The sequence below is a fragment of the Physcomitrium patens genome, chromosome 6 (assembly GCF_059467195.1).
Source record: "Physcomitrium patens ecotype Gransden chromosome 6, ASM5946719v1, whole genome shotgun sequence".
NCBI classification, from domain to species: domain Eukaryota; kingdom Viridiplantae; phylum Streptophyta; class Bryopsida; order Funariales; family Funariaceae; genus Physcomitrium; species Physcomitrium patens.
This window is the reverse complement of record NC_143415.1, coordinates 17,786,757-17,855,061: the sequence shown is the minus strand read 5'-3', so window position 1 is coordinate 17,855,061 and position 68,305 is coordinate 17,786,757. Positions and strand designations below refer to the sequence as shown.

Genomic DNA, 68,305 nt, shown 5'->3' with positions numbered 1-68,305 from the left:
CTATTGTGGATTATTCAATCATATTATATTGGATAGGATAGCTCAGTTTTCATTAAGATTTAAAAAAATCTTATTTAAGATTTTAAAAGTAGACATAAAGCTATTTTTGATTTTTTATTCTCAAACTAATAGACAAACAAAGCATATAAATCAAGTTTTGGAGTAGTATTTGAGGTATACTATCAACTACCAACAAGATGATTAGACAATTGTTTTATTATTTATAATTTTTTTTATAATAATATAATATATTTTTTATGTAATAATTTTTTTTTACTAATTATGGTTATTATTCATAATTTGATGCTTTTGACTTTTGAAAAGTTGATAAGCTTGTAACTAAAGATTTGACAAATTATTTATTTGACTTAAATATAACATTAAAGGTACATTTAAAAGGAACTCAAGAATGACATAAGACTAACGTAGATGCCTATTGAAAAGAGCAATCTTAATTCCATGTTGATAATAATGTATAGTTACTTTGTTATAATATTAAGACTAATTCTTTAGTCAAATTAGAAATTACAGCTCACCAAAATTCATTGACTAAAATTAGAGATTGTAAGAAGAAATCAAAATTACCTAATTATGAAAGTAATAAGACAATTGGAGTTTATATATGGTTGAAGTTTCTAAAAAGGATTTTTGTGAGTACTTTGTATTGGCTTTAAGTACTTTTAAATTAAAATAAAAATTATATTTTTCTTATATATATGAAAGCTATTAAATTATCTTAGATATTTGTGAAACATAACTTTATCTTTTATAATAGATGTCCAATGTATTTCCAAACAAGCAACACATATAACAACAACATATTTGTTTTCGAGCCATATAAGATAATATATCTTAGAAAGAAGAAAAATGTTTTCTCTTCTTGTAGAAGTAGCTAATAATCAAGAACTTGATGTAGAAGGAGTTTTAGACTGAAGGCAGCTCTTAAATTGATTGGATTATCTTATTCATCAGTATAATCATGATATTAGTGTATGCACATAGGAGTCAATAAAGAATCTTTTAAATGCAATAATGAAGGTTGATATTTTTATTTTTGACATCTATCAAAATTAAGATAAAGACTAATAAATATTTATTATAAAAAAAATAAGATTTAAAAAAAAAAAAAAAAAAAAAAAACAGTATTCTTACTTTTATCATTGTTTGTAATTTATATATACTTGTGGTACCAAAAAAATAGAGAACCAATAATCAACAAATTTAATTCAAGAGCTATTGTTTTAAGACTTTTCAAATAAGATAGTATAATTATTATAGCCTTTGAGATGACATAATTAAAATAAAGATCCTCAAGAATAAATTTATTTTTCTTTGAATAAATAGAAAAATATAATATATTTAGTATCACAACTTTTGAAGAAATTTTTCATGTTTGGTAATTTAATTAGAGGTAGAAATGACTCTTACTGGTCTTATAAATGTTTTGTTTGAAGAAAGTTATAAAAGTCACAACAACAATTAAATAAGAAAGTGATCTTCTTGCTTGGAATAAGCTATTATCAATAGCTTAGAAGACATATCAAACACCTCTATAGTAAACAAAGATCAAAATATATAGTAAATAGAATTTTCTACACATTAGACTTCTTCAATATATGATGTCTACTCCTTACAGAACTTATACTTGAAAGGAAGGATAATGTTACAAACAAACATATTTATTTACATAAAAAGTACTTTGTAGAAGGTAAATGTAAGTAGGTTTTATATTATCTTGTGGCGAAGCTTTTTAAATGCTTAATAGACACATATTTGATATTATACATATTTATAATTAATTGGTAGGTTAAAAATTTAGTCAACAAGTTAGCAATATATTGCACATTGTCATATTATGGTTTAGCTAACATATAAAAAATAATGCATATATATATATATATATATATATATATAATTTATTATATAATAAGATAAGTGTCATATTATTAGATTTTAATTGATTACTAAATGTGATTAGATTGATACCTTGAAGTTATTAGTTTAAAAACGCTACTATCAAAGTTGATTTTATATTGATAATAATTTTAATGTATTTTGAGCCATCTTTATTAGACATTAGTGACTCTTGAATTTTTTTTTATTTATTTTATTTGGTATTTAGGGCACTTATTAAGTAAAACTTATTAAAAAAAAGATTAAATGAGGATTTTGGTGTGAAAAGAGATAGTTAGACTATTTATATAGATGAATGAAGATAGATGATAAAAATCTCCATTCATATTGGCCAAAAGTTATGTCCAATGGGCTTCAAAGATGCTGATTGAGGTCTTATTAGGGATTAAGATTACTCTTTTGAAGACATTTGAATATCAAAGGTTGAGATCATCAAATTTAAGATTTTGGATATAATTTTGGTACAAATTTTGTGTAATTTGAAATTTTTATGACAATTTTTATAACAAATATTTGGCATAATTTTTTTGCAAATATGTATTACTATGTTATAAAGCTACATACCAAATTTTGTGGCATTTGAGTTTGGGATTTTTAAAATATAAAGAAAGTAATACTCAAATACTTATAAATTAGAATTTAGAGTATTTGCTTGTATTTTCAAGATATTAGAGAATCAAGAATAAATCCACAATTGATTTTTTTAGTGGTAAATTTTAAAGATATAAGCTATATTTTTTATAAATTTAGAAAAAATTGAATGTTTCAATTAAGAGATATCAGTCTTAAAGTTAAAAATAAAAATAAAAATAAAAAATTTGCAAGTACAACTTGTACGAGGGGTTTTTGGTAACAATTTTGGATCTTTTGTATAAATCAAGGGATTTTTGAAAGAAAAAAAAAATATATATATATATATATATATATATATATTTTATTGAAGATGGATATATGGAGCTATGATAAAACTTTGATATAAAGATGAGTTTCTGAAAGGAGATTATGGATTTTTTTTGAAATTATTGAAAATCTAACTTATCAACAAATGACTAGTTATGATTTGGTATAGCAAAGGATGTTAGGGAATTTCTAGATGCTCTACAAAGCCTTATGTATAAACCTTGTTAAATATAAAAGAGCTTTATTAGTAGAATATCTTTTGATATTATTACATTTATCTATCATTTATATTAAGAATAAATCACTTATTGGAGTTTGGCTAATAAATTAAAATTAAACTCTTTACAGCTAGGTATCCAATATATTCCAAATTTATAAATTATATTTTACACCAACATATAGATATTTTATGGAATAAATTAATAATGTGCCAGATATTTTGGAAACTTGCCTTATAAGTCAAGATATGTGTCTTGCAAATTTGATATATATTAGGGGTCTTATAGGATGTCGCAAAGTATGTTCTTATTGGATAGTATATATAGAGGCAAGAGTAAAGCTATCTTCACTCTTGTCAATGTCTTTTTTGTCTTTAGTTTTGTTTCAAGACTTTCTAATCTTCTTGTTTTTGGCAATAGTCATTCTAGTTTAATATTATATTATCTTTAAATGATTTTTTAGTTATTTTGAATAACACAAGAGTGTATTAATCTTTAAGTTCTCTGAGATTTATGTCCTTAATAACAAATAATAATTATCTATCTTAGATTCTTACTAATAGTTGCATATATTGTTGGTAGTATACATGCAAGTAAGCAAATTAATATTTTTTAAATATATATAACTTCCTAACTACACATATATCTATTTATACTTACACAAGATTAGTTTTTAGTTAATTCCTTTTTTCTATGATAATCAATAAAATACAAGGTCAAACAATGACAAAAGTTAATATTTATTCATATTCAATTATACATTATTCTTTTTTAGAGTACAAACATTTCAAATAGTTTTGTTTTCTAACTGAAATAGAACATTAATAAAAAATAGTAGTACAAAAAAATATTCTATAAACTTAAGTCAAGAGATGAAAATTAATAAATATTCTTAAAAATGAATGTCATAGTTGTTAATTATATCATTATTTCTTTAAATCTATTATATAAACTCTACAATAAGAAAGCTTTGAAATTATTGTTAAAAGTGAAATAAAACCAATCAATATTTGTAACCTTAATCTTTAATTTAAAGAGAGTCAAAATAGCATTCTTTGTAGACTTTGAATCAACAAAATAATTCTAATACTTTAATTTTTATTATACCTCTAGTATTTAAATTAGGTACTTAATAATACTTGATATAAAATAAAAAATATTTCACTCTCAGCATTAAAAAGTATAATATAAATTGTTTTTCTTATACTTTGTATTTTAATAATCAAACCTACAATTATAACTTAATCAAAAATATAAAAAACTATTTTAGATGCTTGTGCCAAAAGATCTTAAAATATAATATTTTTATAATCTTGTTTTGTACCAAAGATGCCATAAATATTGCTACTAATACAACAAGCTTTATTACAATGGTATGCAAAAAGTAATATATACAGGAAACATTTTTTTATAAATTAAATAGCAAGAGCTTTATGATTATTATCCAAATTATTTTTATTTCTAAAGACATTAAAGTTATTGTGGTTACTAGATGATTGGTTTAGATTAAAATTTTACTTTTTCTATTTTAAATTAGGTATAAGTATATCATTTTATCATACACCAATGTAATAGGATGTGTATTATCCAATAACCATATATGGATACATTGCAACTACATGAATTGAATGCTTCTTTGTTAAATTTAAGCTCATTGAAATGTCTATATTCAAATAGAATTTGTATCAATATCACAAATTATTTGGTCCACAATGGCTTCTTTGTTGCTAGATTTGTGTAATTAGTATTTATAGAAATAATTACAATTCATAGTATATGTTGTGGTATAAACAAAGTCTAAGATCATTATTGTTACAAGTGGCATAATCTAAACATCAACTATCAAATTCTAAATCTTAGATAATGCTCATTTGTTTTGCATCTAGCAAAATATTCCATCATGTAGAGGATTTCATAATGTTTTCCTCTACATGATAATTTTATTGCAAGTGGCATAATCTAAACATCATGAAATCCTCTACATGATAATTTTATTTCTAACTATATATTTATATTTATAGAAAATATTAAATATAATGATATTTATAATAATATAACACTAATCTATTGAATGCATAAATATAAAAATGCTGATTTCATCTTTGAGTATATCTTTATTTCCAATAAAAAAGAGATTTTAAAAGATGCCACTAAATCTAATAAAATAAATGTAATTTTTTATTACACATATAGTTTAATAGAAAAATCCATCCTATTACAGTTATAGATATATATATATATATATATATATATAAATAATTACACATGTTTTTAATTATTCCTAACTAAAAATAATGTCAAATATCCACTCTCTCTATATCTACATATATAGATATATACATACATACATAAATACAACGTACTGGGAAAAGTGCTCAATCAGATGACAATGAAGGTGAGTTCACTTTATTCCGATCTTGCAAATTCACGCTAAGTCATACCTTTTGCACCCATGAAGTACTGCTCAAATGGTGAGCCAGCTATAATATCATCCAGGCGCACCCGTCGAGGTCCGAACCCATAACGGATTAACAGGGACAACGAATGGCCAACGAGTTTCGGACTGGACGTGTGCATGGCGTGCATGGTGGTACGATGATGAAGACATCCGATCGGACGTACCAGAGCAGCCCTCACATGAAGCCTGTGGGATTCCGCCAACCATCGGTCGCAACATAACCCCACCCAGCCTACCGCACGCATCGACACCCACTTTCGCCCAGGTTGAGTGCAACCGACCTCCGGTCGGAGGACTCCACCGTTCGATAGCGTAACCGTGGCTGGAGGGAGAGAGAGCAAGCAAGGCCAACATGTTCCTCACTTATGGCTTCCTCTAATTACTCATGAATCGGCCTCTTTTCTGGGACTATAATTGTGGGACAGCTCACATTGTTTGTGATTTCATACAATGAAGGTGGATATAAGCCCACCTTGTCGATCAACCGTAAGTTTTCTTCATCACTCAATCGCGAGAGGCTTGGGCGTGAAGATGCCATGAAGCTGTAGTTTGTAGCCCCAGCTTGTTGGATTTTGAGTTTGTGAGCGCAGCTCTTGCTGATGTTTCCGAGAAATAGGAATAGGGAGCAAGTTTTGAGGGATGATGTGAGTTGTGGTGGAGAAGAATGGGTGTAATTTGTGGCCGAAGTCTCGGTTGTTTGTGATTGTTCTTGGTTGCATTCTTGGTGTTGTTTTGTTGCGCTCGGATTTCTCTCCGAGTCTTTTTAGTTCTCCATGGAGGGTTGAGGCCATTGGGTGATTGAGAAGGTGGGTGTGAACCCATCGGAAGTCATGCCTGGGGTTGAAGTGCAGGCCCCTGTGGCCTTGCCGATTGTGGAGCCTGCACCATTGCCGCCCAGATGCCAGGTATGTAATTAGGGTGCAGGGTTTGATTGCATGAGATTGGACGAGTTCTTAATCAATACCATGGATATGCTCTGAGAACCCATATCTTGTACAGTGATTCTCCCTATTACGTGAAGTAGTGCAGAAGCATAAGCAAAGTGCTCTGATCATTCAGCTGATTTGTTTCCAACTTCGGCTCTTGTTGAGCGAAAGCCTAGCAATAAGGTCTTCATAGAGATTATAGCAGCCCAATTCGAGTCTGGAGTTGGGCTCGTGGTACATTTTCCCTAGATTCTAATTGGGATCTTAGTGCATTGCTCTTTTAATGTGTTTTCAAATCGACTTGCAATTGTGGTCCAGCTTAGGTGGTTGTATTGAGTAATTGTGTAGTTTGGGTGGTTGTGTTTGTGTAACAGAAACATGGCGTTGGGGATCATTATATGGTTCTGGAAAATGGGCGATTCGCGTACTTATCTATGCCACCGCAATTCAGCACGGTTGCCATGGCTGCTAAACTATGTGTGCTGGACCACCGACGGGATCTTCGTGGTGGGTGGGATCCCCTCGCCCTTTGTTGCCTTCAGGAGGTTGGCCACGTCCACGCCCATGTGCATCAAGGAGAATCCACACAAGACATCTTCCTCGAACAGGTCTGAGCTTTTCCAACACTGGCTACACTGCGGATATTTGACCTGAAGTTTTGTATGTTTTTTCTCTTGTTTAAGTTTGAATCATGATGAGGGTTGCACAGTGGTCATCTTGCAAGAATTCTGATAATATTTCGAGGCTGAACGCACTAGATAATGCCATCACTCGACATTGAAGATAGTTATGTGGCCTTTTTGATTGTTTGGCAGTGTATGGAAGATGCTGGTTGTGCCTTGCCAATGGTCAGAGAATTGGCGGGCTCCATAAAGCATGTACCAACTGAGGTTGATCATCATCATGGTACAGAGAATTGTGGCCATGATTTGATTGCACACGGTGACCACTTCGATTGCCTTGTTCCTCTACACGACGGCTCATACATGCTCAGCCACGCGCAGAGGACAGAAACTGGCAACCAGAAATTTATTGAGCACGGACGGCTGGTAAAAGTTGGAGAAACCCTAGGGAAACTCAAGCGTCGTCCCAAGCAATTGCTCGATCTCTTCAGTTTTGAGAGTCCAAGAAAACAAGGATATGAGATTTTATCAAATGTGCAGACTTCTCTGGAATCGTGTAACAAAGAGAAGATTCTCAAGAAGAAGGCAGCTGGTCTTCAATCAAGTAGGATATCAAAATATAGGACACCGAAAAACAAAGTCGAGAATCAATGTTGTACTGAGAAAAAGGAGGAACATTGGCACGATACCACGGTGACAATCCCAAAAACCTCGAAGACAACAGGGTTAAGCAAAACCACCATTGATGTGATGGGCATTTGTTGCCCTAACGAGGTTCCTCTTATCAAGAAATTGTTGGAGCCCATCCCTGGGGTAGAGGAAGTTTCTGTAAATGTTACTTCCAAGACTGTGACTGTTCTGCATGATCAACTCTCAGCCTCCTCCTCTAAACTTGGTGAGCGCTTTAGCCTCTACAAACACCTTGTGCTTCATGGACAGGTGTTGAACAGCAATGCAAGAAACTTGAATCTCTATCTGCACGCCTCTTTTGGCGCTTTGATATTTATATCTCTAATATGTGACTTCTTCACCGTTATTTGGTGAACTATTTGTGGAACAGTAAAGGCTCTGAATGATGCAAGCATGGTGGCAAGTGTGCATCAGAGAGGGGAATGGAAGGCTGCCCAGAAGTGGCCAAGTCCATGGACCATAGCTTCGGGGATTCTCCTGGGAGTATCCTTCTTTCAATACCTGTATCATCCTCTTAAATGGGTGGCCCTAGGCTCTGTTGGTGTTGGCATACCTCCCTTGGTCCTTCGAAGCATAGCAGCGATGAAAAGCTTCATCCTTGATATCAATATTCTAATGCTCATTGCAGGTGACTAGACGAACCCTTCTCCATGTTTACATCTGTTAACATTTCGGTATCTCATGCATGTTACGATTATCTCAAATATTCAAAAGTCTACATTCAATTTCCAAGTTTTTGAATTGACCGTATCAGTGAAGCGGAAGCACGAGAGGGTGAATTGTCTCCGGTCGGTGAAATAATCAAAAACCTAGTGGACAGAATTCCACCACCACTCACTTAATTTCCAATGGATTTTGCCGTTTTTTCCACTAGGGTAATCCATTCTGCTCTGATGAAGCAGCAAATAACCAGGGTTGTTCTGCGCAGAATTTCAATCCACATGATCGGTAAATGAGAATCTAGTTTTAAAGTAACATTGTCAATATCAGAGCAAAAGAGGAGGATGCGTTGCCTTCCACCATGGTTGATGACAAAACTTAATGGGAATCGACTGGATGGAGTCCTTTCCCACAGGATTTTATCATTATGCCTGTGGAGGGCAACGCATTCTGGTCTAATGGAAAAAACAAAATGTCCATAATTAGGCTGTTAGATTCATGCTTGCGATATGCGATTGCAGTGGGAGGTGCGATTGGTTTGGGTGACTACTTGGAGGCTGGATCTATTGCATTTCTGTTCACACTGGCTGATTGGCTTGAGTCTAGGTCAAGTGATAAGGTAACTTCTTTTGAATTTTCATGTTACACTCACTTACCAGTGATCCGAGTGATTCGTAATATTTCTGTTTGCACTGATATGCTTAAGCCTTTCTATCATCAAATGTTGCTGAAAACCAATCCCAACAAAATGCCAAAAACTGTATATACATGTCTTGGAAATTCAGAGATATATACCAGAAAGGTAGCGGACACATTTATGGTACAGGGTGCCCTTTCACTTTCCATGAGCACTTGCAAATTATGGTTCTTCTTCCCAGGTTCTTCATGCTATCAGTAAGTTGCACTCAATCAGATTGGACTACCTTAACTGGTGACAGGAATTCTTCTCTAAATGAAGAAGCCACTGCGGTATTTGAGTGAGCCATGAAGCTCTGAAGCGTGTGTAACAAGATTGATTTTAGGGTATGCTATAATTTTGACTATTTGATGTAGGCTCGTGCTGCAATAGCTGCTGTAGTAGACCTGGCTCCTCGAAGTGCAACGCTTCTTAGCAGTGGAATGGGTGTGCGCGTTGAGGAGGTGAAAGTTGGAACGTTACTAACTGTTAAGGCTGGAGAACTGGTCCCAATTGATGGAACTGTGACATCCGGAAAATGTAACGTTGATGAAAGTAGTTTGACAGGAGAATCTTTGCCGGTGGAAAAAGACGTAGGTTCAATTGTATGGGCAGGAACTGTGAATATGTCAGGTACGTTGAGTTTTTGAATTACTGTACACTTGCAAGAAAAATTATTACCAGATCAGTCTTAGCCATGTTTGTTTTCGAGAGAAAACTGTTGTAGTACTTTTTAATAGGATGATAGCAATCGACTAACGCAATTCAAAGGAACTTGCAGGGCACATGACGGTGAAAACCACTGCTTTGGCTGAAGATTCAGCAGTCTCTCGAATGGTCCGCCTTGTTGAGGAAGCACAAACTCAACGATCTCGTACGGAATTGCTAGTGGAACAAATCGCAAAATACTACACTCCAGGTATCATGCAGCCATGGTCATAGTTCCTCCAGGATGGCAAAGAAATTAATGTTCTGTAAAGTATCTAAGAGATAAGGGTTTTAGCAGTGACGCTGGTGTTATCGGGATCAAATGCATCATTTATGACATGTCATCATTGAAGATATCTATGTTGTTTCATTTTAAACCCAACAATGGAGAATGTCGTGTGCTTTGACTGTGTCTGCCTCTCTTTGATTTGATGCAGGAATCGTATTAGCAGCCATAATCATAGCCGTGGTGCCGTGGGCACTTCACGTTCATTCACAACGACATTGGCTTTACCTTGCTCTAGTCCTTCTTGTCGTGGCATGCCCTTGTGCACTAGTTATATCTACACCTGTGGTCACGACATGCGGCATAGCACAAGCGGCAAGGCTTGGTTTACTTTTGAAAGGTGGTAGCCATCTAGAAATTCTTGGAAAGCTGAAAGTGGTCGCGTTAGACAAGACTGGGACATTATCTGAGGGCCACTTCCGAGTCACTGATATCGTGGGGTTAGACGGTGGTTCAAATATCCACCAAATCTTACACTGGTATGTGCAAATTAACCGAGCTATTAATATGCTTTTCCAGTGAAAAAAATTAACGTTACGTCCATCTTTATTTCAGCAAGTCAAAAAGACTCAGTTTGTAATCAAATAGCTTCATGCGTAGTGAAAGGTGACCATCATTGATACAGTCCTATCAATTAGCTATATTACCGCCTTGATAGTAAAAGGATTGGAGGAAAAGGTTCTTAACAGTTGGATACCTGGAGGGTCTCAAATTGGGCCCCTGTATCTGGAGCCCCAAGGAGCTGTGTATCATTGAGGATGGTTTCAACGCAGGATTGCCTCAGTAGAGAACAAAGCAAGTCATCCAATGGCAACAGCCTTGGTGAGTTTCGCAAACCAGAATGGTGTGAAGCCTTCAGAACATGTGACAGACTTCGAGGTCATTGTTGGCGAGGGTGTCAAAGCTAATGTGAACGGCCGCATCATTCACATTGGCAATGCTCGCATGGCAAACCGCCTAGGATGGGACAAAGGTACCGGATGAATTTATGACTGAAATGTTGCATGTTGTTATACCTATCAATTGTATATCTCAGTTGATTGAGTCAAGTGTTCTCAGCATGCTCAGTTGTAAGGTGAATCATACATGTAAGAGCTCTTTGCTGAACTATCCAGACGCTAACATAATAGGATTGATCGGCTCACATGAATTAATTTCTTACAGCGGTTGCCAAAGAAATGATACACTTATGGAGCAGTCAAGGTGCGACGGTTGGCTGGATCGGAGTAGATAATATGGCTGTGGGTGTCTATGGTGTTGCTGACCAGCTTCGGACGGAAGCTGTTGAAGCTGTCCGCAATCTGAAGGTCAGTTCGATGCAATATTGGTATTGTCTTAAGTGCCACAACTCCTAGCATGTCCATTCTACAGGATACTCCAATTTTTCAATCATAAAGACAAATTTAGAGCCTGGCAGCGTGCCCCTTTGCATTTCATTTGTTTTGGAGACATAAAGGGATAACAGTAGTCCCTGTGGACACAAACGTTTGAAATTCAAGGTGTTACAAGTCAGGGTCTCCGGTGGTGAGACATACTTTACGAGCAAACCTAAAGGCAGTTCAAGTTTCTTAATCTCATGTGGTTTCTATTTTATTGACCACTTAAATATCTCGCTTTTTGCAGAAACTCGGAATCAAGGTCGCCATGCTGACTGGTGACAGTGCGTCTGCAGCCTCTTTTGCGCACAAAAAAGTAATAAAATGTCTATGTTTGCTTCATTTACATCTGTCGTTATTGCTGTTTAAGTAAACTCTTCGTCGATTCTTTAGTCCTATCCCATGTTGTATTGGTATCATAGCTACATTTGATTTTTGACCACGAAGTAGAAGGTTAATTGTCCTTGAGTAAAATTTTCTGTAAGTGGTTTTACAGAGACATGTAAGTGTTTTGCTTGCAAGTAGACGGAAAAAGATAATGTAAGTATATTATATCGCTGAGAAGGATCTGATCCAATACATTGCTCTTAGATAGGGGAAATTGAGATACATGCACAATTACTCCCAGAAGACAAGGTTCACATGATTCAAGAGCTCAAAAAGTATGGAACAACAGCAATGGTGGGAGATGGTATAAACGACGCTCCTGCCCTAGCCGCTGCGGACGTTGGAATTGCAATGGGAGTTGCGGGGTCTGCTGTGGCGATGGAAACCGCCGACGTTGCTCTCATGACTAATGACCTTCGCAAGTTGGCCATTGCTGTGGAGCTGGGGCGAAACTGCCGATGGAAGATAGGTCAGAATGTGACCCTCTCCTTTGTGACCAAGATTGTCATAATTGGGTTGGCTGCCAGTGGGTATGCGTCTCTATGGACGGCAGTGATGGCCGATGTAGGTACTTGTCTCCTTGTCATCTTCAATTCCATGCGGCTCCTTCGACCCAATTCATGCAGTGATCATTGTTGTACAACAAAGGAAAAGCAGAAAGCCGCCCAGTGCGCAACCCAACACCTGTCAATTCAGGGCAAAGCTGACAACTGTTGTAGCAAGTCTGTAGTGAACAAGATGCTTCCGGATGACCGGGTGATAAACCTATGTGATGATACATTATGCAGCGATCCACTCACACAAGCTCCCAGGAGCATATTCCCTTGGTTGAAAAAACATCATGGGCATCATCGCAGTGACCACCTCCATGAGGTTGATAAATCGATTGAGAATGAAAAGCTAAGTATTATCGGCAAGCAATTAACTTTGGACTGTACGAGTTCCGCTTCTTGTTGCTCCAGCTCGTCTTGTCACGAGTCAGAAAGTGGAGCACAGAATGGAAAGGAAAAGTCGCACTTAAACAGCCTCACCGAAAGAGTGGGGAGAGAAGAACATCATAAAGGAGAAGATGAGTGTGCTGGATCAAAGAGCATTTTTGTGGACAAAAAGCTAACGATGCCAAAGCAGGAAAATTCTTCACAGTCTGTTAATAGATTTTCCAATGAGGAACTTTTGATTAAGATAGACGAAGTATCAAAAGGCGAAAGGAAATTTCGGGACAAGTGCAACTATGACCTACCTTCGATCGACTCATCTCATTCCCATGAAGATATGCAGCATGAGCATTTACCAATTCAAGAAACTCAATTTGAACAACAATTGCGCAAAACAGAGCATCCTGCTTTAGCTGAAGACCAGCGGGATAGCTCTGCATGCAAAAAACTTTTTCATGAGACTTCTTGGGTAGGTATTTGTTCTAAGAATCTCAGCATCGAGACTCCACAGAAACAGCAAGAGGAGACTCATGACCCAACCAGTGAAGTTACCAGCCCCTGTGGTTTGGCCGTGTTTTCTTCCCTTGATATATTTGCAGGGAAGGCACAAATAGATGGACTAATCTTGGAGTCTAATCTATGTGCTAAAGCATATAATGGGCCTAAGGTGCATTCTAGTCGACCGAACAGTGCACGAAAGAACGTCCATGATTCCCTGAAGAAAACTAATTCAGCAATGGTAGTCCCAACACCTTTCCCAGCATCAAAAGACATCACAAAGGAAACCAATGCAGGCAATGATTATTCGGAAATGCTAGTTTGTCTGGAGGCATTTAAGATTCCCATCCAGACCGACATTGAGACGAACTACAGAGCATGTGACCCTACTGATACAAGCAACAACAAACTATCAGCTGTGTTCAAGCCAAGTCATGAAGCAAGCAATGGTGTTCAGTCATTGATGCCTGAGAGTAGTCCAAGCAAAACAGGAAGTGTTCTTCGAATCCGGGTATCAGACCAGTCTGAGAGAGTCTCAGTTACTGAAGGGAAGCTGCTAAATAAAAATTCAAGACTTCCAGTATTGAAGCACTCAGTGAGCGACAGAACTTTGTCCACAATTGACACAGTCGGGCATCCTCACTCTCTTGATAAACCCGATCCATAACGTGTAGAGGTACTTGTACTCGTCTCCTCCTAGAACAATTTCAAGTCTTCGTTGCATTTCTCCTGAAATATTGTGCTCTTTCTAACTAATAATTCGCATCTTCATTTCAAAGTCTGTTGTTGACGTCTCTAGACCGTTCATATGATCCTTTCTTTCAGCATGTGAAGTGCCAATTCAATGTTACTGTATGCTTCGCAGGTATTAATGGTGATTTGGAAATAAGTGACAAAAAATTTCGAAATGGTTCATGCCAACCAAATGAATGCAATTTTTTATCTTAAGCTGAAGTGGAGGTGAGTCAAAATAATGTTGGCAATAAATCCGAGCGGCTCGCTGGTTTCGTGTCGAGTTCATTCTAGATGCAACGGTAGTAGAGTATAATTTGCAGGAGGTGAAGGTCTAATGATGGATGGTACAATTTCACTATAAAATTGCTAACAAGTTTTGTCCTCGTATTCTATTCAATAAGATGGGGTTCAACCTTACGGCGTATGTTTGAGTCACGTATGGATTTTACAATAATTAGGTTGATCGCTTCCCATATTCATGCATCAGGCAGGTGAGACACCATGAGCCTGTATAGCACCTCCACAGTTCTCCCAAGATGAGTAAAAGGAATTAGAAGAAATTTCCCATGATGGAAGAGCGCAGGTCCAATCTCTTGATGGTAAATTGTAGTTTGCAGTGTTGACAACTCAAAAAGTCATGACCTGGTTCATTGTATTCTGTGATGCATGAGAAATTCAACTGCGGTCCACTTTACAGAACCCTTGCAATTAGTAAGGAATTCTTCCATTTACTTGCCAAGAAATACATCAGTAACATATCCTGAGCATCAGTCATCTGAATCCCTAGCCTGGCCTCTGAGGACATCAATGGCTAATAATACAAGGCTAGGATGTGGACAGACAACCTTCGAGGGATTCTTCGCTTCAATGTTGAGCTTCTCACGATTCACTGTCTAAATTCAGGCACTCCTACAGCTTTACAAGATTTCATTATCCATTTCACAACAACAGCATCAAGCTCCTTCAATACTCAACAGCTTCCAAAACACTTACCCACTATGCATCTGAGGGTTGATAATATTCCGGTTGGGGCGCTCTTCGTACACTTGGAGGTCCAGGAAAACCTGTACGAGGCGTACTTCCCTTGTCAACTCCGTCCCTTCGTCCAGGAGTTACTGGGACATCATTCCAAGGGGTGCTGTCCCTGTAATCTATGGATGTGGTTTGATTCATAAATGCCTGATTCGGGTTGGAATAGACGGGGTTGTGTGATATCCGATTCAGAGCGCCATCTGCGCATGTCGATGGAATCGAAAGCTCTGACACCGGCCGTCCATTTACTCCTAAATGCTCTTGTCCTCCTTGTGCGGCTAGAGCATTTCATTGAGGGCTAGAATCTGAAGAATCATGCCCGCTGAGGCGCGCATAGACAGCATCCAGCTTCTCCACCATCTCCTTTCCTACGCCCTTATTATCGAGGATAACCCCCATGCAGCCACAGACGCTTTGTCAAGCAGGGGTTCTTGCAAGGGGATAAGAAACTAGTCAAAACAAGCACTGTGTATGAGCATGACCGAGGATATTTTTGATGAACACATTCATGATTGCCAATATGGTTGGTAATGGTAGAGGTGATCCTTTCATTGCATCCAGATTCTCACAGTGTTTCGCACAAGAGCATTTCAGGGCATCCTTTCATGAGCTTGTACGTGTCCAACACACTACACACGCAATCAAATTCTTCATTCGTCAACGAACTGAGATTGATTCCCATAAATGCTTTAGTTTCCAAACTTTGACAATTTTGGCAAAACATCTCTGAAGTGAACTCTAGTTATATTAGAATACTAGCACAATGTTTCAATATAGGTCACAAACTACCGCTTTCGTTGATTGTTGAAAATCAAAGTAAAGCAGCGTGAGAAATGACACTCAAGTTCTCTACGCAAGGCTTCAAACAGTATCAGGTTTTCAATCCGGATATCGTCCTTCCCGCCGGGTACGAGTGGCCTAGTCATGAATATCGGGCGCAAAAGCGCAGCGAAGAAGGTTTAGACGTACTTTTGCTTTCGTAACACAAGAAAGTAACTAGATGACTAAAGCAAAAGTATCTAGAACACAAGAGAGTATAAATGTGCGATAACCACGGCGTTGTGGCTATTCTGATGAAGCGCTAGACAACACCGTTGCCGAGTTCTGGGCACAATCGACTTCTTCACGGACGTCGATCTCCTTCTCCGTGAACTTACATAATTTCACGGCTCGAGCAGACACGATGATGCCGTTCTATATTGATGCCATTGCCCACGCCACCTCACCAACAGTGAATACGGCACCGCAGTATCACAAGCACCACCGTGAAGCAGCAGCAGCAGGGTCTTATTCGCCCCAGTTCCGGAAGGTGGCGTTGCATCATGAGTTGGTGGTGCTGCGGAGGACGAAGCAATCGGCAGAGCGACGAGTGTTACCAAACCTGAAGCCGGCGCACGATGGCGTCACGCAGAACTCGGGTGCCACTGCGAAGTCCCCGCAGGAGGTCGCAGCTCTGAAGCGGACCATGAGTATGGTGGACCAGAAGATGGTGTGGCTGGAACGTGAGGGGCTTTATTACGAAAGCATGCTGGTGAATGAGCTCCCGTATACTGGACACAAATCAGCGAACCTGCAGGACGAGGGTAACGAGGCTCCTCTGTTGACAAGGCCCCGAAGCTGTTTCGGCCACACGCCGTGGAGGTTCCTTACCCATTAGCTCCGCTGTGGACCTCATCGCTCACTTGCAGTCTTGCATCATCTGGCGCTCAAGACCCACCTTCCCCATTTTGCTAAACCTGCATAGATTAGTATCTTTGCATCATTAGACAGATTAGTCTTGCCAAACTTAAATGCTTGGAACTGAAACTGAAACTTGAAGTGCAGTAAACACATGCTCAAACTTAAGTGTTAGTATTCAAACTGAAGTATATGTATTCAAATTCAAGTAAATACTGGTGCTTTCTTCCTTCAACACTGAAATCTTTCATATATTTTCTTGAAATTTGTAGTGCATATTTCTTTCACTTTTTCATGACAAATTTGATAGCTTCATTAGAATACTTCAATTATAACCATATTGGTTTCTTTTTCTTTCTCTTATTAATACTGCAATACTATTCTTAAGCGAAGTTTTAGTTCCCATATTCAAAATTTCGGGCATTTACATCGACGCAAGTATGAATTTTCACTATTATGTCTAAAAAAAACCTATTGTTTAATATTTTTTCATCAAATACGTAGATATTTGATAAATATTCTTAAAATTCACCTGCTATTTTTTCATTATCATTAGTATTATTATTATTATTATTATTATTATTTTATTTTAGAATTATACATCAATCTTTAAATATCTCATATGTGTCGTCACCATCAATGCTTCTGTGGTTGTGTTATCCACTTTATTCCTTTGATTTAGCAGCTTCTTAATGAAAAAATGAATACATAAAACAATAAAGGATAAAAGAACATGTCTACAGCAATTGTCTTGCAAGCATATTGTGATGTATTTTTTCCAAAAATAGAAATAAAAGAAAATATTAAAATAATCACTGTTTTTAAATCATTTTGATTTTGAACATGATTAAAATGCACATAGTGAGCCAATCGTTGTTTCTAGAAGTTTACATGTATAGTTACACAAAATTAGATTTTAGTTAATCGTGCCATTGAAAATAATGATAACTACAAGAACAAAAATAATAATTATGCAAATGTTTTGTTTCATTCAAAGCCATTGAAGTGCCAAAAGAATTGAATTTTGATTCGAAATATCAATAAGTCATTAAATCAATACATTAAAGATCTCCACATAAATATTAATAACGGAAGCTGAAAGATTTTACAACCAAAACACTTCTCTAAGCTACTTTCGTAACAAACTTGAATTCATTATCCCTTATTATTAAGAATATATAATCATTTGAAAATTGGAATTCATTACTTAAGAATATATCAAGCTACAATTTTGTTCATACTAAATCATTACATGATTCTTTTCTGATTCTTACCCAAAAAGAATTCAACTAAATATGTTGGGGCACATATTATATTCAATGAAAGATTTACACTTGAGAAAGAAACATGTAAAGGAAATTCTCATGGAAAACCCCCCTCCCCCCATTACACTAGGCAATCCTATATGTTTAATATTTTATTAAATAATATAAGAATCAAATACAAATTTTACGCATATAAATTCTTTTTTTTTGTTACAGTGACCAACTTTTGTTCAACTCGGGGAGAGAGAGTTTAAAGAAAAAAAGCCACCGCACCAGAATAAATATCTTTCTCGAGCCTACGTCACCAACAGAAAGGCCCTAAACTGGCGGGAGAACGGCGTGGCAGGTGCTGAGTCGGACAGGCCGACGTGGTCCAAGCGACCCCTCCAGGCTGGCCACCCCGATCTGACGTGGACTGGCCTGCTCCTCCTCCGAGGAACATGGCGACTGAGGATCGCACTGGCACCAATTTCCTTCCTTCCTTCCCTACCTCGCCTTCTTCTTCTTCATCTTCATCCTCTTCTATCACACTCTGTTCCTTGCAGCTCCCTTCTGCTACTTTGCTTCTACTTGCCGCCTTCACTCTTCACATTCTTGCTCAATTTCAGTTACTGCTTGCTTACTTGCTTACTTCTGTCTCCTTCGCACTTGTTTACAATTTTTTCGTTCTCCGATTGCGGATTTTCTTGTGTTAGGAAGCAGTGCTTGATGAAGTTTGCTTTTCTCGAGATGCTCTGTCGATCTTCGTCGTTTTTCCTGCTTTGATTGGTATAATTGGTTGCGGTGATTATTTGCGCGTAGCAGTCTGCGGCTGAGTGGAGATTTTGGAAGGGATTGATCGGGGGAGTGTCCGTGGCTTAGTTTTTTTTTTTTTTTTTTTTTTTTTTTTTTTTTTTTTTTTCTGGTTTGTGTGCTTGAAGGTGGTGGAGTAGGAGGGGAGGAGGAGCTTGGAGGGTTTTAGAGGATTGTAAGAAGACAGAAGGTGTTGAGAAGGAGGAAGAGGAGAGGGAGTGGCGGTGTTTTGGTGGAACTACGATGTTGAGGCGGGTGGTGGAGAAATCGGGGTCTGCCACTAGGCGGTTGTTGCGCGAGCAGAATGGTGCGGTGGCAGCAAGGCGGTTTCAGCAGCCGAGGCGTGGTTTAGCAGTGGATGCTAAGGTGAATTTGCAATGCGTAGTTTAGCCCTGGGTTCAGTTTCTTTAGGGTTTAATGTTTAGTTTAATTTTTTGAACAGACAACTGATTTATGGCTGTAGGTGAGTATTGTAACGCGATATGGAATGGCATTTATTTTCTCCCGTAAGAGAGTGTAGTTTCTGAAGTTTGTGAATTGTTTCTTCCATGCAGTCGTATCCGCTAGTGGACCACACATATGACGCCATTGTTGTTGGAGCGGGAGGGGCTGGGCTTAGGGCAGCCATTGGTTTATCCGAGAGCGGATTCAACACTGCTTGTATCACAAAGCTTTTTCCCACGAGGTCTCACACAGTTGCGGCACAGGTAGAAACCAATTCACCTTGTTTGATTGAAATTTGATTATGCGTTAATTTCTGTCTTTGACTGATCGGAACGTCAGCACTTGCACTGATCTTTGAAACTCATTATGTCAGCTATTCAAGACATATGTTCATATATATATATATATATATATATATACATACACCCGTCGCTATGCATAGGTAGACTACATGGATTGACTTCGAGGTTCTGAAATTATTAGGAGTACATTGCAAAACCTTGGCTAATAATCGACAACTTTGCATTCAGCTCGATGACTTTCTTTAGAATGGAGGGGTTAGAATGTCCCATATACGGGGTCCAACGAGAATTGTTATTCAGCACTGCTTTACTTGTAATTGGAAAATTGTTACGCTTGTGTAAAACTTTATTACTTTTCAACTTTAAATTGCTGTAGGTCGTGCGAAATGTATTGGTGCAATTTTTAAGAGCAGTTCTGATGCTGTTTTTAATCTGATTTAGCTAGGGGTGCTGCTGTACCCTTTCCTTCGTCGCTTGAATTCTGGGCAGTAACTGCTTTGAAATTTGTGGTCCGTAGGGTGGTATTAATGCAGCCTTGGGAAACATGACTGAGGATGATTGGAGGTGGCATATGTATGACACTGTGAAAGGCAGTGATTGGCTCGGTAAGTCTGTACTCCGCTACTTCTTGCTCTTGAACTACGGATTCACTTCTTATGTACGATTGCCTAGCTGGACTTTGTTAATAAATCTCTATTCTGTGGTTTTTGTGCTCTTTCAGGTGATCAAGATGCCATCCAGTACATGTGTCGGGAAGCTCCAAAGGCGGTCATTGAATTAGAAAATTATGGACTCCCGTTCTCGCGTACTGAGGAAGGGAAGATCTACCAACGTGCTTTTGGGGGTCAGAGCCTGAATTTTGGGAAAGGTAATTCTCAAATATGGATGATGTGATTGTTGGATGCCATCTTCTTAAGGACCACTCATCTTTATGTTTTTCTCACTTGATACATATAGCCTTGCGGCAACTTTTGGTGCTTGGGACACTAGGTTTGGAGGCATTCAGTTAAATTTATCTGCCACTTATCAGTTCTCACTGACTGGCAACCTTCTGAATAGAAAGAGCCAAAAAAGACACTGATTAATCTTTATTAGTACAGGTGGTCAAGCATATCGATGTGCGGCTGCAGCGGATCGCACTGGGCATGCCATGCTTCACACCTTGTATGGTCAAGCCATGAAGCATAACACTCAGTTTTTTGTTGAGTATTTTGCTCTTGACCTGATCATGGATGATGAAGGTATGATGTGATTCTCATGTTCCGCGCTAGTTCATATGGAATTTATTTTCTGGTTAATTTTATCGGTGACCTGCCTGTTTTTGGGTCAATTTGTGTAAACTGTGGTTTTTGCATGCGAATGATCTTGATTCGCAACGGGCTTTTCGTTTCGGCTGCTTCGGTGGTTTCTCCAGATCATTATTAATCTCGCGATTTCGTCATTGACTTACCTCAGGTTCTGTTTATGACATTGCAGTTTGTGTTGTCCGAAGTGCGAGTCTCTGGTTGGTCTGCACTAGCTGTTAATGTCTGCCTGCTTCTGTTTCAGGTGCCTGCAGAGGAGTGACTGCATTGAACATGGAGGATGGTACTCTTCACCGCTTCCGTGCAGCGAATACGATTCTTGCAACTGGGGTATGGTTCTCTTTTCATTTAGTCTCTAAATGTTGATGTGATGTGGGTTGTTTGATATATGGGTTTACAGCTCAGTTTCAAATCACAGTTGCTGAGAGTATGGTTTTTCGTTGTACATCATTTAACTCTATATTCATGAAATTAACGGATACGTTGCTTTCTTCCTCTCCCTCTTGATAAATAACTTAGTATTTATTTTTATTTGACGTACATTTGATGTCAGGGTTACGGACGAGCATATTTCTCAGCTACGTCTGCGCATACATGCACTGGCGATGGTAATGCCATGGCTGCTCGGGCTGGCTTGCCTCTACAGGTAGCGAGTTAGACATCTTAGGGTTTTAGATATTTTAGTTGTATGGAAAAATTGCACAGAAATATGAGTTTCATTCTTATGCTATTTTGTTGCGAGTCTGAGACAACTGTATGTACATATAACATGACTTCGTATTACACCGTAACTTTTTTTTTGTTCTTGTTTAATGCGGTTTTCTACACATTTAAACCCTACTGCCAGAGTGTGTTGTTTTGTTCTAGGGAACTGATGTTGAAAGTGCTTCGATTATCTTATTCTTGAATGTAGGATTTGGAGTTTGTCCAGTTTCACCCAACTGGAATCTATGGAGCTGGCTGTCTCATCACCGAAGGTGAGTCTGCTATTGTGATTCTTACTTTCCTTCCGTTATAGTCTCTTGAGTGCGTTGACAACGATACTATTTGTTTATGCAGCAGAAGAATAAGTTTAGAGTATAACCTTGATTGAAGTGATTATTCTTCCATTATTACTGATATTTGGTATCAGGGTCTAGAGGAGAAGGAGGCATCTTACGAAACAGTGAGGGAGAGAGGTTTATGGAAAGATATGCGCCAACTGCGAAGGATTTGGCATCTCGAGATGTTGTGTCACGATCAATGACAATGGAAATTCGTGAAGGACGTGGTGTTGGTAAGGTTTCTAAGTGATATTATATAACGTGCACAAAATTTTGTCCTACATATTTGTATAGCGTGGTATTATTTATTTATTTTCATCTTGTCTCTGAGGTGGCATGTTGTCCCTGTTTCAGGACCTGAAAAGGATCACATTTATCTTCACCTGAACCACTTGCCCCCAGAAGTGTTAAAGGAACGTCTTCCTGGAATTTCGGAAACTGCTGCCATTTTTGCTGGTGTAGATGTAACGAAGGAACCCATTCCTGTTCTACCAACTGTACATTACAACATGGGTGGTATCCCTACCAACCACCATGGCGAGGTGACCACTTTATTGCTATGATCGTTGTATTTCTTTAAATACGCCTGATCCATGTCTCGCTCTGAATCGTGGGATCTGACGGATCTGTTACTTTGAAGCTGCATGCGTTATAACGGGATATCGTGGTGCTCTTGAAATTCATGGATCTGGATTCTTTGTAATGTGCTTTGTTTCTGAGCCTAAAGTTTTGATATAGAAAATGTCTTTCGGGCTCGGTGGAATTACTTTGGATCAGGTTGTGACGAAAAAAGGTAATGATCCGGATTGTATGATTCCCGGGTTGATGGCTGCTGGTGAGGCTGCATGTGCTTCTGTTCATGGGGCCAATCGACTCGGAGCCAACTCACTTCTCGATATTGTGGTATTCGGACGAGCTTGTGCAAATCGAGTAGCCGAAAAGTTCAAGCCTGGTATGAAATTAGTTGAGCAGTAACCTTTGCTGCTATTCCTATCACACATGAGATGGTTGTTTTCCTGGCTTTAGTTGTGTTGTATACCAGTACTTTGCAGTATCTTGGAATTCATCTCAAGTGATTTTCTTTGGAAGGTATGTCTATAAATTTTCATTGTCAACAGGTCAGTCCCAGCCTGAGCTGCCCAAGGATGCTGGAGAGAAGACCATTGCATGGTTGGACAAACTGCGATATGCTAACGGTGACCTTCCAACATCAGAAATTCGTAACAGAATGCAGCGTACCATGCAAAATAATGCTGCTGTCTTTCGGACTCAGGAGACTTTGGAGGAAGGTGCGTGCCTTTTTGATTGCATACTTCTGTTTTATGTTTTCTCAGAAATTTTTCATATGTGCGTGAATTTTTCAGTTGTCTTGCCTTGATTGTAGATGTATTTGTGGTGCATTTGCATGGAGATTCCATCGAGTGCATCTTCATTTACCAATGAGTGCAAACTACGTTTGGTGTATAGCTAACGGATATTTGGGGCTTTAAAACAGGTTGCAAATTGATTGATGAAACCGTGGATTCTTTCTCTCGCGTCAAGATCAATGATCGCAGTCTAACTTGGTATGTGCATGCTTCTGTTTTTGTAGTATCCCTTAAAGAAATACGTCGGTTAGGTTGGGAGACTGAAATTTACAAAAGGCGTCTTTTCATCTACCTGAGTTCGCTCTGAAGTTTATGTACTCAATTTCAAAACGCATATACTTACATCTGTAGTTGTTATTTAACAGGAACACTGACTTGATCGAAACAATTGAGTTAGAGAACCTCTTGATTAATGCCTCGATCACTATGCACTCGGCTGAGGCCCGCAAGGAAAGTCGTGGGGCTCATGCTCGTGAGGACTTTTCGGTGAGTTTCCTGAACCTTTTTCTCTTTTAAGAATACAAGTACTCGGCAGTATGATCAAAATTTTACGAGATATCAGCATCCTTTGTTAACAGTGAAACAACATGGTTTCTAAATGCGGAGTCTGAGTGATGTTGATATCTGGTTCTCAGATATTAGCCCATTCATCGCTTTGCTGATGTGTGCTAATTCCTCTACTCCACATGTATGCAGGTACGCGATGACGAGAAGTGGATGAAACACACTCTTGGGTATGTACACGGGTTTCTGAATGCACTGCTGATTCCTTTGTCTAACAATATGTAGTGCATGGCTCACTGAGGTGTGAGATGCTTGTTCTTTTGCCTTGTTGATTCAGCATTGTTAGCTGTTGTTGATCTATAGCACACCTATCTTCCATGGTTTTGTGCAGATTTTGGGATGAGAACAGGGTGAAATTGGACTATCGTCCAGTCCACATGAACACCTTGGATGACGAGGTTGAGACCTTCCCACCAAAAGCTCGCGTTTACTAGAGAAAGACTTTTATTGATTTGCAACATAAAGAAAACAAAGAACTGTAGAGGATTCTAGTATCCTTATCGAACGTAAATCCATCACTGTGACTGTCTTCTGTTTCTCCGAACAGAGTGGGAAAACCGTAAGGTATTTGCACTCTGGCATGCACGCAGCATACAAATAATAGGTTTCAAAATAATAACTACCTCTATCTTGATGGTACCATTCTCTCGACTACATTGTTCAATTCACCCAATCCACATATTTAGGGCTGATCCTCTTAGGAGGACATTCAATATCAGAGGATGCCAGAAATTTTAGCAGCCATCGATATAACCAGGGCTCGACTTTCTAGAAAGTAGGCGATTAACTTGCAGACTTATCTCTGCCAGTTGTAACATTTTTGACACATTGCCTAGGGTGAGTTGCATGCATCAATACGGATGTTTACACAGAATGTAACGATCTTCTGATGTTAAAAAATGACTCGCAAATTATGGGTTGTTTGAACCTTGATATTACCAATATAGCATGCATGTGTCTGAAGTGTCCCTCCCGTATATTCCTGTCCTGCAACTTCTTGCCGTGGTCCACTTGACATGCATCGTAATAGTAAAATTCATTTCCCAGATTTCCTGTGAAATCTCGTCAACATAACTTACAGGGCTATCCACAATTAGAAGCTTTGTCAATATTTTCCAACTAAGAAAAACATTCACTCACCCTCAGTATATTAACGTACCGTTACTAGACTCCTCAAAAACCAAACGGTGGATTAATAGCTTCTTTTAACGGAATGATCTTATCTAGTGAACCATTTTGGGATAAATAAAATTTAGGTGCATGACCGTCTTATCTAGCAACCTGCTGATTGGCCAAATATAATTAATGAACTGGGTCAAGAATTTGTACCACTCTCTTTTTTGTGACAAGTTCCTTAGGACAAAGTGTGATCCCACCCTAGACACTAGCCAGTGCCGTCTTTTTTCGCAGACTCTACTCAGCGCTGGAGTTGTTTCGTCCGAAGGAAATTGAACCATCAGAAGTGAAGTGTATATTGGCGGATTCTCGACTTTTCCTTTACAAATCTGGGCATCTCCTCCAGTGTGGTGTCATCAACATGTTCTTTGCGACTAGGAGTCTGTGTCTACGCATATAGGTCCACTGCGCACCGCAATTTTGATATTCATTTTGATATTTTCAAGTTCCTGGACAGTGTGGACTTCCAAATAATATCTGACTCGACAACCCTCCATAATTGACTCCTACAGCATGCCGCTTCGTAATTTTCTTCAAGGCCAGGCCTAGTAAATTATGCACAGAATGGAATGCGTCCAACATAGTAAAGATCCCAAGTTCTTCTCCTTTGGTATAAGTCCTTCATAGATATCAGCCGTGCTGGTTGGACATCTTTGCTGTTGCAGAGGTTTCAGATCATTCGCAGTGATGGCGTCCCTCACGGTGGTTCCATCGTCAAGCTCAGCCTCGTGCTCGCGCCCCACCACTTCTCCAAGAGCGGCTACGACCCCCAAGCCTGCATTGTCCAGCGCCAGCCGTTTGCGGACGTGAGTTGCGATCGGTGTCTTGTCCCTGAGTCGAGGGCTTCAGCGTGCCATTCATCTTGTCTCCTGTTCTTGTTTTTGTTGCATATTCCGCACATGATCCCAATTGATCTCCTCCAGGTTGCATGATTTGGGTCGTGTAGAAGTCGTTAGTGCAGTTCGTGGCGTAGTCTGTTGGTGGCATGGGGGTAGCCTCAGCACCAGGTTAGCCTCAAATCTATGTTTAGTCCTTGCTCTTGGTCCCCTCAACGAGAAGTTAGTAGCGTTGGTTCACTACAAATTTGGTGTTTAAAGGATAGTTGGGTGGAAATTCGAGTGACTGGTTAATTTCGAACAATTCAAAGAAACACGGAAGGGTGATGCACGTCATGTTCGCTTGATTAGGATTTATTTTTAGAAGCTAATCAAATACTTCAACTTGGTTAAAATCTGTACAGAAACACGAGAAGCCTGAGACTTCTGGCTGTTCCAGGTACAGAATTACTTCATACTCTTTCCTGGGTTTTTGTAAAGTTAACTGGTGAATTCTTCGTAGCTTGCCTTCTTGTAATAGGTCAAGAGTGGGGTATGCCAGGATTATTGATGCAATGGCAGTCAACTATTGGCACAAGTTTATCCCTCTGCAAAATTTGGTAGGTCGTCGTGAAGTTTTCTGTGTGGATCGGATCGATGTTAAGGTTTGAGCTTAAACATTGCCGTTATATGTGACAGGAGCTCTCAAGCGGACGCCACAAAGAAAGCGAACTTGTGAGGCCAGAGCGATTGAAACTTCAGTTTCTGAAAATGCGGAAACTGGTAGGTTCTTCCTTCCTTGTTCAGCAGAAAGTCCAGTCGTGACGGGTTGTGAACCAAAATTGCAAGTGAAATTTTCAGGTTGCAGCTTGTAGATTTGCGGCTACGGCCATTGTTGTCTACGTGGCTCTGTTGACGTTCTCGAGTTGTCGCTGTGGTTTTTGGATATAACAGAAATTCTACCGAAGGCCAACCCTCTGTCGACTGACCCAAATGCAATTGCCAGCAATATTAAGTACCACGCGGAATTTACACCGTCGTTCTCGCCCTACAAGTTTGAGTTAAAGCAAGCATACGTTGCTACAGCCGAGAGTCTAAGAGATACATTGATACAGAGATGGAACGAGACGTACAAGCACTTCACCCGGGAAAATGCCAAGACTATCCATTACCTTTCCATGGAATTCCTGCAGGTTGGCATATCAGTAGATCACCTCATCTGAAGATCTACTTCCGAACCAGACAATCACCAGAGCAACCATAGTTACTTTTCAGTGATGATTGCATATTTGGTTTTGTTTCCATCATAGAATCGTGAAAAATGTTTGGTTTGTGCAGGGGAGAGCTCTTCTGAATGCTGTTGGCAATCTTGAGCTGAAGGACGCTTATTCTGAAGCTCTCCGCAAGCTTGGCCATGATCTTGAGGCTGTTGCAGAGCAGGAACCAGATGCTGCTCTTGGTAATGGTGGTTTGGGTAGATTGGCATCCTGCTTCCTTGATTCGTTAGCCACTCTTAATTATCCCGCGTGGGGTTACGGACTGCGCTACAAGTATGGCTTGTTCCAGCAGACCATCACCAAGGAAGGTCAGCAGGAACAATGTGAGAAGTGGTTGGAGGTAAACATTGCATCGAACCTTTTATCTTAATGATTTTCAGGAATGGTGTTAGTGCATAACTATGGTGATGTTAAATTGAAACGCCGCAAATTCTGAGAGTCAGTTGACTTCCAAATTTGGAGGTAGCTCATAAATTGTGGCACTTGGTCACAATTTTCTCTTTGTTGTTAATTTTATGAATTAAAGGTGAATTAATGGCTGCTTTTGTTGAATTAAAGATTGTCTTTTTGTGAATGAGCAAGTCCTCCTTGCCGTCTAGCAACGTACAAGATAACTTGCAGACGGTGAGAGTGGCTTGCGTTGTTCGAACTATTACGTTTGCTGGAAATGAAGGATTGGGAATGGGAAGCTTACCACTTCGGATATCTCTTGTTGTGTTGTAGATAGGCTACCCTTGGGAAATCCCCAGGAACGACATCTCCTACTCCATCAAGTTCTTTGGCGAGGTGGTCGATTCCGAAGATGGAAAGAAAAAATGGGTGGGAGGTGAGAATGTGAGTGCATTAGCTTACGACGTGCCAATCCCGGGTTTCCGCACCAAGAATACCATCAGTTTGCGGTTGTGGTCCACCAGGGTTTCAGCCGAGGACTTCAATCTTGAAGCATTCAATTCGGGTGATTATGGCAAGGCTGATGAAGCGCAGGCTAACGCTGAAAGAGTAAGCAAACCATTATCAATATTTAGTTCTGTATTGTTTGGTTTTTTATTGTTCCATCTTCCTACTGATTACCGTATTGGGCGATGCAGATCTGTTACGTGCTGTATCCTGGGGATGCTACTGAAGAAGGCAAACTGCTGCGGCTGAAACAGCAGTACACGCTCTGTTCAGCTTCCATCCAAGACATTATTGCACGCTTCAAGGAGAGGTCGGGAGGTGAAGTGAACTGGAATGCCTTCCCTACGAAGGTGGCCATCCAGATGAATGACACGCATCCCACTCTGTGTGTGCCCGAGTTGCTGCGGATTCTCATCGATGAAGAAGGCCTGTCTTGGGATCAAGCTTGGAAAATCACACAAGCGTAAGGTTTCTAAAAGTGTTTAATTTTTTTTTTTTTTTTTTTTTTTTTTTTTTTATCTTCGTCTGTTATCTCCTTGATGTCACTCTTTCGAGTATGCTGCGTTGGCCGCTTAGATGAGTCTAATTGATTCACAAGGATTGTGAGTTAACTCTTTATACTATTTCAACAGGACGGTTGCATACACAAATCACACTGTTCTCCCTGAAGCATTGGAGAAGTGGCCTTTGATCGCTTTTCAGAAGCTGCTGCCGCGCCACGTTCAAATCATTGAGACTATTGACGAACAGTTTATGAAGTTTGTTGCCAGCAAGGTGGACAAGACAGAATTGGAGGCTAAGATTGCCAGCATGAGAATCCTTGAGAACATTGATCTTCCCGGTTCAATTCAATCCCTCCTACCACCAAAGCCCAAGAAGGAAAAGGTAAAGAAGACTTCAGAGCCAGCCACTAAAGTTGATGGTGGAAAAAGTTTTCTATCAGCAGTTAAGGAACTTGTAGGAACCGCTAAATCAGCAGTGAAGGAACTTGTAGGAACCGCTAAATCAGCAGTTAAGAAGGTAATAGAGGAGGAAAAGGAGGAAGAGGTGGATGTCGAAGTTGCCCCTCAGAAACTTGCAGGGACAGTTCGAATGGCCAACTTGTGTGTGATTGCTGGGCACAAAGTAAACGGAGTTGCTGCAATTCACAGTGAAATTGTGAAAGAAGAAGTCTTTAATGATTTCTACAAGGTATGTTGTAATATTTTCAAGAATGATTGGAAAGGTTTGGGAACCTCATTCAAGAGTAGGATGTAGTAGTACTTCTCTCCACACTTATTTTCATTGAATTGATGTTGTAATATATGTTTCCCATGGCCTTTGATGTGATGTTGCTGTGATGTTGATGTGATATTGATGTGACGTCAAGGTTCTGATGCGTTTAGTGTGGTACCCATGCATTCTTACATTTCAAGACGGGTTTTCTCTGCAGATCTGGCCTGAGAAGTTCCAGAACAAGACGAATGGAGTGACACCAAGACGGTGGTTGAACTTCTGCAACCCTGAACTGAGTGCAGTCATTACGAAGTGGCTGGGTTCTGAAGAATGGGTACTTGACACCAAGCAACTAGCCGGCCTTCGTAATGTATGCCATTCTCTCTACACATTTTTTTTTTATCAACTTTTCTTCAGTTGTTAATATCTCCAAATGGTACTCAACTGTGCATGCATCTCTGAGGCTTCTATTTGGTGGTACAGTTTGCAGACAACCAGGAGCTGCAAAAGGACTGGGTACAAGCCAAGATCGCAAGGAAAGAAAAGCTGGCTGCGTACATCAAAACCAAAACTGGATACACAATCAATCCCAATGCACTTTTTGATATTCAGGTATCTGTCGGCAGAGTGAACTTAGATATCGTTTCTTAATGAGGTCGTCATTTGTCGCTAATAGTGTATCTTTCTAAATCGCAGTGCTGAAATGTTTATAAGAATCCTCTGAGATGGCTTGTAACTCTCCTCTTACCTTTATTGGAGAGCAGGTGAAGCGTATCCATGAATACAAGCGACAACTGCTCAACATCATGGGCGTCATCTACCGGTACCAGAATATGAAAAAGATGACCCCCAAGGAGCGGGCTGCTAAGTATGTTCCTCGTGTGGTCATGTTCGGTGGCAAGGCTTTTGCGACCTACTGGCAAGCCAAGCGGATTGTGAAACTCATCACAGATGTTGCGGCAACTATCAACAATGACCCTGATATAGGAGACTTACTCAAAGTCATTATGGTTCCTGACTACAACGTCAGCGTTGCGGAGGTTCTCATCCCTGCTAGTGAATTATCACAGCACATCAGGTATAGAGTTGCAAAAATCGGCAGACCGTAATCTTGATTTTATCTACTCCTGGTAGGTACCAGCTTGGTAGATTAGTGAGTGATGATCGTGTCTGACCCCATGATTGAGATGTGACTGCAGTACTGCGGGAATGGAAGCCAGTGGAACAAGCAACATGAAGTTCTCAATGAATGGGTGTGTCTTGATTGGCACTTTGGACGGTGCAAATGTCGAGATTAGGGAGGAAGTTGGCGAGGATAATTTCTTCTTGTTCGGAGCAAGGGCAACAGAAATTGCAGGATTGAGAGCAGACCGGGAGGCTGGCAAGGTATGGTCTGGGAGATTATCTACTTGATGGAATCTACATCTGATGTTTTTCAATTGGTTTTATTGTACCAACCTGACCAACAGAGTGTGCGAAGGCTTTTAGGGTGAGAAGCTGTTTATAGCATTGAATTCTATTTAACGATAACGTGGCTGGGTTTTTTGGTCAGTTTGTGCCGGATCCAAGGTTTGAGGAGGTGAAGAAATTCATTAGAAGTGGAGCATTCGGCGACTATGATTACAGTGAGCTTTTGGGCGCTCTAGAAGGCAACTCCGGCTATGGCCGAGGAGACTACTTCCTAGTTGGTTACGATTTCCCATCCTACATTGAATGTCAAGACAAAGTTGACGAGGCATACAGAGACCAGGAGGTGAAGGCTCATTGCCCATTTCATCACTCCCTGTTTTCTCCGTAACTGCATTTAGAAAAAGCAGTCCTTCATAACCCCTATCCATCATGCCTGACTGGTGTCATCTCGTGGTTGCAGAGATGGACGAGGATGTCGATCATGAACACTGCAGGATCTTACACTTTCAGCAGTGACAGGACTATTCACGAGTACGCCAAAGACATTTGGGACATAATGCCCTCACCTGTGGCATGATTCTCATGAAAAACACAAACGTCCATAGTTAAAAACCACTATGATGTTTGTTGAGGTAGATAAATTCCTGTATAACCCTCACCTTGATCGGTAGAGCGATTGTTGCAATGCGTCAACAAGTGAGAATCTCAAGTTACCTCGTCACAATTGCATGCAGTCGGTGAATGTCACCAGTTTTAGGAGACTAAGAAGCGATAAAGAATCGCCGCGTGATGAAGGTTCTGCTCCTGAAGGAACGAGCAGCCCTTGCGTGAGCTGTTGTAGAGCTTGACAGTAAAAATAATACCTTTGCAGGTCCTTTTGACTGAGATCACTCTCTTCTTTTATCAGTGTGACGTTGTTTTGATTAATGAAAATCTTTATGGCTAAGTTCTTAATTTTTGTGAACGACGTTAATTTATTGCACTAAGAAATTAATATAATTTCTTTATTTTTTAGTTGTCAACTATTCTTCGTGATTTGGCATTGTGACTGGCTGTGTACACCACAGTCTATTATGTTATAAGCCATAATTTGACCAACACACACACAGTCTCATTCTCTACATATTTGTGAAGAAGAAAATTATCAAAGTTTGTATTTCTTGTAATTTACAACATTTCTAAACACTTTATTTCTTTGTATGCTAAAGCACTTGTAGACGTGTATTTGTTCATATGTTTATGTAAATAGAATATGCACAGACTGATAAGTGGTCAAAAGTACCTGGTTCTTTCAGTAGGGAATAAAATCTATGAGCCATAATGCAATGTCAGAAAATCTATATGATCCATATGATAATGCTAAACTAGTAATTATATTGTTTGTAAGGAACTTTGTAATGTGACAATGGAATGTTAGCAATTCAAACGTCTACAAAACATGGTATTTTTAAAGCTCTGAGGACACATGTTTTATAAAAATTATCTCGAGTAGCTTGAAGTGACTGATAAGATTGAACGTTACCGTTCAAGATGTGGGTGTATTTGCGATGTGAGTTTTTGATTGCAGACAGGGAACAAACCTAAATGCACATAATCAGAAATATTATTACAGTCTTTCATTTTTTAAAGAAAGATTTTTATTGCAGTGTTATTTATCCATACTGAAAAGATAAAGTCATGCAAAAATGATTTTCTTTGTATCAAATGAAGTTGAAATTTAACGCATTCATTTGATTTTCTAAAATAAAACAAGCATGGTAAATTTTATTCCATTCGAATTCTAATAATCAAGAAAAAGTTCAGGATTCCAAAAGGATGTTACGGACACCCTATCAACAAATACAGCTATGAATTCCTGTGTCCTGCAATAACATGTAATTGGCTGTAAATCGGTAATTGGTAGTAACAGCGAACCTGGCACATTTCAGGAGACTGTTTCCAATTCTATATGAGACCCAGATGGTCGTGTTTGTGTAGTTCGAGGATGCAGATTCAATGCAACAGCAACGGCACCCAATTTTTGTCTTCATCAGTCTCCAGGGGCACCCAACCAAGATCGTCTCGCAGCTTCTCCAACCTTCCTCGGTTTCTCGGCCCTGCATCCAGATTGAAGCAAGGACATGCAATCTCTCAGTATTTACATGATTCTCCTTTCATCTGGAAAGCTTCTCACTAAGGTTCAAAGCAATGATGAGAGTCGCGTTCAGAGAAGAATGATACCGTTGATGCAGCCAGCCCACCAACAGAAGGGAGGATCAGGGATGAACACTCGCGAGACCGACCTATAGCACACCACCTTCCCCTGCCAACACTTGCAATGCCGCTTCTCAATGCAAAGAGCATCTAAATTCTGGGCTAACATATACATGCGTATAGATAGTAGCTTTGCATTCAACAGAGAACTATCTGGAAACCATGGATAAGCAACGATCAATCTTGCAGACGAAGTAGCAAACGCGCAGATGGGTAGCTATTAGAATTAAGAGATGTTACCTTGAAGAGAAACTCAAGGTCATCTACGTCTTCCTTTGAGCTTGTGGAAGACTGCAGAACAGCGTACACATAGCGTTGTCCATCCTCCTTCACTATTTGTGCACCCTATGCAATTCGGAAGGCGAAGCCATATATTCAACTTCAACCAAATTGAAAGAGTTAACTTGTAGAATTGATGATAATAATCGATTGAGTTGAGGATTTAACGCAGGTTCAGTGATTCAGGTTAAAAGGAATGTCTACACATTCAACAATACTCGGTGAGAGGATTACGAAGGTACCTCACCATTCGGGCCAAGGCTCTTTTGAGAGCATCATAGGAGTCTTCTTGACTTCCAAGATACTGCACATCCACAATTACACGATAACACCCGTTTAGCGAATCCCCCAACCCAATTAGAAGCCCCTCCTTTCGATTCTCGGCATCGATTTCGTGGAATGCAAACACAACGAGGGGGGGGGGGGGGATAGCGATTATCATTCAGTGACTCACAGTCCAGGGCGCCATAAATCGACTGGGACTCCGAAACGCGGATGTGGACACGCACGGTGGCCGTCCATCGCACCCTCGAAGTCGGCCATCTAGCAACCCCACTTCAGGAATTGGCATCTCCTCCGCCACAGCTGCTTTTCCACAAATACCTCCAACTCCTACAGCAATCAAACCATTTAAAAATCCTCGTCTACCCACTTCCACCTTCCCACAGATAGCGTTTGACATGCCACCATCGGGAGCATTCTTCGAGCTGGTAGCGATGATGATACTGGAATGAAAATTTGGAATCGTGGATACTACAGAGCTGGTCCCCATGGCCCCAAAGATTGGAATGCAATGCACTGCAAATCGAGAGTGTGAACAAGAGGCCAGTTTATTGAGAGCATGGAAGCAGTTGGAATTCTCCTTTTTTTCCTTTATGGCAACCTTATCGTGATTCTCTTCGAAGCGTCCCCAACGCTGAATTCAAGGGTCAGAATGGGGATGGTACTATATGTGTAGCTTTCTGAATTCAAGTGGAATATTTTTCAGATGATAACCACTCTTCCTGTTTTTCGAGAAATTATCATTTTAACTCATGAGCCCTATTCCAATACCAAACCCAAAGAGGAAGTTTTGGACACTGTCAATTGGTTATGAAATGTTGAATTTGAATTCGCCAAAAACCACGAGACAGTAATAAACTGTTACTATATCAGTTATTCAAGAAAAACCTTAATTCTGGCAAGGCTATCATAACAGGAGTAAACAATCTCATATTGGCTCAACACGCACGTAGGTTCTTTTTATTTGGAGGATAAATGGTTCCAAAATACTTGACCCTACTGTTTGTTTCGGACCCTCATACATTGGTTCTCTACCTCCCAGGGCCAGCTAACTAGCTTTTCGGAAGATTTTGTTTTGCACTGGGACTATTATGAGAAATTGAGCAAGGGCTATCGTTGCTAATGCTGATCGTCATCGAGAAACAACGCTGAGAGGGGAGATTGTCACTGAAACTTGTGCTGATATTCTGTTTTGGGTACAAGGGGAATGGAATTGCAGAATTTGAGGAATTACGACTGCTTTGATTGAAGACTCTAGAATTCATTGTTAGATTGATTTCTCACATGTTATTTGTGAGTTGACCTCGCTTCGCAACACTAGCACAGTAGAGTTGGCAGTTTTCCCCAACTTCTCCACGCTTCATGCATCTGTAACAGGTTGCAGAGGAACTACACAACAAGCATTTTAATGTATTTCATAAATGCATCCATCTCGAGCTCAGCTAGGTCTTGTAAGAATTCTACCCTGACTGCTTGCTCATCCCACAGTTGTAAATGCTAGATGAGCGAGGCGCCTCTCATTAGAATACAATCACATAATAACCTCATGTTCATGGGACCAATTTCGCATCATATTCTGCATCATTTATTTACAGCCACGTTCCCAAAACCAAACCTCTAAACATCAATCTCTGAATCATATAGGCTAGAAAATCATCCATTATACCAGTCCAAAAAGAGAAGAGTAGTTGTAAGGACGGTGAAGATTAGGATAATGTAAAGGCGGCTACTACTGTTGCGTTGTTGCGTTTTGGCTAGCTCTTTGTTACCTTTCTCCATAAAGCTTGTGGCTTCCATTGCCTGTGCAAGCACAATATTGGAATTAGCAATTATAACCATTGGTTTCCTCGATACATCATGCCTAAATCCGAATTAGATAAGAACCTCTCTTCTTATTCTCACAAGTATAAACCAAATTAACTTCGATGAAGTAACCATGACTGGGCTTGCCGTTCCATCAGATAACAGATGACTGGAGTCATGAAAACAAATGGAGGATGAGGTCTACTAACTATTGAAATAATATCCTCAGAAACCAGTCCAGAATCCCATTGTCAAAATTTCATGTGTAGGGTTTTGAGTGGACTTGCAGAAGTTTGCATAGTAAATGGTACTTTTTTACTGGGATCCGTCAAAATAATGATAGAAAACAATACCTTCATGTAAATTGATTCTATTTGCTGAGCTTGACGAAGGACATGCGTAGAGAAGAGATAATTCAACGCAGATAGCTCTATCATCTTCCTTTCTGTCTCTTGAGTCATATTCATCATTTCTGTAAGCTCTTGCTGTTCCAAAATACAACATTACTGGCGTGAGAAATTTAATCAAGACTCCTAAGAAGTTAACAGTAAACAGAAAATATCCCAGTCGCTGCAAATACGCCACAGAATAGTCTCCGCTTACGGCTTGTGTTAAAATCTAAACAAATAACTGCACTTCGTAACCACAACGATTCTATGAACCAAACTCATATCAGGATCGCAATGACTATCAGTTAGCAGTTTCATCTTTACGAAATCGGTGCACCTGCAATGCTTCGGTTTCTTGATCCATTAACTGTTGTCTACTCTCCAGCATCCTTGGTTCTTCTTTGAGCCAGTCATTAGAATAACCATCATTATAAGCAGCAGGAGCGGGGACATTTTCAGGAGGGGGCAAATTTTCGATACCCTTGCGACGCTTGTGCATTTTCTTTCTGACTGTTTCTTCAAACCGTATACTCCTTAGTTTATCAAAATCTTCAGTGATTGCATGGAGCTGTTCACTAAGAATTAACACCTGTAATCCACCAATTCAAAATAACCTATTCATCACCTTTGGTAGGGACACAAACGCCCAGTCCAACTTTTCAGCTGTCTATATCAACTGTGAATATGTTGTGAGAAACCAACAGCTATCGGGGACATATAAAAAAACCTTGACAGAGTTGAAACAGTAAAGGAGTCTTAGCTATCACATGATCACTGGCGCCCTCCCTCACAGTCTGCCTGCGATGCAACAGAACACTCTGATTTTGTACCTACCACACCGTGTTGATGAGCGATGCAGTCTGTATTTGGGGATCCTCTTCCCAAGGCTTGTAGCCAGTTGGAACCATATGCCTTCTTCTCCTCCATACCTATGCTATTTTTTAGGGCTTCAATACTATCTCGGCAAGCCTTCACAAACAAACCCACCTGCCAGAATAATAATAGATTCAGGATTATTATGCACTATTTCCTACTAAATTCTTGCTATTGTAAGCAAGGCACAAGCGCACAAAAAATGGGAATTGTTGAAGAAAACGCAAAAGAGCCGTGACGACGTTTACATCCAAAAAACATCTGACCTCATTTTCAATACTATCACGATCCTGCTCCGTGCTCCGATGCTTCTCCGCATAATCCTTCCCATGACTAGCAACAAATTTCTGCAAGTCTCGAATACTCTCTGCCTGTGACAATTCATATATCCATAGTCCGCAGGTTCATCATGATCCAGTCCAGTGAACTCGAAACTTGAGAGGTGTTCTCACAAACAAAATCAGTAATTGCGCAAGTATCATCTGATTCTACATAATTATGAACAATAGGTCAATTCAAGTTCATAAGAACACTAAAATTCCGTACAATTTTAATGGCTGTCAGATAAAATGTCGAGCGGGGAGGGGTCGAATGCAGCATGAGAGACGACGTGATTTTCGCCAACTTTCCCTGGATGCAAGCATATCAAAAGGCAACAATGGGATGATGCATCAAGCACCAATAAAGCATGGTCAAGGAGTGGCAGCAAAAAAAATCAAGTAGACAAGGACTCAAAATAGGACAGAGTAGAACAACCACAAGAAGCATCATCGCCAAATCTGAAACAAATCTCTAGTGAGGACATTCGTACGGTACCCTAATCTAATTTGCCTATTGTCTCATCTCGATCAAGCCCACTAAACAATCAAACGTAGGCCATCGGAGACGGATCGATGGTCCAAGGAGTTAGGTCAGATAAGAGTAGCGATATGCCGACTGCTCCAGAAAAAGCTTACAAAAAATGATAGTTCGAATTCCTCCCCATTACCTCATCATAATTATTTGCAACTGCTGCAGCCCGCACAGCCTCCCGGAACTTCTGCGTCAAATCCCTGATACTTGCCATTATTTCAATACAAACCGAATAGTGCTACATAAGTTTCCGAACCCCGATGGAGGATCTGCTCACCCAAAATGATAGCGTTATTCCCCTCGCCAGCCTCTTCGGCAAACAACGATCCACAGCATGTACTCAAATCTCATTGTCTCGAGTGCTTCCGTCAGCGACAGTTCACAAACCCTTTCCTATAAATTGAGAAGCCTACAAATCATTGGATTCTTCCCCTCTAAAATTGGCAAAAAGCAACCATGGTGGGGTGAGCCCAAGTTCACGAGGAGAAAGAAAAGCCGCTACAGAGAAATCCCAGTTGCAGCTGAGGTCCTCGCAAACTCCACTAAACCAAAAACCCAAGTCTCGCACGCTCTAGATCATTCACCAACAATGCAAGCATTGTCACAACCCACCTCCGCCGAGACGATACAGGACAAATCCGTGATGACAAGAGGACTTGTGACTCAGGGCTTTGGCCAACCTTCCCTTTCTCTTCTCTTTTACCAAATGAAATTGTAATTTTCATTTCCAAGTCATTCCTTTCTTTTTCTCATCTTCTCCTTTTTAATTTACTTTGAAAGAAAAAAATGCATAAAAAATTCCCAGTCCGCCTCTTCTTTCGTATCATCGAGCAACTCGCTTACTTTCTGTCAAGGGGGAAAAGAAAATCGAGTAAAGTCTCCTTAGCTCTGGAGAAGTGCATGTTACTGAGAACTAATTCATTCTGACCTAGTTAGATGTGGCATGGCAGGCTTTAACTGAGAAAATCCTCACAATTTTGGCATCATTCAATCATTAGAATCCTTAGGTTGAAACGTTAGATTCAGAGTTAAAGCACTACCTACCCCGCATGACAAACCTACGCAAGGACAGATAACGAAGACCCAGATGGTCACTTTGTTTCAACACCCTTCTTACTGCCCGATTTTGAGGTTTTTTACGTCGAAAAAACTGGGGAATTTGCGTTGAGGATGACACTTCTAAGCCTCCCGGGAAAAGAGATCCAGCTGTTGCACAAAGAAAGAGTCTCAGAAAACACGAACATGGCTCTTCGAACATCTCTCGCGCGTGTAACACGCCATGTGTCGCACAAAATTTGCCGATTCTGTGTTGTTTTTTAATCTCGGTCAACTGAGTTGCACTGAGCCGTCTTTTCACTAAACACGTCTATTGTCGCTTCCGAATCTCACCTCGGGCTACTCCGAATATTATTGTTTGACCACGTTCAATGCACCTGGAAGTCTCATCTTCATGAACAGAATATACTCCCTCCCGCAGTGTCTTGTGCTGCAGACACAAATCTGTTTGCGGTTTACAGTTTTCTCATAGCTGCACGCTAAGGCCTACGTAGCATGCCATGAGTTGTATTGATTAATTCTCGATTTGCGCTTTTCTTGGTAGTAAGTAGAGTCGTTTTGTTGTCGTTGTAGGTCAATCTTTTGACTGTCGAGCAGCAATCATGTTTAGATTGGGGCTGGAAGCAGCTCCTGCAACAGTAGATTTAGAATTCCTCTCTTGCTTATCTGAGTTGTGAAACGAGGTTGAGAGAAATTTTGGATGAGGGTAAGGCAGGTTTCGCTGCAAGAGAGACGCAACCTTGCTGGAGTGGAGGGTTGGATTTGTGGAGAATTAACTCTAGTTGGTTGTAGGTTCCTTCAGTCATGTCGGAGTGTAGGTGAATTGGGCTCTTTGCACAATGCACTGTTTCTTGATTTAAGGCTTCAATTGATTGGGGTTACGGTTGAAGCGCCGCGATTGTGCGGAGTTGAGGTTTCTGAGAGAGGAGGATTATCTAGCCATGATGAGCTCGAGGTCGTAACCCCTCTGACTCGTCTGATCTTGAGGTTAGTGACTGGTTAGTCAAAATTTTCTACGAACTAGCAGACTTTGTTTTAACGTTGTTGCAGACATAGTACTCCCGATCGTAGCTATTTCCATCGTGTAATTGGTAAGCTCGGAGAAGGTCTATGAAACTAGAGGCACAGAGAATCCCAGTACAGAGTCAAGTGTGTAGTTGCTAGCACACAATGTATGCTTCGGGGAGTGCCGTTGACATCACCGCCTTATCATCGTCAGGCTCAGATCAAGAGCCGAAGAGGCAGCCAGAAAGTTCCAGCAATGTTACCTTCAGGAATGTGAAAATTCTACCTGTCTCGCAATTGGGTTCATCGCATGCGCATGGCCTGTATTCGCCTTCTGCCCCTGTTTCCACCACAAGGCATGGCAGGGTGAGTAGTTTACTAGGAGTTGGCCAACAGAGGACATGGCTGGAAAGATTGTTGCCCTCACTAGTGTGGATGAGGGCTTACGATTGGCGCGATCACTTGAAAGCGGACGTGGTTGCTGGGATTACCGTGGGCACTATGCTTGTTCCACAGGTAACTTGTTCTGTGGATGACTGTGAAGTTCAAATTGTAGATAAGTCACTCCAGGAATGCGACTGCGTTATTTAAGTTGCTTTGAGAGAATTCTCACCATTCGAATATTTTAGGGTATCCCAGTTTCAGTGCTGTGATTATTCAGTACTGACCTGAGAATAGATTGTTTCACAAGATGCGGAAGTTTTAGTTGATTTCGAATTTTGTAGACACCAACTGCACTTCTATTTCTCCCACTTCACATAGCGCAAACCTCTAAGAGGCACTTAGGTTAGTTGCATCGTAAGAATCTGGAATCGCATCAAGCTTTTCAGCAAACATTAAGTTCACCTTTTCTACAATTTAAAATAGTTAGGAGTATTTTAGATGGTCCTTGGTAGAATCTGGAAAACTAGAATTCCCTTTAACAACAATTTTATAAGAACTGCTTAGAAATCCATGTCAAATCGCAGCTTAACCGTGGTCGATGGAAGAGTTTGGAGAATGTCGGATCATTCAAACGTTTATTTCAGCCATACATATTTATCGTGTTTTTGTGTCTGCGTATACAGGCAATGTCCTACGCAAAGCTTGCTGGACTCCACCCTATTTATGGTCTTTGTAAGTTTAGATTTCGTGCGCCTTCTTTGAGGTATCCTTTTGCTGAAACGTTATTGCTTTAAGTTCTCTTAAATTGTTTATTCTACGGGTCAGTGTTCAAATGTTTGGCAAACTGAATCAGTGTATATCTACTTCGTCTTTCAGATTCAGGATTTATTCCCATATTTACGTATGCATTCTTCGGTTCTTCTAGACAACTTGCTATTGGTCCCGTAGCTTTGGTGTCACTGTTGGTGACAAATGGATTATCACCTTTTGTGGATCGTTCCGAAGAAGGTGCTGATGAAAAATATACTGAGCTTGCAATTCTGCTTGCACTTATGGTTGGACTGTTGGAGTGCGCCATGGGCTTAGCCAGGTACTTCGTTATTTCTTACTTTTTTTCTTCCTGTAACCTTCGATTTCTTCAGCTCTAAAAGGATGATCGTATACATCACGTACTGTGGAAGTGTGTTGTTGCAATCCAATTTAATTAGTAGGTAGAGTATGTTTTATGTGGTTATCACCTGTGTTGCACTGGCCATGACTAGGTTATCTAGGTGCATTTTGGAAAAAAGTGCTTATTGAAATTGAAGCACTGGTTATTATTCTTGAGCGTGGAGAGGGTGAACTTGCTTCTGTTTTGAAAAGAGGATAACTGATGGTTCTGTGGAGCAGATTAGGTTGGCTCATACGGTTCATCAGTCACTCGATTATTTCAGGGTTCACGACAGGGGCGGCGATTATCATTGGATTTTCACAAATCAAGGATTTTCTAGGGTACGAAGTCACTACCGGCAGCAAGTTCATTCCTCTTGTTCGAAGTATTATTGCTGGTTGGTCGCAGGTGAGTTGCTCAAATCATAGGTCTCAGATTCATTATGGTCGTATGCACGATATGATAGTACAACTTTTGAAAGGGATTACCTTTATCGTTCAGTGTGAGCACGTGGACACTCATCCAGTTATTCATTTCCACACGCACGTGTCTTTCTCGCACTACGTTGACTAGAAATGGTGGCTGTGTTTGCAGTTCAAATGGCAATCGTTCGTTATGGGTTGCTTCTTCCTCGCGGTTCTCCTTGTTATGAAGCATCTAGTGAGCACCTCGAGCCTATAAAGTCCTGAAGCACTCTTTCTTTTTTGTTCCCTTTACAAAGTGGAATATCTGATACTTACTTCAACTTGTTCGTGTTTGATATCATGGTTACTGTGCTTTGTACAGTCTGCACATCCTGTGTACAAATCTGGGTAGGTCAACTTCAATTGTTCAGTGAATGAGGTTTTGCTTTGTTTTTGATGTGCATGATATAGGGCAAAACCTACAAGCACTTGCAAATGCTCCGTGTAGCAGGGCCTCTGACCGCTGTCGTTTGTGGCACCGTTTTCGTCAAGCTATACCATCCTCAATCAATAAGCGTGGTGAGCTCTGTGGTCCAAGCTTAATGGGTATGCCAGTTTTTGCTAGCGCTAGAGTTCATCATGATTTCGTCCCAACGTTTCTTTTTTGTTGAATACTGCAGGTTGGTCAAATACCGCAAGGGCTTCCGGGATTCTCTTTGAACTATCGTTTCTCATATGCTGTTCAACTAATGCCTACAGCAGCTCTTATATGTGGTGTTGCTATCCTGGTTCGTGGAGCATACCCTTGTTCATTCAGCTCTTTTCAGTCCTGTTACTATGTGATTACTTTCATGTCTAATTCTCTCTGAATGGGCGTATGCAGGAGTCGGTAGGAATTGCTAAAGCTTTGGCAGCTAAAAATGGTTATGAGATTGATTCTAACCAAGAGGTAAATAAAAACGGCTCATTATGACTGAAATTTATAATTAAACTATCTTTTGTGGAATCGTTTTTGTCAAATGATAACAGATTTTCAAAACCTAATCCTCTACGCATTGAGAAAGTGGATGGCTTCTGGTCAAATCGAATTTCGCCCTTGAAGGTGGTTTTGTTTAACTGTATGTTTTTTTTTTTTTTTTTTTTTTTTTTTTTTTTTTTTTCCCCTAATTTCTGATGAAAAAGACTGCACCAACGCAGTCTGAAAGATCGAAGGATTTTTCGTGATTCTAATTGGATCCTGTTTCTGACTTGAATTCTGAAATAGAGTAACTTAACGAGAATTCTACACGAAGTGTGATGACTTGTTGATAGTTAAACAGCAAAAGATGCATAATTGCCAATTTAGTGATTGAATTTGAGCTTTTAAGGTCAAGATATAAAGTATGTTATTTGCATTCTTCTAGTCGAATTTTACATCCCAATACCAAGTAGACTAGTAAATTGTTTATGTCGATGTCCTGCAGCTTTTTGGACTAGGAGTGGCCAACTTGCTTGGCTCTGCGTTCTCTGCGTATCCTACCACAGGTTTGTCAATGTTGTTGTATTAGGCGTCACAAATGAGAGTAATCAAGAATTTCTGAATTTATAGTTGCAAATCCCCTAGCTCTGTGCGTGAGTTCTTTTGCTTTCTCATACTTCGCACAAGGTCAATACCCTTGAAAGGTTCATTCGTAGCATTTCCAACTTTCCGTATGCTCTGACCCTTTCATTAGGAAAATGCTTTGGAGATTAGTTAGCAACATATCCATGTTTAGACTTCTTTGGCAAGTTTTCCAAATTCATCGCTTGCTTCTTAGCTCAAATGATTACTTTTACACTTGCGGATTGCAGGATCTTTTTCCAGGTCTGCTGTTATGCAGGAAACTGGTGCCAAAACCGGATTTTCAGGTCTCTTTATGGGCCTGCTCGGTACTTCGTCCCTACTTTTCCTCACACCTCTTTTTGCAGACATTCCGCAGGTATCTTCAAGATCCGTTTTCAGAATGCCTAGTTTCTCAAGTTTATTCGTATTGTTTTAAACAGACGAAGAGGAAGTCGCTAATTTTTCATGATAGGCAGAAATATTTTTTGCATAATTTTATCATGTTTCTCAGCTTTGTAAAGATGATTGTACTTGAAATATTTGTGTTGTTTTTCAATAACTCATAATGCGCTTAATTTCTTGAATGCAGTGTGCACTGGCTGCTATTGTCATATCTGCTGTTGTTGGTCTGGTATATCTTCTAACCTGGTACACAAAACCATGATTACCCTAGAAACTATCTCGCAGTGAGGTTGCGATCATTTTTTAATTTTATTACACCTTTGTAGTCAAATCTTGTTAGTGTGGATGTAATACGCTGCAGGTTGATTATGATGAGGCAATATTTTTGTGGCGAGTGGACAAGAAGGACTTTCTTCTCTGGCTTTCTACTAGTACTTTAACGCTTTTTCTTGGCATTGAGGTTGGCGTTTTAGTTGGGGTAAGGTATCCTAAAACATTATGTAGTGTGCATTAAAAGTTCCTATGCTTATCCGTTTCAGTATCCCAATATGTGTAAATGTCTTCGTGACCAAAGCGTGAAGGTGCAGGATTACAACGGAATATTGATTTTGCTTCTTGTCCCAGGTGGGTGTGTCGCTTGTTTTTGTCATCTACGAGACGGCCAATCCTCACATGGGTAAGCTCGTCATTGTTTGAATTCTCAAGAAGCGTGCAAAGAATAATGTATTTGTACTTAACATATTCCTTGTGTCTCACATCAACCATTTTGTGTTTGCCGAATTAGTAAGTCTGACAATTCGGAGAATGTTTCACAACACGTTGGTAACTTTTTAGTCCTGTTTTTGATATGCAGCTGTCCTCGGCCGATTGCCGGGTACCACTGTGTACCGCAACGTACTACAGTATCCTGATGCATTCATCTACCATGGTATTGTCATCCTTCGAATTGACTCTCCAATATACTTCGCCAACATAACTTTTATCAAAGAAAGGTACTGGTCTATTCCTCTCCCACCTGACTCAACACCTGTTCAGTGCACCTTTCCATTCGCTTCTGATTTTGGGGCATCCTTTACAGGTTGCGGGAGTTCGAACTTCATACTGGGGTTTCAGCAAACAAGGGCTATGATGTGGGTCGCATCAAGTTCCTCATCATCGAGATGTCTCGTAAGTTTCTACTCTCCTAAGGTTGCTCTCATGTAAAGCCATCCATTCACAACTGGTAAAATGAAGAGTTCAAATCATCACCCTAGAATGTTATTGAGTGGAGAGTACTTATTTAAACTTCTGTGATTGTTTGGTGCGCAGCGGTGACATATATCGACTCCACTGGTATTCACGCCATCAAGGAAATTTACCACGAGTATAAATCCCGTCAAATTCAGGTTGTTAATTCTTGCTCTCCAAGTTACTGTTTTTCTGCAGTCAATGTATTGTGAATATTAATCGACATCTGTGAAATGATTTCCTGAAGCTTGTAAACTGGGCTGTACAGATGGCGCTTTGTAACCCAAGTCCCAGAGTAATGGAAACCCTAGCCAAGGCAGAGATTCCTGACCTGATTGGCGAATCGTGGTACTTTGTCAGAGTTCACGACGCTGTTCAAGTCTGCCTATCACATCTACAGGCTGAGCACCCTCCTGAAGAGAATGATTCCCCCCAAGTTCTCAATAGATCCAGTCACGAACGAAGTGGCAATCATGCCCCTTGGAGACATGAAGCCTTACGGTCGGATCCAGAGCGGTCATCACTAATCTCATCTGTTGATGGTGCAGTGTAGCAGTACAATCTACAAGCTATCTACTGAGACACTTGGGTGGCCAAAGTCCCGAAGTGAATCAATCATTTCTCTCTACACGAACCATTCAGAACAAGCTTTTGATTCCTCACTTAATGCTAGTAGGTAAAGGATTCCTGGACAGAATTTTGAGCTGTGAAGTGCTCAGTCAATGGAACTTATATTTCATTGGAATCACAAATCATGTATCGGTTTAGACATGAGGAATTTGAAGTTCCCTTTGATTCGGTTGAGGCAAATGAAGTATGTAAGCTCAATGAATTCATACAATTCATCAAAATTTGGTTTGAGCAGGTCAATGTGCTCGATACTTACAGACACAAATGGTTTGTATTATTCGTGTGCCATTTATGCATTCCACACTCTTGATATTCCAATGGAAAATGTCCTCACAACTTAGTGACATGCTCGTTGAAAACGCTCCTAATGCTAGGACTAATTACATCACAAGGTCGTTTCATGACCTTTTCTATTTCATCAGAGCTACTGACATGAATTACCCGAGGGGTACCATTTCTCTTTACATGAGTACCTCCTGCGTCGCGCACATTGACGCGTCCATTAAGTCGAAGCACTGCGAATGGGATATTATTTACATGCAACATGAGACCTGCTCAAAAGATTCATTGAGGACTCTGATCCAGAACCAAAATCCCGGTGTAGCGAGAGATCTCTTGTGCAACAACTTCTCGCATCAATCCCAAGTTCAATCTCGAGCTCGACATACTCTCCTTATCTACAACCAGGAAGCTCTCCGTGGTCTGCTTCATCTGCCTTTGCAGCACAGGCACCACAATCTCTGCCACAGCAGCATGGATCGACGACAGCAGCTTCGAGGTAGCGCCAGGATCGCTCAAAGAAGCAAAACTATCATCCATGGACGACAGAATCGGGAGGTTCGTGGGAAATCCATCGTCGGCGGACTCCACATAATCTGGCCCCATCAAAGGACCTCTCGGTGAGATCGAGGTTTCAGGTGGCCGATCACAGGATTGCGGAGGACAGCATCCGCGGCCGCAATTGCCCGGGGCCTCAGGCATACTCCAGGTCGCGAACGGCGGCATGAAGGACGAGACCGATGTGGAGCTCAGACCATCGTCGTTGGCATGTGAAGGGGGTGAGACGGATGAAGAGCCAACCTCTACAAAGCCTTGATTCCCCACCATTTTCCTGTAGGAAAAGAAGGCGCTCGGGCGAGGGGTGGGTCGGATGGGTTTCTCCTCAGAAGATTTGAGACCAGCTTGAGCTTGAGCATCATTCTCGCTGTCGCGCTCTGACTGATCGAATCGGAGATGTGACCGCTCGTCCATCGACTCCCCCGCGGTCATCTTCTCCGAGTTACGTGATGGCCACGAATTTGGAGTGTCAGAGGAGACTGCAAACTCCTCACCGTCGTAGTCACGACCCGAGTCGTCGCCTGCGTCGTTATCGTACTCGCGAGCTGGTGGAATGCGCTCCGTGTCGCTGCCATCCTCTTTCCCCTTTTCGGACCCATCCGAGGAGCCTTCCTTTCGACCCCGGTCGTCGCCCGTGTGCTTCCGCCGCAAAGTGGAGTTCCAGTGATTCTTGATGGCGTTATCAGTCCGGCCTGGTAGCATCCGGGCTATAGAGGCCCACTTGTTGCCGTGGATTGCATGCGCCGCCACTATAGCTCGATCCTCTTCCTCTGTGAACATACTCTTACATCAGTTAAACATGATTCATCACGCCTCTACTACCAAGCTCTCGAGATCTATCCATCGCATGTTCTGAACACTTCCAGACAGTTTCGATCATATCAAATTCTCACAGATCATGTGAAAGAATTCTATAATTGTTACAACCAGCAACTCCATTCTGAAAACACTATGTGTAAGGTTGGCAGTGCGGAGAGGACATGGGGTACAATTTAAGGGGATAAGAAAAAAGAAAAATAACAACAACAGCAACAACAACCTGTGAAGGGCTTCCGCTTAACACCAGGATTGAGCTGGTTACACCAGCGGAGACGGCACGACTTCCCCGACCGGCCCGGGATGCCGCGCGCGATCAGGCTCCAGTTCCTAGCCCCAAATTTCTCTACAAGGCGGTTCAGCACGACGTCTTCCTCAGGCGACCATGGCCCCTTGATTCGATCGTCGGTACCCGCCCCTCCAGCGACGCCTTTCAACCGCATGGTTCCCCCAGAGCCTTCCGGCGCGCCGTTCATGATGTTTTCGCCACTGCTTTCCTTCAATTCCCCTACCGTCGTCTCATACCCGCCCGCAGCTTCCAATCTCCCGTTCTGCCATCGCCATCCCAACTCTCCCTTCGTCTCAACAAACCACCCAAACTATGCAACCAAAACATGGACAAGATCTAAGGCAGTCACACAAAATTAGAATGCACTGAAAAATCCTCTCGCGCAAGAAACATCACCTTGAAGAAGCTTGAAAAGCCAGCAGCTGAGAAAAAATAACAGGGTCACCCCAGTGGATCTTCACCGCAAAGACGGCATTGCCTCAGCACGGGAAGAAGCAACCTAGCCATGGAAAGGTGTTCCGAAACTGATGAACTCCACATCCAACCACTTGAAAGATCAGATTTTGAGACATGGGTTAGAAGCGCATTGGGCGTGTTACTCAAAGCGTGGATCAAAAAACCGGAACTGCGTTGCGATGTGGTGGGGACGAGGCGTTGTGTGCCGCCAAGGCATGGGCACAGTGGCGCTCGGTGGCGTCGAGGCTCTGGAGCTACCACTGCACTCATACTCCGACATGCACCGAACTCCATATCATAATAATAGTATTAGGAATTGATGCTTTATGTAGGTTTTCCTAAGCATTTGCATCTTTGTTGATGAATTCCTATTTCGTTTCTGAGATGTGTTGAAACCGAAATTTCCAAATTTGTGGTGTGAAGTGTTGCAATGTGTTAATTTTACATGAAGTTCATTTGCATCCAATTGTGTTGTTTTTTGAAGTTCTGATATCAACTATTTCATACTAGATTACAGGAATGTGTGTAATTTGGAATCTTTTGCTAGCATGATCGAGGTTGAATGATGACTTGTACATGCAGCTGAAATTTTGTAATTTTGTTCCTTCATAACAAGGCTTTGTCAGAGGTTGTGATGCAAGTGTTACAGTGTTTTGTGTGTTGAGTAGTTTGCAACAAGCCATTCCTATTGGACATTTATTCGTGGGGATTATCCAATGGTTATTAGTTTGTAAAATTAATAAATAAGATGGAAGGTTAGACCAAGAAACAATATGAGAAAAAACTATTTGAGACTCATTTATATATTCAATAAAATTTAATAATGAATCTTGAAGTAATTTAAAATGGTATATGTAAGGAAATTTTAAAATTTCAAAAAGGTGTAATAATCATTTTGTAAACAGGTTTTAAGTAAGAAATAAAAGTAAATTGAGGTTTTCAAGAAAAAATTTAAAACATTTTAAGTGGAATGTCAAAAGGTATATGAATAAAAATGTAAAACTTTGTAGAAATTGTTTGAAAGTAATATTCTTGCCTAGCATGCAATTCAAGTTTATTGCACCTTTTGTAAGCAATTAGACATAAAACAAGCAAACACATTTACATGAACTTGCACAAGAGTGTTTTAAGTTATAAAATTAAAAAGATTGTTTATGAACTATTTTGCAATAGAAACACCAAATCTTACAACACCACTCATTTGAAATAATTCCTTAAATTTCACTCCACGTACAAATTTCATTTTCTTAGTAAATTTTTGAGTAATTTGACCATAAATCTGAAGCTCTGTTAATTACAAACACACAAACCAGGCCTAACCCTACTAATCTTGTGTGTGTGGTAGCAAAGAACTTGCAGTTAAGGATCCAAGTACATAGCAACCTCAGCGGAACACCATTGAAACACGCAAGTCTACCAGGACAACTCATTTGTGAAGATTTGTGAGCAACATAAAAGTAGCACATAACCACAGATAATCACCCCTTTGAATGAGAGTTGTTGCTAAGACCACCACTACCCATTTTGAGTTCAACAAATTGAAAATCCCCCAGGATTAACTGTAGCTGCTACTTATATAGTTTGCATTTCTAGGAAAACATAAACTGCTGCAGAAGATGGAGAAGAATCAAACCAGAGACAGGGATCCAGCGATGTGAAGTCTGCCCAGATCCACCGGCCTGGCATTCCTCAAAGAACGACCACTTCATTGGAATATGTAAAGATCTCTCCCTCCCAAAGGTTGCTTGCTCCATTACCCATTTCTCCACTAAAATCCCTAATCAGTCGCTGGTTTTGAAAACCATAATACTCCAGCTCCTGCTTCCTCACCGACCTGCCAACCTCTCCTTCCGAGTCTCCGCATTAACTTGTTTTAACGCCGACTGAACACGGTTTCATAACATCCAAACTTCGCAAGAGGTGTAAGGTCTTCAAATCTACACATTTACTAGTTATGAACCAATTTTGTAGATCTGGGGGGGCTATCGTCTTCTGGGAGCCCTCGTCCAAGTTTATCCTGGCTGCGAGCCAAGTGTGAGTTCTTAATGGAAATGAAGTATTCTTAAATAGTGGCGACGTGCAGAAATGGCGAAAATTTGGAGCTGGGTCCAAGTCGACAGTATTCGAAGCCTGTGTGTAGTTTCATTCCATCAGCGTGCAGGTTGTCTGGCTCAATTCCCCATTCAATCTGTTCTTTTGTACTTCGGGTTTTGTTCTGAGGTGAGTTAGCTACAAGATTGGATTGACTTCGGTCGGTGGATCTGTGCAGACTTGGAAGCTTGATCATTTTCGAAGCTTTGATCATTTGCTTTAATCCTCTGTCGGAACTCATCTTTGAATTTTGGATTTTTTCGTAAAATAGAATTCATTGCCACTCGAAAATCCTGTTCATGTGCCAAAATTTGCTCGGACTCTGGTATAGCTATGGGGTTTTCTGCAGTCACTTGACTCTAATGTTGAGAATTGTCATGATTTTTACTTTTGTGGGATGATTGTTAACTGAAAATCTGAACTGGGTTTCCCGTCGGTGGTCTTTGCAGTAGTTATGGCAGCGTCATCAACACTACAAGAAGATCAAGTGAAGCAGAAGCAGCGTATAGAGGCTAGTAAGCTCTATATCAATGTATCTCCCGACGAAAAGGCAAGTTTCACATCATTCAATCGCATCTTCCATGCAATAGCTTTTAAGCGTTATGGTAGAACATCAGTAATAACAATTAGAAGCACACGCTTCCTAGAACGTACGTCAATTATCCAAGGTTGAAACATTGGGATTCTAACTGGATGCAGGATCCGGTCGTGTATTCAAGCTCTTACAACGTCTCATTCCTGGGCATCGAAAAGCTGTGAGGCTCTTCTCGTATCCCTAATTCTCCTTTGTTACTAAACCTATCAGTTTCTAGGAGTAAAGAATTATCATATTTGTGCGTCGGGTTGATTTGGACAGGCATCCTTTCGATGCATCAAAGTGGAGCCACGTACAAAACTTTCTCTCAGATGACGGAGTGCTGAAGCAGAAGCGCATAGTAGAACCTGTTGAGGCTACAAGAGATGATCTTCTCGTGGTACCTTTTCTTTCCTTGCTTTGTATCTAACGCTTAAAAGCTATTCCATGTACAGCTTGGCTCAGATGAAGGCTTAAGGTTTTAGATCTGCTACGGAGCATGCGCAAGTTTATTAATGCTTACGATTGTGGATTCCCTTAATACATGGAGTGTTCTTTATTCTCATCTCAAAATTGCGGTGAAGTTCTGAATTAACACAATCCTAAACTTAGAAAAAGAAAAAAAAGGAAGCTAAGAGCTGTGATGAATACCATGCGCAGGTACATACTGAAAAATATCTGGATAGCTTAAATAGCAGTTATGTAGTGGCTCAAATTACTGAGGTAATAGGTCATACTTTTTGCTAATTTTTGTGTAGTGATTTCAAAACACTAACATTTTATTGAGGTCAAGATGTTCGTGCCTTGAACTAAGGAAATGCTACAGCTGGATCCCGCAGGGATGAATATAGTTTTTGATATATGTATATATACCCCACGTATATTATTGTGGTATTGTTCAGAGTTTTATACATGGGTTTACTGCTTGTTTTAGATCTTACGTAGTTGTAGGCATTCTGAGACCTGTCGATGATGAATAATCAGGTAGCACCAGTGGCGTTTCTGCCGAACTTCTTAGTGCAGTGGAAGCTTCTGCATCCTTTTCGAAAACAGGTAAAGCTCATTCAGTTTAAGACATGAAACCGCTTCTCATATTAATTCACGACGTCACTTTAACGAATATGTACACCCGAGTATTCCAGCATCAATGACAGATAGCATTTGAGAGTACAGGTTGATTGTGTCGAGACCTTTGATTATTTTTTGATTTAGTGTTTCAAGCACCTTTTAACTAAGGTAATTAGGAATTGTTAAGTCTTTGAGTCAGATGTATACTTTCGGCTTTTAAAATCGATGAAAATTTGAGAAAATTCTTTGTGCTGTGAACAGGTAGGCGGTACAGTACTGAGTGCTAAGTTAGCCAAAGAGAGGGGCTGGGCCATCAACATAGGAGGCGGCTTTCACCATTGTTGCGCCAACGAGGGGGGTGGTTTTTGCGCTTATGCGGACATCACTTTGGCTATTCAATTTGCGTACACACGTCTGGCTATTTCAAGGTTCCAACAAATTTCTTCTTCCCTGCTTCACTTGGAGAGTGTCTACTTGATCGCTGTTTATATTTTTCCAATACACTAACAACTTATCTGGGTATCAGAGTGATAATTATTGACCTAGATGCTCACCAAGGTAACGGCCACGAGCGGGACTTCACGAATGATGGTAATCGAGTATTCCTACCTTACGGAGGTTCATGCTTTCTCGTTTACTGCCTAGTACATCGTATAATGAAGTTCTGCAAGCTGTGTGTGGTATGGCTTTGTTTTATTTTCCTGACTTGTCGTGGTGGAATGGGAATTCAGACAGAGTCTACATCATCGACATGTACAACGAAGACATCTATCCGCAGGTGAGCTTTTCAAGGTCTTGCTTTGAACGTGTTGCTAGATCGAATAACACCATCTTTTATGGTTTTACACTGACAAGAACCACAGGCGCATAAGATTTGGATGAAAACTAAAGAACTGAATTGTCTGATATCAGCAAGTAGCAAAAAATTCATGATTTTGTTGGAAAATTAATGGAGTTACAAATTCAACTTTTATTATCTTAAAAACAAGATAACACTTTTGGCTGGTACACCTTTTGGTCGATTTGAGGTCTTCACAAATGCAAACATTTGTGTGCAGGATTTCAAAGCTAGGAAACGGATCAATCAAGCAGTTGCTCTGAAGGTATCCACTTCTATCCTAAATTTGACCGTTATGCAGTTCCCTCGTAAGTACATCTGTAAACTGCATTCGATAGTGCGTCTAGTTAAACCAACAACCAGGGTTTTAGTTGCTACCTGGACCTAAATTGCTGCTCAGATGCGGGGAGTACACTTTCAGCAAACGAATGCTGCGATTACTAATTTGGTATGTTCACTGATCATTGTGCAGAGCGGCACAAAAACCGATAGGTACCTTGCACTATTGAGTCAAGAGTTGAAGGTGCGACAAAAATCCTCAACTCAGCACTATTTTGTTTAATTCAATGTTAAATTTAGTGGTGTGTGCCTCATATCAATCAGTCTATGCGACAAGTAAATTTACTTGACCGATGCGCTTCTTTGGAATGCACAGAAAGCTGCAACCATCTTTAAGCCAGAGCTGGTGGTGTACAATGCCGGAACTGACGTCCTGGAGGGTGATCCTCTGGGCAGGCTGCTTGTGAGTTGTTCTTCAGTTACCTCCCTTAATGTTATCAGACCCTTTTCTCTTTAACTTTTGGGTGGCTTTACGACGTCTAGCTTTGGGTCTAAGGGAGGTCGATTTACGGGTTTAAGTTCCGTGAACAGGTATCACCAGAGGGAGTGAAGCAACGGGACGAAATGGTCTTCCGGTTTGCTAAAGACCAGAAATCCCCAATTATCATGCTCACTTCAGGTACTCGATTTTAAAACCATGTCCTGCACACCTATCTTCACAACGTTTACATATTATCGGGATAAAGTAGGAGATATAATTTGAAGGCCTGATTTTTTCGTAGTTAGCACATTTACGGTTTCATGTGCTGAAATCTATCTTTCAACTATTCTTGCAGGTGGCTATATGAAGACAAGTGCTCGCGTTATTGCTGATTCTATTAAAAACCTCGCTGCCAAGCGTCTCATTTCGCTTCCAAGTGGTTCCTCGGGATCATCATCTTAAAGTTCATAAACAAACCTCTTCCTCTTAGCACGTGGCTTTCGTATAAGTTCACTTATGTCGTGCAGGATAAAGCTTCAGAAGCTTCGTAAGCAGAGGATTTAAACTGGAATAAATAAGCTTAAAACTGTACAGTCAGTGTGAATATGCACAAAAGGCAGCACTAACACAGCAGTAGAGGCCCTTGAACTTCGTGTAATCTTTAGCAATATCGAACATTAATTGGTCGAACGCAGTGCATATGTAGATCTCCTCTCCTTTTATGTCGATAATAAACTGTTTGCGCTTAATTTCACAAAAGCGAAACCATATCTCCGATGGAACTAAATGCTTGTGAAGGCCCAAGCGTGTCTTTTAAGTCTCAATTATCAGGGACTTTCTATTATCACCGCATCAGAAACCCTGACTGTGCTCCACACGCTTACACGAATACAACGCAATTGAAACATTCTGCCAATTGCAACAACAGTAGGGGGTGGCAAGCGCATATTATAGATGGGTAATCATTCTAATATCAAAGACAGGTGGTCAAATAGAAACGCTGCGATTATTGTATTGACTGGGCGGATTGAAGTATAATTTGTTGAACTAAAAACACTGTTTAGATTTCTGTGGAGGAGATCCCCAAGCAAATCACATGCCTTGGACTGAAAATTACTTCTTGCCTTCCAACATGGTTAACAAATCTCCATGTTTTTTGAAATCTTAAAATCAATGAAAATAATCACCCTGTGAATCACTATGCATGTTGCCTCCCAATGGAACAACTATTGTTGCAACTTAAATGGATGATTCGTCAACTAGCATGACTTCTTTCCTGGAATTATCTCTCGTTTCAGAAAGTAAGCTGAGCTTTTCGTGAATTTAGTTCCTACTAAATAAATAAACTAGAAACGCTTCCAAATCCGGCTACGACAATCTCATTCACTCATCCAGGTCTGGTTCCGCAACCTCACATTCTACAACTTGAAGTTGTGTACACTAATCACATCGATTGCACCCCGTTCGAAGAGTCAGATGGCAGCTAACCTTCTCTTCATGATGATCATTCGTTGAAGTTTCAGCATTGACGTCCAGTGTCACCCATGAATTACAATAATGCAGAGATATATTTATTGTTAGTTTTTATAATTTAAATATGAAGTTACCCACACAATGGCTTAGTTATGATTTACTGAGGGCAACCCATATTTTAGATCGATTTCCAAGACCACTCTCATCAACGGACAGGAGATCTCACCATCAGAAGCGATAGTACTCCACTGTTCCGCAAGATCTGAAAGAATCCCTTATTTATCAGATTTCACCTACTTGTCAACTTCCATTACTCTCGAAAGAAGCAAGCCATGGAAGCATGTACTCCCACCATGACGACGACTCCCCGTGTTGATCGATCATCGACAGACCTGCGCCTAAACAATTTGACTCCAAAAGAACGATGCGCAAACCTCGGGTCAAACTGGACTTATCGTCTCTCTCCTGATGATCCGAAATGAAAACAAGATGAGCTGCAATCGCACCCGTCGCCTGTGATTGCCGCAAGAATTCCCAGAGGTGTCCACGATACTCACAACCCTCCAGTATTTTTAATTTTTAATTTTTTTTTGCACTACCTTAGAATTAGTTACACAAAAAAAAAAAAAAAATTAAAAATTAAAAAAAAAAAAAAAAAAATCTTATTCAGCATTCATTGAGTTCAAGAACTTTCGCGAGCACTTCCGAGCTTGTAGATGACCTCGTAATTGGCGTAAGTGCACTAAGACTGGAAATGGTCAGGAATGAGTCAAATTTTAGCTCAGGTCAGCCAAATTCGGTTCATTGTCATGACGAACCCCTCATCAGCCTCTGATTCAATTGTTTACACACCTGACGTGCTCTCATGATCAAAGCTTAGATTAGAACTCTAAACTTCTATTGCCATGATCAGCTCCCGAAAATTGACAGAATATTCGTTCACAAGAGTAGAATAACTATTGAGCACCGTGAGGTCAGATCTTTCGGAATACGAGTGTATAGGTTAAATATGAGTATGCGTGTGGCGTACAGGACCATTGCCACAAGTACTTCGTCCACGAATCACTCCACCTCCTGTATCTTTCAGCACCAGCTCCAGGGTATTGCAAACGCAGACATTCTCCAGCCTGGGTTCAGCTCTTCGCAACGCTGGTGAGCTTGTGTTACAAATTCGAGGAGCGTGAAGCAAGTTGTGATTGTTCGCATGGAGCTAACCCACGGCAAGGAGTATCAGGGGACGTTCAAGAATCAGGTCAATCCGCTGATCGGGTTGCAAAGCATAGGCCAAGATCCAGAGTCGACGGAGTGTGCAGAGAAGGTAGAAGCAATGCTCAGCACGGCGGTGCTGCACCTGGCGGACCTGTGGAACATGCTCATGCTGGAGTTCTCCGAGGGTGTACCATTAGACCAGGATGCAGCGCTTCTTACTCCAGTGACAGATATCCCGCCTGTAGTGCTCAGCGCCATGAGATCCAAGCTCGAGGATTCTCTTGAGTGGTGTCAGCTCGCGCGCAGCCGCCTCAAGGACATCACAAAGCTTGACCCATCCCCAAGGCAAAGCGCCGCGTATCGTTCCACGACGGCTAGGCAGGAAGCGGGCAACCATTGGCAACACAACCAAACCAAGAGCTCCAACTTAAAACTTGGGAATTTTGCCACTCCGTCACCAAGGTCGCAGGCTGTTGCTCAAAATGTTTAGAACGTCCTAGGTAGAGAAGAAAGTATCCCACGTGATGTGATCAGTGTTTATATTCCGTAGCATTTCCGTCAGTTCACTAACCACTGACATGATCACATTGTATAATTTAGTTAACTGTAATCAAACCACAGTTTAATAAATTCACAAAGACTACGTTGTCACTACGCGCTACCGAGGAAATTGAAACATGGCACATGATCATTGTCTGAGAACGTTGTAACGATATAAGCTGGCTCGGTTGCTTGAAGCACTGAATCCAAAGCACTGGTGAAGGGACTCTCCAGGTTCTGCTGAGGTCTTCGAAACTGACACACATCTAAACCTTCACCACTTTGTCAGCAACGTCTAGTGACAGGTAGCTAGAGATCTAAAGACAATGCTGGTATGAAGTGGAACTGCTTCCAGATTCGTGTTGTGCTTACTGATCACGGTGTTGTACATGCAATGGACATTTTGGGGTGTGAGTCTGGGTCTGTTGGGTCTGAATCTGGGTCCTAGTGTTGCCAATGCTAGACCTCGGAGGAGTGTTGTGAGACTGCGTCGCCGAGGGAGCTGGCGCGGCTCCATCGACGACGACGACGACGACGCCCTGAGGACGGGTCAGGCCACCGAGCTGTCCCTCTCTCGGGACCCGTGTCCGCGATTAGTCTCTTACTGAGGTCAAGCGCTCATGAAGCTTTGCAAAATGAAGTGCAAAATGAAGTGCAAAGTCTGTGAAATGGTAAAACAGTTATCAGGATGTATTAGAACTAGGTGAATCTGAGATTTACAGAAACTATGTAAAATAATTGATAATAATATTGTATGTATATTATTTATCCTTGACAAGGTACTACCTTCCACTTTGTTTTGACTCTTATGGATGAGTTGGTTATTTCTAATCTTGATTCCAACATGGCCGCTTAACTAAATCATTGCAAAGATGGGATTTCTCCTCCAAGCAGGCCAAGCAAAGATAAGTATTGGGTAATCTTTGGCCCAAAGAGTGATTTTGTAAGAGTATCAATGTGCATAGTGTGGATTGGGCAGTATCGAAACACAAATTATGAGCCACGAGTTGTTGTATGAAGTAGTAGCAAATGGAGACATATTTTGTCCTTGAAGTTAATGGTGCCATGGAAGAACAAGAATACATAACCGGAAGTAGAGCAGTGTTCATCCATATCACTTGCCTAGTTGGTATTGTTGAAGACGTGAAAGAAGTACTATTGTATTATAATTGTCTATAGTATATAGAAAATTAATTAAAACATAAAATATATTTATAAGTGTTGATGTGCATTAGAGTGGTTAGTAGGTTAATCTAAAAAGAATTGATATAAAAAAAAATATTTTGAGATTTACATATGTTGATTATAGTGTTTAAATTATATAAGATTTAGATATTTAGTATAAAATTTAAAGAAAAGATTGGAGCTCAAAAATGAAGATCCAAACCTCTAAGAAACTTATTTGGAGGGATAAAAGTAAGATATGGATGGATGAAGGCAAAAAGAGAAGATCTTTATTCCTATTGGTCAAAGGCCATATAAAATAGGCATTCAACAAGCTATTCACAACTATAACAAGGATTTTGGTGACTTTAGAAGGGGCATTTGAGAATTAAAAGTAAGGATTGTAAAGGTTGTAAGGTTTAGGATTTGGACTACAATTTGTTTACAAATTTTAGAGGATTTGGAATTAGGATGATAAAATTATAACCATTTGAAGTTAAGATATCTTTTTAAAATATATTGTTGCTCTTTGAGGATACAAGGAATTTTATGATAGATTTTGAAGATCAAAAGATGTAAATGCAATGATAATTTCAAAACCTACATCTTTTGCAAAAGAACTTGTACATTTGGAGTTTGTATGAAGGAGTTATAGAGCATTGAAGATAGCACATGCAATTCAAAGGTAGTAAATGAATCATTTTGTTGATAGTAATGTTTGGAGACATATCTTGAGTTTTTAGACGAATTTTTTACTCAAAATTTTTAAAAGTTTGTGTTATTAGGTTAAAAAGCAATATATCAAAATTTTATGATATTTAAGTACTTAATTTGTGAGATATGAAAAAAATTGTATAGAAGTGTATGTAAGCAAGGGTTTGAAGCTACTATTAGGATTTTGGCAATATCTCAAGATCCGTAATAAATTTGTAGTTGAAACTTGTTGTAATTGTTGTTGAAAGTAGATAAGTACTTCATGTAAAGTTTTGATTTTTTAGATAGTTCAACTGTGAGATATGAGCTATTGAAGTTTGGAAAAAATTCACCTTAAAGATATATAAGATTTCATAATATTTTTATCACATTTTTGATAGTTTTTGATACTTGAGACATAAATATTGATGTAATTGCTCCTATAGGGATAATTTTATATATAAATTTTATATTTTTTTATTTTGAGACTTAATTGAGCAATTAGTGACAACCAAAAGTCCAGCACTTTTTAAGGCAAAATCTCTCTACTCCAAAAGTGCAAAATAAGAGAAGACCTGTGACATTTTAAGTACAATCCAATAGTACCAAAAAAGTAATAAAATGTATATTTACAAGCATATTTATGGATATTTTTAAAGTTATGCATATAATACATGAGGACAATGATTGAAAATAAGATGTTTGAGCGAGTATATAAGCTTACCTAATTCAGCAAGCGAACCACATTTGCTAAAAGAAGAATAGACTATTTCAAAAATCCAAGATCCTTCTAATCTACAACAACATAAAGACTTATACAACATAAGAACTAAATTAAATAAGACATAAAAGATAAAACTGAGCAAATAAAAAAAGAACAGAACAAATCTGAACAGAAAGTTGCAAAACCAAACTTTACTAAGAAAAAAGATCCAAAGCCATACCTAATTAGATGCTTCAAAAGGCTTTAGTCAGTCCTATTTATACCTTGTTCTACTACCTTGGATCTTCTAGAATGTTCTTAGGTAGTGGGTTCTACCTAAACAACTGCCTTAAACTCTTTTTTAAAAGATTTTATGATAGGCCCTATCTAGATAACCGCCCTAAGCCTTTTTTAGAAGATTCTATGGTATGCCTTATCTAAATAACCGCCTTAAATCTTCTCTAGAATGTTCCACAGTGGATCCTACTTAGTCTACTAACCTAACTTCAATTCTAGAAACTTCTATGGTTCTAATTATCTATATGATTATTTTATCTATATATTTATAAATGCAAATATAACAAACATGTTTCTTACATTTGCATAAAGAAACATGGCATAGAATTCATTTTTAGTAAGAATGGAGAGACAATCTGCACCAAAGAGATGTATCTTAGAAGCTATTGGAGTCAGACGAGTTTTGAATAGAAAAATCCAAACTTCCCAAGTTTTTGCTGAATGTAAAGTACCTAGGTAATGCACAACTAGCCATAGTTGAGATTGTGAATAACTTATAGGCTCCAGAAATAGTGAATCTCTTCAAGCTTGGAGAGTAAGAACCACACATGAAATTGAACTTCGATTGTATAAAATAGCAAGAGATTACTAGTTATGTTTAAGATGTCGTCAATATAAAAGATAAACATTACAAAAATTATACCTTCTTGTAAATAGTAAATATTTCTATTTGTAAATAAAAATAGTAAAGCCAAGAGTGAATAGAAATTGATTTATAAATTTGAACCATTTGAGAAAAAAGTGCTTCAATCTATAAAAGGTTTTGTTTATTCTGCATATTATGTCTAGGTAGAGAAGAGACATACCTTCTAACATTTGCTTTTAGATTTCTTTGTGCAAGACCTTGTTAAGAAAGGTAATTTTGAAATCCATTTGATACATGTAGAGATTTAATTAGGTGGCAAGGATAACAATAAGTCAAATCGATTTGATCTACACAATGATGAAGATGGTGTTATAGTACTCCAAGCTTGAGACTTGATTGAATCTATACGCCACAAGGAATGTTTTATAGCAATTCACATTGACATTATTGTTTACTTTTAATTTAAAGATCTACTTATATGTCATCAATTTGCAATGTGCAAGAAGATCTATAAAGGTCCAAGTTATATTAATTGCATGTAAATTTAATTCTTCAATAATAGCAAATTATCAATGATAGCTTTCAAAAGACTATATCTATAACAAGGCATTTGTATTGTTGATGCATAGAAAAAGGTAGTTAGGACCATTTTTGAAAAGATTCTAGAATTGGTATTAGACTGGTGGTCTATGTGGAATCTATCATAAAATATTTTAAAAGAACTTAATTCAATTATTTAGATAGGATCTACCTCTAAAATCTTCTAAAGGAGGTAATTATTTTAATAGAGTTGACCATTAAGGACATTCTAAAAAGTTCCACAATGGTTGAATAAAATATAAATAGGACTAGCCAAGGCCATTTGGATATTTAATCAAGTACTGCTTTGATCCCTTTCTATTAGTAAAGTTTTTTTTATATTTTTTTGTTCTATTATATACTATTCTCTTTTACTTCTTTTGTCTTTTATTATTCTATTCTACTTTATTTTGGTTTGCTCTATCATATGTTCTGATAGAATTTATATTATTATAAATTAAAACGATTTTATATCTTAAAGAGAATTTATTTCATTTCAACATTGGCTTGGCATAAGATGCAAGTTCAAAAGATATATTAGCATTAATAATGATGGTGCACTTTATACAAGCAAGGTTAGTGAAAGGAAGTCATGGACAAAGAGAGCTTGTGTCATAGTTTTTAGAAGAATCTTGCAAAAGTAGTACATCTTTGTTGGTGTGGATAGACTAATATACTAGTATAGGAGGAAAACTAGCCTAAGACAAGTCAAGTAAAGAAGAATCATGATCAAAATTATAATCATGAACATGATGGTTCAAATGTAGCATAAAAGCTAGGCCAATGGAATACATTATAATATACAATAAAGAGGGTCGAGACTATCTTAGAGTACTTGCTTTGAATAGGACCATAGAATGTATCTAGCAAAAGAGGTGTTAGCTCATGATGTGAATTCACAAGTATAGATTTTCAATCTAGAGAGAACTTAATATGGAGGGTAGCCAAATCAAAGATCGAGGTAGTTGTAGTCAAAACGTGGTCACTAGTTTGAGGTAGAATTGGTAAATGAAGATGCAATATCGAAAAAACATGATGGATAGGTCAAGATTGTTTAATAGTATGAATAATTGGATGTTGAGCAGCCATAGTACTCTAGTATTGAGCAGCAATAGGAGACAACAAGTACTAAGTTGTAGTTAAAAATAGCAAGTATTTATTAATAGTCAAAAATAATGAATATTGATCAGTAATTGAAAAAGATCCATTGTGGTGATAAAATATGTATCAACATAAAAGACTAAATCAAGTGGATGATTGGATAGAATATGAATTCAATAAAGAGCAAGTTCTTCTTAAAAGATAACATCTTAAGGCAAAAAGGTGGCTTTGGTTGTAATCTATTAAACCTTATAACTCTTGTTAATTGGGCTATATTCAAAAAATATATAAAATTAAGTTTTTTCTTTAAGCTTGATACTAAGTGGATCAAAGATCTTTGCAAAACATCTACTTTCAAACAAATGAATGTGAGCAAGATCAAATTTTCTCTTGTGCTATAGTTTAAATGAAGTAGTATGGAAAAAAATAGCTTTTGATGGAAGTCAATTTTGAAGATAAATCATATACATGATTGCTTTACTTCAATATAGCTTAGAGAGATAAGCTTGGTGGAGCATATACTTATTTGTGTTAAAAAGATTTCTATTCTTGCATTCAACAACATCATTTTGGCATAGTGTATAAGCCGTGGTAAATTGACACTAAATTCCATATATTTCTATGTATTGATTGAATTTAGGGAACAAGTACTCTCCTTCTTGATTAAAATAAAGGATGTGAAACTTATAGCTAGTTTGATTTTCAGCCCATGTGTGAAAAATTTGAAATATATGCAGGCATTGAGTTTTTTTTCTTAGGAGTTGAAGCACTATATATCTTGCAAAATTATCTATAAATGTAATATAGCATTTGTAGCCAAAGAATGTTGATGTGGCTATATAGCCACTCAAATTGGAATGGATTAGTTTAAGAGCTTAAGTTGCTCTCACAATGTCTTGTTTGGAGAACTTTGTAGCTGCATGTTTGCCATGGAGTATGTTAAGCAAACATAATTTGATATTATTTTGAGATGTAATCTAGATGTAATTGATGTATTAACAAGCTACTTGAAATGGTCATTGCCAGAGTGACCAAGCCAACAATGCCATAAGAATGATTATGGGCTCTAAAAGGTGACAGTTATATAAAAGTCATGATGTGAAAGTAGAACCAATACCGGATTACATCAAGGTAGCTTGGACTAAGAAGAAAAAGATTGAAGAAGTAGTCAATAAGGTCAACCAAAGAGTGAGCTTATGGTGACAAAGTTGAACAAATTAATTGATATCATACAAATAAAGTAAGATATCGAGCTGAAGATGTAGCCCTTGTGCAACAAATAGAAAAATAGTAAGTAGTAAGGTGAGAAGAGATAGACTAAGACTTCAATTATTTTGTGCAGAAGAAAGAGAAAAATTCACTATCATAAATCATCATTATACATAATAACAAGGAGCATTGTTAGAAAAGATTGCTTGATTATTTTTACACCATTGCATATAGTAGCTAAGAATCTAGATTGGATAAAGGATAATACTTGTGATGATTGATGTGGTATAGTTGCACCATAAAAAGGATGGTAGTCACACTAGAAAGTAACTCAAGCACATGTAATTTTAGTAGCAAGAGTTGGTGTACTCTCAACAAAGAACTTTGAGATAGATATAGAAATTAGTCATAGTAGAGATAGTAGAACTCCTGACAAAGAATTAGTATGAGTGTCACAGACATACATATTTATTCTGATAATTATCTATATAATAAGAATAGGTAGAAGTAAGTCAAAATAGATAAATATGATAATATCTTGTAGAAAGCTTCCTAGAAGCTTCATAGATACTGCTTTGCCTTTATACATGTCTATAGGTGATTGGTAGGTTGAAAACTTGGCCAACAAGGAAGCCATGTATCAACATGTTGACCACTTGTAGTACAAAATGAATACATGGCATACACCTAGGAAACTTGCCTTGTAAATTAGACATGTATCCTACAAGTAGGACGTGTATTAGAAGTCCTATAGCATGTCGTCACATAGTTCTTAATTAAGTAGTATATATAGAAGCAAGAATGAGGCCATCCTCACTCTTGTCAATTCCTTTCTTGCTTTTAGTCTAGTTTCAAGAGTCTTATGTTTTATAGTCTTTGACAATAGCCATTCCAATTCTTCCTTGAATATACATACTTTTTTTTATTTTGTCACTTTCTTTTTGACATAGATTCCACAAATTTATATATCTTCTTCCAGTTTGTGTCCTTCATAGATTGACAATAGGAAACATACAATATCAGAGCTTTGTCCTTTCTTGATTAAGAGTAGATTACTCCTTTCTCTTGATAAGTCATAAGCATATTAGAAGTTACAGATTATCCTCTTATAAAGTGATATTGTTTCTAAAAAATTTTTCTTAATTCTTGAGTATTATATTTTGTGAAAATATACACCTTTCTTTTTATTGTATTAGCATAGAAAAGCTTGCTGAAATGAAGAATACAATGGATCAAATATAAGAGCAAATGAGAGAATTAATGCTTGCATTGCATCAATTGATTCTACTACCACAAGGAGCAACAAGATTATCGGGTAATAAAGATATAGAGATAATTGGAGTTGCTTCAACATCTACAACAAGCCATATTATTGCTCCTATAATGAAACATTCTTCAAATTTTAAGGAACCAAAAATTGAATTGCTTGAGAAGTTTGATGGCACAAGATCTAAGTTTTGAGGATTCATCAATCAAATACAACTGGTGATTGAACTACAACCTCAAAGTTATCCAACTCAAGGATCACAAGTCAGGTTTATTGGAACACTACTTTCAGGTTGTGCTTTATTATGATTTTTATCATTTCTTGAATAATGTGATCTAATATTGGATGATTTGGAAGTATTCTTAGTGGAGTTTCAATCTATATATGGAGAACATGATGCAATCCATGTTGCAACCAATAATATTTGTATCTTATAATAAGGCAATTGATCAATGATATTATATGCTTTACAATTTCAACAATTAATAACAGATATTAAGTGCGATGATGCAGCACTCATCAGCCAATTTCTCTATGAATTACAATATAAAGTAAAGGAATTGATACTCAATTTATTTGATCTTCAAATATTGAGTCAAATAATTGACTTTGCTACAAAATGTGATAATCGACTTTTTGAGTTTTGATCTAAGAATCACACAAGCAAACTTCAACATTACTACAATTCAATGATGATACCAACAACTTCTCAATCTAAACATTTGTAAGTAGAAGACATGCAAATTGATGCAGTATGTTTTAAACTTCTTACCAAACAAATAAAGACTTGTCATCATGAAGAAGGATTATATTTATATTGTCAAGAAGCTAAGTACACTGCTCAATATTATCCAAAGAAACAATAAAACTACAAAATGAGTAGTATTATTGTCAAAGATGAAAATATGTTAGAAAACTATTTGTCCAACTACAATAGGAACTGTGCAATTAGAATCTTATATAATTTTTAATGAAGGTCCTATTCTCTCCTCAAGACTCTCTTCTTATTTAACAATAGATATGCGTCTAGGATCTAATAATCACAAAGCCTATACTTTAATAAATTCAAGAGCCTCAACTTATTTTTTAGATGAAGAATTTGTTAAAAGTTATAATATACAATTAGTACAAAAAACTAAACCTGTATGTGTAGAAGTCATAGATAGTAGTCTATTATTTTTTGGAAATGTTACTTATAAAATACTTCCTATAGATATAGTAATAAATGGTCATAATAGTTGCATAATTTTTAATGTAATTAGATCTCTTTTAAAAATCAGTCATTTTAGGTTTATCGTGGCTAGAAAAGTATGATTTTGTGATAGATTGGATTTCTCGTAAACTTAACTTTTTTTCAAACATCATTAAGAGTTTTTCTAATCCAATAGAAAGCCATGAATCTAGTGTAGCCAAACATGTACTTATAGGTATAAAAGCTTTTTTGCATGCTACAAAAAAATGATCGTCTTTTGTTATTTACGCCACACTTATTTTCAATGATGGAAAGATTTCAAGTGAAATTTCAATTCAATATCAAGATTTTTAAGATAATTTTGAGAAAAAAAATAGAGGTATTCTCCCAAAGTATTATCTATATGATTACTCAATTGATCTTAAAGAAAGAACTTAGCCACCATTTGCTCCAATCTATAGTTTATCACAAAATGAGTTGGTTGAAGTCAAAAAGTATATTGATGATAACTTGGCCAAGAATTTCATATGCCATTTAAAATCTCATGTAGAAGTTCATATCTTATTTGTAAAGAAAAAAGATGGATCATTACAAATATAAGTGGATTATCAAAGACTTAATAAGATTACCATCAGGAATAGATATCCTCTAATTTTTATATCTGAACTTTTTAATTAATTAAATCAAGCTAAGAACTATACAAAAATAGATCTACAAGGAGCGTATAATTTGGTCCGCATTAAAAAAGGAGATGAATGGAAGACTACATTTCAAACAAAATATAGATACTTTGAATATAATGTCATACCTTTTGAACTCACAAATTGTCACGGCCATAATCATGTAAGCTAATAATTACATATAGAAATAGGTAGAAGTAAGTAAAAGTAGATAAAAGTAAGTTAATTCTATAGTATTTAATATGGAAGCTTCCTAGAAACTTCCTAGATGCTGCTTTGACTTCATAGGTGTCTTTAATTGACTTTTTGGATTAGAAACGTGGTCAACAAGTTGGCCATGTGCCACACATGTTGTTAGCTTGAAGATCAAGCTAACTATGTGGTCCACACGTAGAAAAACTTGCCTTGTAAGTCAAGGCATATGTCCTACAAAGTCAACACATATTAGAGGTACTATAGAACGTCGCCACGTAGCTCCTAGTTAGATAGTATATATAGAGACAAGAGTGAAGGCTTCTTCACTCTTGTCAACTCTTTTCTTGCTTCTAGTCTAGTTTCAAGGGTCTTTAGTTTTCTTGTCTTTTGGCAATAGCCATTCCAGTTTCTCTTTCAATATATATACTTGTTTATGTATATTTTGTTACCTCTCTTTGAGTGAAGGCTCACTTATCTAAATTGTTTTTTCATCGAGTTCTTGTCCTTGACACAAATGCACTAGCAACTTTTCAATATTTTATAAATAATATTTTTTGTGAGTTTTAAGATGATTTCCTCGTCTATTATTTAGACTATATTTTAATCTACTCTAAAATATAAAAGAATATGAAGTTCATATTTGTTGTGTATTACAAAAATTTAGAGATGCGAGATTGTATGCCAAGATGGAAAAGTGTATATTCTATACTACTCAAGTTGACTTCTTAGGATATATCATTTCAAAAAATGGTCTAATGATTGATCTTAAAAAAAATTATATAATCATGGACTAAAAGATTTTAAAAATAGTAAGAGATGTACAATGTTTTTTGGAATTTTTCAATTATCATCGAATCTTCATCAAGAACTTTTCTTAAGTTGTAGTGCCACTTACACACTTAATTTGTAAAGACAAGCTCGAGTGGAATAAAGAAGCACAAGTATCATTTGAAGCTTTGAAGAAAGCTTTTACTTCTACATGAATCTTGTATCGTATTGACTTTTCTAAAGTATTTTTTATAAAGACAGCTGCATCTGAATTTGTCAGGTTTAGAGTTTAGGATTTAGGGTTGAAGGACAATTATATATTCCGAAAGGAGAAGCATGATTACGTTGTCATAATACGTGAAGTCTTGCTTGAGAATGCTCCGAGCACCTAGCTATGGAAAGTAGAATGGAAATTACAACAAAAAAATCTTAACTCTAATAGAACACTCACTAAACTCTAATTAGACCATAACAATATTAAGCAAGCTTTAATCAAATTTAAAGAAACTTCAAAGGAATTACAAAAAAATAATAAGAAATCTTAAAGAAATATTAGAATGATCACAAATATATCTCAAATACATTTCAATTCAAACTTAATTTAATCCTAGTTAAAATCTTGTTGGACTTCATTCAAAATTTAGGCCAAAAATTAATTAAATCTTAAACTTTAAATAAAATCTAATAAAATTCTAAATCCTAAATCAAATCCTAAACAAATCATCATTCTAAATCAAATCCTAATCCTAAATCAAATCCTAACCAAATCCTAAACCCTAAATCAAATCCTAACCAAACCCTAATCCTAAATCAAACCCTAACCAAATCCTAAATTCTAAACCAAATCTTAAACCCTAAATCAAATCCTAACCAAATCCTAAATCCAAAACCAAATTCTAAATCCTAAACCAAATTCTAAATCCTAGATCAAATCCTAATCAAATTCTAAATCCTAAATCAAACCCTAACCAAATCCTAATCTTAAATCAAATCCTAGTAATTCCTATAACAGATTTAAACCTCAATAATTAATGAATGAACCATTGATCTTAATTCAAAATTTGCACATTTCTTAACAATTGAGTTGACAACAAGTACAAAAATTTGAAAAGAATTGGAATTACCAAATAGATGATAACTTCAAAAATATGCTTGGGTATTGGCCGGCCTCATTCTCTAACCTTGATGCCAATCTCCTAGAGCCAATATCTCTCCTTTTCGCCATTTAATTGATTTCAAAATTCTTATATACATAGGAAAATAAGTCTACTATCCTCACCTATAAATTTTACTTTGATCCAATTAGTAGATTGCAAAAAATCTTAAAAGCCCTCACTAAACTTAAAATTCTACTTTTTGAGACCTTGACCTACTTAAACCTCAATTATCCTCAATTCAACTATTAGATCTAGCTAAAATTCACAAAACATACTAAACACAACTATAACCATTAATCCATAAAATTTCACCCCTAGATCTGTTACAAAACTCTTGAAATTGTCCAAAATGTCAACCCTATTTTATTTCATAAAATCCAAGTTATCTAAAAATAAAATTGACTTTGTAAAGCTTTTATAAAGTCATTACAAATCCAAATCACATAAAAATAATGCTTATAGAAACCCTATCTAGTTTTCTCTCAAATTCCATCCTTCAATTTCCAAAAAAATTCTAAAATCATCGTCAAGGCTTGATTTTGTGCCTCGGGATCTGATTTTGACCTTGATTCATAACCGGCCTTCTCCGGATATCAATATCTAGTTTTTCTAAGTAATTTTT

General features: G+C 38.7%; 8 protein-coding genes across 14 annotated transcripts; 5 read left to right on the top strand and 3 right to left on the bottom strand.

The window, feature by feature from the left end:
- Positions 1–5,863: 5,863 nt before the first annotated feature.
- LOC112283227 (uncharacterized) lies at positions 5,864–14,560 on the top strand. Of its 2 annotated transcripts, none has more exons than XM_024521688.3 (13): positions 5,864–6,395; positions 6,791–7,024; positions 7,232–7,934; positions 8,100–8,357; positions 8,911–9,008; positions 9,443–9,698; positions 9,847–9,984; positions 10,211–10,538; positions 10,833–11,032; positions 11,224–11,366; positions 11,683–11,751; positions 12,027–13,931; positions 14,121–14,560. In XM_024521688.3, exons 1-12 carry the CDS (start codon positions 6,321–6,323, stop codon positions 13,920–13,922), a joined length of 4,398 nt encoding a protein of 1,465 aa, XP_024377456.1. In that variant the 5' UTR covers positions 5,864–6,320; the 3' UTR covers positions 13,923–13,931; positions 14,121–14,560. The 2 variants fall into 2 exon arrangements, with proteins under 2 accessions (XP_024377456.1, XP_073390566.1); XM_073534465.2 differs by having other exon boundaries at positions 6,765–7,024.
- Positions 14,561–18,489: 3,929 nt separating this feature from the next.
- Positions 18,490–24,718, top strand: LOC112283658 (succinate dehydrogenase [ubiquinone] flavoprotein subunit, mitochondrial). Its single transcript, XM_024522690.3, has 16 exons — positions 18,490–19,122; positions 19,311–19,463; positions 20,020–20,107; positions 20,224–20,370; positions 20,603–20,743; positions 21,051–21,136; positions 21,360–21,452; positions 21,720–21,783; positions 21,939–22,082; positions 22,204–22,391; positions 22,627–22,801; positions 22,968–23,138; positions 23,345–23,414; positions 23,582–23,702; positions 23,913–23,950; positions 24,112–24,718. Exons 1-16 carry the CDS (start codon positions 19,000–19,002, stop codon positions 24,212–24,214), a joined length of 1,905 nt encoding a protein of 634 aa, XP_024378458.1. The 5' UTR covers positions 18,490–18,999; the 3' UTR covers positions 24,215–24,718.
- Positions 24,719–25,200: 482 nt separating this feature from the next.
- Positions 25,201–31,524, top strand: LOC112283656 (alpha-glucan phosphorylase, H isozyme). The gene is made up of 14 exons (XM_024522688.3): positions 25,201–25,762; positions 26,197–26,231; positions 26,471–26,554; positions 26,726–26,964; positions 27,110–27,388; positions 27,772–28,047; positions 28,137–28,408; positions 28,578–29,136; positions 29,378–29,530; positions 29,644–29,772; positions 29,925–30,238; positions 30,360–30,546; positions 30,713–30,913; positions 31,031–31,524. The coding sequence occupies exons 1-14, from the start codon at positions 25,644–25,646 to the stop codon at positions 31,145–31,147; spliced, it is 2,964 nt and encodes a 987-aa protein (XP_024378456.1). The 5' UTR covers positions 25,201–25,643; the 3' UTR covers positions 31,148–31,524.
- Positions 31,525–32,314: 790 nt separating this feature from the next.
- Positions 32,315–33,892, bottom strand: LOC112283662 (uncharacterized). Its single transcript, XM_024522702.3, has 5 exons — positions 33,557–33,892; positions 33,350–33,406; positions 33,064–33,168; positions 32,791–32,872; positions 32,315–32,666 (listed from the first exon to the last, which is right to left on the bottom strand). Exons 1-5 carry the CDS (start codon positions 33,872–33,874, stop codon positions 32,563–32,565), a joined length of 666 nt encoding a protein of 221 aa, XP_024378470.1. The 5' UTR covers positions 33,875–33,892; the 3' UTR covers positions 32,315–32,562.
- Positions 33,893–34,933: 1,041 nt separating this feature from the next.
- LOC112283661 (syntaxin-81) lies at positions 34,934–38,054 on the bottom strand. Of its 2 annotated transcripts, XM_024522699.2 has the most exons (8): positions 37,914–38,054; positions 37,438–37,570; positions 36,996–37,079; positions 36,716–36,820; positions 36,411–36,563; positions 35,914–36,165; positions 35,541–35,672; positions 34,934–35,184 (listed from the first exon to the last, which is right to left on the bottom strand). In XM_024522699.2, the coding sequence occupies exons 2-8, from the start codon at positions 37,513–37,515 to the stop codon at positions 35,038–35,040; spliced, it is 951 nt and encodes a 316-aa protein (XP_024378467.1). In that variant the 5' UTR covers positions 37,516–37,570; positions 37,914–38,054; the 3' UTR covers positions 34,934–35,037. The 2 variants fall into 2 exon arrangements, with proteins under 2 accessions (XP_024378467.1, XP_073390888.1); XM_073534787.1 differs by lacking the exon at positions 37,914–38,054 and having other exon boundaries at positions 37,438–37,901.
- Positions 38,055–38,658: 604 nt separating this feature from the next.
- On the top strand, positions 38,659–45,381 carry LOC112283657 (sulfate transporter 4.1, chloroplastic). Its single transcript, XM_024522689.3, has 17 exons — positions 38,659–39,878; positions 40,430–40,478; positions 40,623–40,836; positions 41,136–41,304; positions 41,491–41,556; positions 41,772–41,879; positions 41,981–42,088; positions 42,184–42,249; positions 42,764–42,824; positions 43,131–43,258; positions 43,472–43,513; positions 43,646–43,762; positions 43,909–43,960; positions 44,138–44,276; positions 44,363–44,451; positions 44,593–44,669; positions 44,780–45,381. The coding sequence occupies exons 1-17, from the start codon at positions 39,528–39,530 to the stop codon at positions 45,062–45,064; spliced, it is 2,121 nt and encodes a 706-aa protein (XP_024378457.1). The 5' UTR covers positions 38,659–39,527; the 3' UTR covers positions 45,065–45,381.
- Positions 45,382–45,393: 12 nt separating this feature from the next.
- Positions 45,394–47,797, bottom strand: LOC112283659 (uncharacterized). Its single transcript, XM_024522692.3, has 3 exons — positions 47,480–47,797; positions 47,018–47,345; positions 45,394–46,748 (listed from the first exon to the last, which is right to left on the bottom strand). The coding sequence occupies exons 2-3, from the start codon at positions 47,268–47,270 to the stop codon at positions 45,706–45,708; spliced, it is 1,296 nt and encodes a 431-aa protein (XP_024378460.1). The 5' UTR covers positions 47,271–47,345; positions 47,480–47,797; the 3' UTR covers positions 45,394–45,705.
- Positions 47,798–49,066: 1,269 nt separating this feature from the next.
- Positions 49,067–53,638, top strand: LOC112283660 (histone deacetylase 2). Of its 5 annotated transcripts, none has more exons than XM_090251451.1 (15): positions 49,067–49,256; positions 49,623–49,759; positions 50,080–50,180; positions 50,330–50,385; positions 50,487–50,608; positions 50,869–50,927; positions 51,189–51,257; positions 51,534–51,700; positions 51,799–51,863; positions 52,004–52,050; positions 52,331–52,375; positions 52,583–52,633; positions 52,766–52,852; positions 52,981–53,068; positions 53,226–53,638. In XM_090251451.1, exons 3-15 carry the CDS (start codon positions 50,085–50,087, stop codon positions 53,330–53,332), a joined length of 1,059 nt encoding a protein of 352 aa, XP_090107577.1. In that variant the 5' UTR covers positions 49,067–49,256; positions 49,623–49,759; positions 50,080–50,084; the 3' UTR covers positions 53,333–53,638. The 5 variants fall into 5 exon arrangements, with proteins under 5 accessions (XP_090107577.1, XP_090107576.1, XP_073390886.1 ...); XM_090251450.1 differs by lacking the exon at positions 49,067–49,256 and adding an exon at positions 49,304–49,466; XM_073534785.2 differs by lacking the exon at positions 49,067–49,256 and having other exon boundaries at positions 49,595–49,700; positions 50,083–50,180.
- Positions 53,639–68,305: the final 14,667 nt, after the last annotated feature.

What these genes read in the sequence shown, in the direction of transcription:
- LOC112283227 (XM_024521688.3), top strand. Translation starts at nt 6,321, where the DNA reads ATGCCTGGGGTTGAAGTGCAGGCCCCTGTGGCCTTGCCGATTGTGGAG. An exon ending in AGTCTAGGTCAAGTGATAAG is followed by an intron (nt 9,009 to 9,442) that starts GTAACTTCTTTT and finishes TATTTGATGTAG; the next exon opens with GCTCGTGCTGCAATAGCTGC. An exon ending in ATCCACCAAATCTTACACTG is followed by an intron (nt 10,539 to 10,832) that starts GTATGTGCAAAT and finishes GTTTCAACGCAG; the next exon opens with GATTGCCTCAGTAGAGAACA.
- LOC112283658 (XM_024522690.3), top strand. Translation starts at nt 19,000, where the DNA reads ATGTTGAGGCGGGTGGTGGAGAAATCGGGGTCTGCCACTAGGCGGTTG. An exon ending in GTTTAGCAGTGGATGCTAAG is followed by an intron (nt 19,123 to 19,310) that starts GTGAATTTGCAA and finishes TCTTCCATGCAG; the next exon opens with TCGTATCCGCTAGTGGACCA. An exon ending in ATGCTCGTGAGGACTTTTCG is followed by an intron (nt 23,703 to 23,912) that starts GTGAGTTTCCTG and finishes ACATGTATGCAG; the next exon opens with GTACGCGATGACGAGAAGTG.
- LOC112283656 (XM_024522688.3), top strand. Translation starts at nt 25,644, where the DNA reads ATGGCGTCCCTCACGGTGGTTCCATCGTCAAGCTCAGCCTCGTGCTCG. An exon ending in GAGACTTCTGGCTGTTCCAG is followed by an intron (nt 26,232 to 26,470) that starts GTACAGAATTAC and finishes TATATGTGACAG; the next exon opens with GAGCTCTCAAGCGGACGCCA. An exon ending in AACTAGCCGGCCTTCGTAAT is followed by an intron (nt 29,531 to 29,643) that starts GTATGCCATTCT and finishes TTGGTGGTACAG; the next exon opens with TTTGCAGACAACCAGGAGCT.
- LOC112283662 (XM_024522702.3), bottom strand. Translation starts at nt 33,874, where the DNA reads ATGGGGACCAGCTCTGTAGTATCCACGATTCCAAATTTTCATTCCAGT. An exon ending in GATTTATGGCGCCCTGGACT is followed by an intron (nt 33,407 to 33,556) that starts GTGAGTCACTGA and finishes GTGGATGTGCAG; the next exon opens with TATCTTGGAAGTCAAGAAGA. An exon ending in ACCTTGAGTTTCTCTTCAAG is followed by an intron (nt 32,873 to 33,063) that starts GTAACATCTCTT and finishes AAGTGTTGGCAG; the next exon opens with GGGAAGGTGGTGTGCTATAG.
- LOC112283661 (XM_024522699.2), bottom strand. Translation starts at nt 37,515, where the DNA reads ATGGCAAGTATCAGGGATTTGACGCAGAAGTTCCGGGAGGCTGTGCGG. An exon ending in TTGCAAATAATTATGATGAG is followed by an intron (nt 37,080 to 37,437) that starts GTAATGGGGAGG and finishes GCTTGCATCCAG; the next exon opens with GGAAAGTTGGCGAAAATCAC. An exon ending in AAGAAACCGAAGCATTGCAG is followed by an intron (nt 35,673 to 35,913) that starts GTGCACCGATTT and finishes ATTTTGGAACAG; the next exon opens with CAAGAGCTTACAGAAATGAT.
- LOC112283657 (XM_024522689.3), top strand. Translation starts at nt 39,528, where the DNA reads ATGTATGCTTCGGGGAGTGCCGTTGACATCACCGCCTTATCATCGTCA. An exon ending in AGATTGATTCTAACCAAGAG is followed by an intron (nt 42,250 to 42,763) that starts GTAAATAAAAAC and finishes GATGTCCTGCAG; the next exon opens with CTTTTTGGACTAGGAGTGGC. An exon ending in GACGGCCAATCCTCACATGG is followed by an intron (nt 43,961 to 44,137) that starts GTAAGCTCGTCA and finishes TTTGATATGCAG; the next exon opens with CTGTCCTCGGCCGATTGCCG.
- LOC112283659 (XM_024522692.3), bottom strand. Translation starts at nt 47,270, where the DNA reads ATGAACGGCGCGCCGGAAGGCTCTGGGGGAACCATGCGGTTGAAAGGC. An exon ending in TAAGCGGAAGCCCTTCACAG is followed by an intron (nt 46,749 to 47,017) that starts GTTGTTGTTGCT and finishes GTATGTTCACAG; the next exon opens with AGGAAGAGGATCGAGCTATA.
- LOC112283660 (XM_073534782.2), top strand. Translation starts at nt 49,625, where the DNA reads ATGGCGAAAATTTGGAGCTGGGTCCAAGTCGACAGTATTCGAAGCCTG. An exon ending in ACACGTCTGGCTATTTCAAG is followed by an intron (nt 51,701 to 51,798) that starts GTTCCAACAAAT and finishes TCTGGGTATCAG; the next exon opens with AGTGATAATTATTGACCTAG. An exon ending in TATTGAGTCAAGAGTTGAAG is followed by an intron (nt 52,634 to 52,765) that starts GTGCGACAAAAA and finishes TGGAATGCACAG; the next exon opens with AAAGCTGCAACCATCTTTAA.